The 72089-nt window shown below is 39.0% G+C and overlaps 1 protein-coding gene across 1 annotated transcript; it reads left to right on the top strand.

The window, feature by feature from the left end:
• The first annotated feature begins 16148 nt into the window (after positions 1-16148).
• On the top strand, positions 16149-44540 carry LOC149178769 (large ribosomal subunit protein mL54-like). Its single transcript, XM_089420424.1, has 2 exons — positions 16149-16682; positions 44299-44540. The coding sequence occupies exon 1, from the start codon at positions 16299-16301 to the stop codon at positions 16677-16679; it is 381 nt and encodes a 126-aa protein (XP_089276550.1). The 5' UTR covers positions 16149-16298; the 3' UTR covers positions 16680-16682; positions 44299-44540.
• Positions 44541-72089: the final 27549 nt, after the last annotated feature.

The following is a 72089-nucleotide window of genomic DNA, read 5'->3' as shown; positions in this document are numbered from 1 at the left end:
TTCGAGGCTTATGGAGGAGGAAAGAGAATAACATGTTCCATGTCTCAAGAAGACACAAAGATAGCAGCAACAAGAGTGGATTGACATTGCCATATCATCATGTAAGCCTTGTCATCAATGTCATGTCATGTCTTGTTAAGGTGTCATGTCAAGATGTATAAGAGTCATCATTTGCCACATCATTTGTGGATTATGTAATTTTCAATGTGTTAGAAATGTAATGTAAAGTGGAAGTCCAAGATTCATCTATAGAATGTGAAAAGTCATGAAGGAGTCAAAAGGTCATAGAGAAGTCAAACAATCATGAGGGTCATCCAAGAGCCACACGGGAGGTGAATGGTCACCCCATTTGTTATATATACACCCTCATAGATCATGAAAAGGAATTTTCACCTTGGCTCCTCTTACCAGGCGTTATAGAGGAATATAGTTATTTTGGAGCAAGTGGTTGCTCTAATGCTCCACTATTGGAGCTAGTGGTGTTCACTGTACTAATGTATCTTAGAACTTTTGCTTAATTTCGAAACTCGTTGAGCCAACACACTTCATAAGTATGTCGTAAATATTGCAAGGTTATTCTTTGAATGTTTGTGATGTATGTTGTTTTCATCTGTACTAAAGAAATTTATCTATTTTAGTGGCTTTAGTACTTATCTTGTTGAAGGTGTAGAAATTCCCACCTGTAGATCACCTGGTAATACAATATACTAATGCAAAACACTTGATCTACTTCTACAAATAATTTAGCGAAAGCTAATCGAACGTGAGCAACATAAAAAAGAACACATATAATTGATATGGAGAAATCAATCATACATAACACAGAAGATATAACCAAGGGAAAGCCTCAGTCTAAAAGCCAAACTCTGTATTATCATACAAGTGGAAATATAGTCCGGATTACAAAAAGAATCAGCTCACAAGCTATCCTGCTCTCTCTGTAATCCCTCTGCTGCTCATAGACAGTCAAAGGCCTCTCTCAAACCTTCTCCTCTGCCCTCCAAGCCTCCTATTTCTTTGCACAATTTTGATTTGGGTCAAGTGCAGCCACTTGTGTGAATTGGCCTCTTCACACACTCGCTAACCTCTGATCCAACTACGCAGTCCTGAAGGAGATAAATCCTCATCATGGATGAGCTTCCTTTATAGGAAAAATATTCATCCAACTGATAGTGCACTGTCCCTTCTCTGATCTCAACTAGGTCTCTGTCTGAACTGACATGCATGAGTTATTCATGAGAGAATCTTCAGATATTCGAAATGCAATAGTTATATGCAAGCATGCATTAACTAACTGAACTTACTTAATTTAAACAAATTGTTTAAATCAATTATAACTGGACTTGACTTAGTTAACTGAGCCAACTAATTACAACTCAAATTAGAACTCATACTTATCTCTTTAGCTGATGGATAAATTCCTCAATTACTAGAGAAACTGTTGCATATCCTCACATAGACTTCAAGTTTGTTTTTCCTTAACTGATTAACTCATGGAGAATTAATTAATTTATTTTCAAATAGCTGTTAAGTTCAAATTCGAATTTTACTTCCTATTTGAGTCCAGGGACTGACTAAAAATAGGAATCCTCACTGAACTGCTAAAAATAGAACTTTTATTTTTAGCACTTGCATTTTTCATTCCCTCTTGCCCAATCCAACACTGATGCCCAAACTATTATTTTTAGCATTTCTTGTTGCCATTTTCAACACTCCCTCAACAAGAAAGGCTTCCTCTCGAACCCGATCCTGTACCTTCAAAATGTTCTACATGCAACACTTCTACCAAGTGTGGTTGCTCCAGCAACTCTCGGAACAAAAAAAAAACTCCCAACTGACCTCTCTGTTGGGCTAGAAGCATACTCTGATGCTGAAGCTCTACCTGCTACTGACAAGTGCTCCCTCTCTGACCTCTGAGCTACTGTAACACTCCATGCATCTCACACCATTGCACACCTCTCTGTGCCATCCTACACTGGTGCAACACTCCTGTGCCTCTCACATTGTTGCACCCTGCTAGCTCTACCTGTCGCTCCATCCTCATCGGGGCTCTTGTAGCAAAGTCGAATCAAAGAGGTTGGGTACCTCAAGGATCCTGCCCCTCCTCCTTGGGACGATCTCTCCACATCGCCCCACTTCCTACCTGGAGGTATGGCTACATGTGATCCCTCTACCCACATGGCTCGAAGTTTGCCCCTATTGGAGGTCTCTGCATGAGTAGATGTCTCTACTCGATCTCCTCTCAGCTTCCCCAGTTGTGGCTGCTCCACAATCTCCTAATGCTGCTGCACCAATCGTGGCTCCTCCATAATCGTCTGAGACTTCTTCTGGCGCTGCATGTTGAGAGGTAATTTACTTTCCCTCTCAACCACCAAGTATCTAACTTTTGCCTTGCTCCTCAAGGCTTTGCATGCATCTTGTACCTCAAGTGCATACAGGTTCTTGTCTAGCACAACAATCTATTTCATATTTCCCGCTGTCACGAAATTTTATGGAAAAAGAGCTGATTTTAAATCAGCGATATCTCCCTCCTCCAAACTCCAATTCAGCCGATTTTTTTTTTTGGGTATTTTTCCGCAAGGAATCCAAGTCTGCTATTTGTTTCTAAAAATTTTGTACAAAAATTTTCAGATCTGCTCTGCAAACTCTCGGCCCAAAACTCAAAACTTTGAAATCTCCTCTCAGTATACTGTTCTCTCCTTTGATCACCTTTGCTCTAATACCATGTAGAATTTTTCTACAAATCAGCTAGCTTGGATACCATGTAGAAATTCCCACCTGTAGATCACCTGGTTATGCAATATACTAAATCAAAACACTTGATCTACTTCTACAAACAATTTAACGGAAGCTTAATCGAACCTGAGCAACATCAATAAGAACACATATAACTGATATGGAGAAATCAATCACACATAACACAGAAGATATAACTAGGGGAAAGCCTCAGCCTAAAACCCCAACTATGTATTATCATACAAGTGGAAGTATAGTCCGGATTACAAAAAGAATCAACTCACAAGCTATCCTGCTCTCTCTGCAATCCCTTTGCTGCTCATAGACAGTCAAAGGCCTCTCTCAAACCTTCTCCTCTGCCCTCCAAGCTTCCTATTTCTTTGCGCAATTTTCATTGGGGTCCAGTGCAACCACTTGTGTGAATTGGCCTCTTCACACACTCACTAACCTCTGATCCAACTACGCAGTCCTGAAGGAGATAAATCCTCATCATGGATGAGCTTCCTTTATAGGAAAAATATTCATCCAACTAAGAGTACATTGTCCCTTCTCTGATCTCAACTGGGTCTCTATCTGAACTGGCATGCATGAGTTATTCATGAGAGAATCTTTAGTTATCTGAAATGCAGTAGTTATATGCAAGCATGCATTAACTAATTGAACTTACTTAATTTAAACAAACTGTTTAAATCAATTATAACTGGACTTGACTCAGTTAACTGAGCCAACTAATTACAACTCAAATTAGAACTCATCCTTATCTCTTTAACTGATGGATAAATTCCTTAATTAATAGAGAAATTGTTGCATACCCTCACATAGACTTCAAGTTTGTTTTTCCTTAACTAATTAACTCATGGAGAATTAATTAATTTATTTTCAAACAACTGTTAAGTTCAAATTCGAATTTTACTTCCTATTTGAGTCCAGGGACTGACTAAAAATAGGAATCCACACTGAACTGCTAAAAATAGAACTTCTATTTTTAGCACTTCCATTTTTCATTCCCTGTTGCCCAATCCAGCACTAATGCCCCAACTGCTATTTTTAGCATTTCTTGTTGCCATTTTCAACAAAAGGTGTGTTGTATGTGTTTTAACAATCGTTGCTTCTATGTGAACTATTTTGCAAGTTTTCCAACGATTCATTCACATGTATATGCTCGTGTGTCTTTACTAGATTAGTACTATTACTTTTCTTTTAAAGGCTCACTTTTCTCTCCCTTTCAGTAGAAGAACCCTGATACATCTTGCAGCTGAACATTCCACAAAGCATTCCCGCTTGTTCACCCAAAAGTACATGTGCATTACTCTCTTGTGTTGACCACTATAGCCAAGGAAAATCTCTAAGAACATATGGCAGTCAGGCCTTATTTCCGAAAGGGCTCCTACACCAAACGATGCAAATTCTAATTGGGGTTTTTCATCGAGGATACCCCCTTGCATGTTGGTGATATCCAACACCGTCAACAAAACAATAGTTAGTGCTGCAATTGGGGGTTGACTAAGGAAATCTGCAACATGATTGGTGCTTCCCTTTTTGTTTTTAATTTTCAAGTGGAATTGTTGCAAATATGTAGACCAATTCTGATGGATATCGTTTTGCAACTTCCCTTATGTCTATATAAATTGAAGAGGTTGGTGATATGTGTGGATTACCGTTTCCTTCCCCATAATGTAATGTTTTAATTATCGGCAAGCCTGAAAAATAAAATACATCTCTTTATCATAGATGGGGTACTTCGGAATTGTATCAAAAATTGTCTCACTATGATAGGTCGTTTGAGGCGTCTGTCTCAATTTCAAATGGTTGTTGCATGTCTGGAAATGTGAGTACAGGTGTAGAGCAGAGGCGGTGCTTCAACTCAATGAACGCCTTTTGTTGGGACTCGAACTAGGAAAACTTTTCTTTCACTCCGCCCTTGGTAACCTGACTCAAAGGCCAGGTGATATGGGAGAATCCCAACATAAACCTCCGATAAAAATTAACAGGGCCCAAGAAACTACGAAGCTCTATTAGAGTGATTAGGGCTAGGAAGTATCAAATGAATTGGATCTTAGTCGGATACACATGCACTCCTTGCTCATCTATGATGTAACCTAGATATTTGACCTGGCTCATGCCAAAGGTGCATTTCTCCAAGTCAGCACATAGTTTGTATTGTCATAGGGTTTGAAGGACCTATCAAATGTGTTGAAAGTGCTCTTCTAAACTCTTGTTGAAGATGAGTATGTCATCCAGATATACAACCACAAATGAGTTGTTGAAGGGCTGCAAGATGTCATCCATTAGCCTCATAAAAGTTGCAGGGGCATTTGTCAACCTGAAAGACATGACCCACCATTCAAAAAAGCCCTCCTTGTATTTGAAGGTGACCTTCCATACATTTGTGGGCTCTATTGGAACCTGGTGATAGCCAAACTTCAAATCGATATTGATAAAATACTTGGCCCACTTGAGTTAGTCCAGAAGGTCATCAATCCCTTGGATTGGATACCTATTCTTGATAGTGATTTTGTTTAGTGCCCTGTAATCAATGCGGAGCCTCCATACCCCATCCTTATTTTGTACAAGTACAATCGGGCTCCCACAAGGTAAGGAACTTGGTCGGATGTGTCCTTTTTGCAACAACTCTTGGATCAACTGCTTGATCTCTTCATTTACATAATGGAGCGATGGTATATCGACCCATTGGGTAGAGGTGCTACAGCAATCAAATCGATCGAATGCTTGATCGAAAAGTGCAAGGGTACCCCTATGGGTGAGGAGAAGATGTTCTTGTATTCTTCCACGAACTTATCCACCTGCTTCTACTGCATGGAGAAACCCTTCATGGGGGCCATGGATGTGGTCACAATCTTCCCCTTACTTTAAGAGTAAATTAGAAAGAAAACAATTTTCCCGGTCTGGGAGATGATCTTATTTCATTTCTTACCAGAGATCAAAGATATGGCGGTAGGTGAGGCTACCTCTAGTATCCTATATAACTTATTGCCCAAATTCATAATAATAGTGTGAGGCTTAGAATCATACACAACATAACACTTCCACAAGTATGGTTGGCCTAATAATACATCACAAACTTCAAGAGGAGCAACGCCACACAATACTTCATCCATGAAGGGCTTGATGTTGTAGGGAAGGAGACACTGCTGGATGACATGAAGATATTGTCCTTGGTGGAGCCACCTAATGGTGTATGGATGTAGGTGTGGTGTGATCGACAAGCCCAACTGCTTAACGAATTCTACTGATATGAGGTTCCTTTGGCTCCTACTGTCGACAATGAAATGCAACAATGACTCCGTGAGTGGAAGAGACACTCCCCTTCCTCTCGGTCTTCAGGATCAATCTTCTAGACCTTCGTGGTGGAAACAGTGGCGCTAGGTTCTGCATCAATAATTTGCTTCCCTTTATCATTCCCCTTGTCACGGTCTGGCTCAAAGTCAAAACATGCATCTGACTCTGAAGGCTTCCGCTCGGCCACCAGTGACTGCTTGGCATGACACTCACTTGTGTTGTGAGTGGGGCTTTTTTAGAACTCACACCACTTCATTGTGTCCTTCTTCGTCTTCGTGATGCTATTCTTTGCTTGTGGCTTTGATGGGTTGTTTTGGGTCACCCTACCTTGGATTTGTCCTTTGTTCTATAATTTGGGGGTGCCTTTTCCTTACTTCAGATTCACAATTCCAAAGTCTCACTTCCTCTGTTTAAATTTATGCTCAATCTTGACAACATATCGGTATGCAGTGTTGAGCGAGGAGATGTCTAGGAGCTCCATCTCGTCCTAGATGCATTTGTGTAGACAGTCATGATACTTATGTACCAGATGGCATTCAAAATACTTGATACCCAACTTCGTGTGGAGGGTATGAAAAAAAATTGTGAACTCTAATATGTCTTGGTCCCTTACCTGCCACGGTGTGGTCCATTTTATGTACTTATCTTCATAGCTCCCGACAAGGTAATATTATTCCTTAACAATGTCTTGGAAGGAATTCCAAGTGGGTGTGGTTGAAAACAATGAGGGTTCCCTTTTGTCCTTCTACTCACAATAGGTTTCCCACTAGTCCTTGACATGGGGGGCGACTTTGAGGAGCACAAAAGTAATATTTTCCCTATCGGAAAATTCATGCACCGAAAAATGTCCTTCCAACAGATTTAACCATTTATCTACGACATCTACGTCTATTTGACCTTCAAATATAGGGATGCCAAATTTAACTTGTACAATTAAAGGGGCGGTGCCTCCAAAGTGACTGCTGGATAAAGATGTATCACCTATTGACATCCACCAAAGGATCTGGGCAAAGTTTTCCATCATCTCATTCCTTTTCTGCTTGACGGCTTCTTCGAGCAACAATTTGATAAGATTTCCTGCTCCCTCGTATTTCTTTTCTCCCCCCATGGGGGGTCGTCAGTGTCAGCGGAGACAGTCTTGCAAGGGTTCAACTAGTTCAAGTCCCAACTCCTTATACCCTGATCTCATTGGGGACATGCATAGAAAAACAAAGAGAGAAGATCACTCTGATACCACTGATTTGGATTTATGCAAGAATGAAATGAGATATGGAATTAAATAGACACATAAAGCTACAACAAAAACTAAACTTCAATTTATTAATAACAAATACTGAAAATTGTTTACATGCAGAATGGAAACAAACTAGCTCGGGTGATGGTATCTTATATTTGAGAAGAGATGTGATGGCTACATGTCTTCTGAATCGTGTTATAATGAGGCTCACAAGCCTTTTTATTATTAAGAAACAAGGGAAAACCCTAAAGATCCAAAAACCTAACCCAAGGAGATGAAGTGCCAAAAGTTTGTGGGCCCTGTTGGGGTTAGTTAGTACACCAACTTCCCGGGGTCATAACTTTGGCATACAATTTCTATTTGATGTGATACCTCGTTAGAAAGATCTATTAGAGGACTACAACTTTTGACTACTATGATTTTGCTTATTTTCCAAAAAAAAAAAAAAAAAAACAACAACAACAACAACAACAAAAAAAACCATGGTTTAGGGCTTTAGAACAACTCCAGAAGTTCAGGACCCAAAAAAATTGTCAAAATTGGTCAATTGTACTACAATTAAGGAAAATTAAAGAAACAATGGTGGGGGTACAAGTGGAATAGGCAGGTGGCTACCAATATCCACTTGGATCAATAGCTCATCATGACAAACACACAACACATGCACAAAAAAAAAAAAAAAAAAAAAAAAACAACAACAACAACAACAACAACAACAAAAAAACCATTGTTTAGGGCTTTAGAACAACTCCAGAAGTACAGGACCCAAAAAAAATTGTCAAAATTGGTCAATTGTACTACAATTAAGGAAAATTAAAGAAACAATGGTGGGGGTCCAAGTGGAATAGGCAGGTGGCTACCAATATCCACTTGGATCAATAGCACATCATGACAAACACACAACACACGCAAACACATGTGTGTGTGTCATGATGATCTATTGATCCAGGTGGATATTGCCACTATTACACTAGATACAACCATTTCATAAATGCCATAAATAAGCCAATTACAACATTTCTCCAGAGACTTGAACCCACGTAGTTGGGGAAACAAATTGTTCACCAAACAACTTGAGCTATGGTCCCTTAACCATCATGACAAATATTACAAGTTTATGCAAACTAAAAGGTTTAAACCTATGAATTGAAACACTGGATATAGTTTCTTAAGCAAAATAGAAAGAATAATCAATTGCATACTCACAGTACACACACACACACATATGTTGCCACTGTTACACTAGCTACGACCATTTCATAAATGCCACAAATAAACCAATTATATCATGTCTCTAGAGACTTTAACCCACGTAGTTGGGGAAATCAATTGTTCACCCAACAACTTGAGCTAAGGTCCTTTAACCACCATGAAAAATATTACAACTTTATGCAAACTGACAGTGTTAAACCTATGAATTGAAACAATGGATATAGATTCTTAAGCAAAATAGAAAGAACAATCAATTGCATACTCACAGTACATAAATATTTACCTTATAAACCATTAACAAGGAAAACCAACAAAAAATTTAGAGTTGCACCTCTCCCTTAATGTTATTATTAACTTCATCATTTATAATATGATATGTAGGCATTTTGTAACATCCAAAACACTAATTTGTTTATTTGGATTATATTACAACCCTAATTCCTTAAAGAGAACTAGATCTTAATGGGTTGAAAACCATTGACCAAAAATACCAAAAACAACCCAAAAAAATTCCTCAAAGGATTTTCCCTAGAAACCCTAGACACGGGGGGCTTGGACCACTCCCCACTCCGATGCATATGAACAATGCATGGGAATAGCCATGTAACACATTCATGGCATTCTCCCACTTGTTATTTTCTTTATAAATAGGGGGGTGGGATTTATAAGCCAACAATTTAGACCAACAATACATATTTCTTCTCTACACCAAGAGAACCCTCAATAGTAATGGACTTTGTTATTGAGTCTACAACATTCTTCAAAATGTCAACCTTCACTAGCAACGCTTTATAGTCTTCAACTTTGTCTCTCACAAAGTGGTGCTAAACACCAATATGCTTCATTTTAGAATGATAACCACAGTTTTTTTTAGAAAGATTACAATCTATCACAGTGTAACCTTACAACTTGAAATACAAACCCACTGCTTAATCACAATCTTTGTAGCCATACAACTTCCTTGATTGCATGAATGATTACCATGTATTCAACTCATGCAGTTGAGAGTGCAACCATAACCTATCTCTTGTTCATTCAATTGATTGCTCATCCAAATAGGTCAAACATATATAACAACTTGTATATTTATATGGTCTAGATATCTAACCTAGTCTACATCAATAGTCTGGTCCAAGTCTTCCTTGATAGTAGATTGCATAATATGTAATTCCAAGAAAATAACTAGAAACCCTCTTTACAATTGTCTAATGCACCTTCCCTAGTTTGGCATATCCCCACTCAAAACTCGCATTGCATGTGCAATGTATACTATAGTATAGACCATTACACACATCAAACTACCAAAAACATTATAATAAGGAACAAGAGACAAGTCCTCTTCCTTCCTATGTCTTGGGACATTGCTCTGTAGACAAAATTTGCATCGACAAGAATAGGGACCTTGTTAGGTTTACATTCTTGCATATTAAACCTCTGCAATACTATGTCAATGTATTTCCTGCAATTCAACCAAAGTATCATGTTTAACTAACCTCTTCTAATTTCCATGCACAAAATAGAATTTGCAGCACCAACCTCTTTCATATCAAATTCAGAAGGCAACTAGGTTTTGACATCCTTAATGATTCCTTGTTGTTTCCAATCAACAACATATCATCAACACATAAGACCACATAAATAAAATGATCACCAACTAGCTTGGAATACATGTAGTGATCAACCTTGCTTCTTAAGAAACCAAAGTCCCAAAATATAAGTATCAAAATTTTATACCACATTCTTGTAAATTGTTTTAACCCACATAGTGACTTCTTTAGTTTGCAAACTAGCTCTTTCTTTCCCTTCATTGCAAATCCATCTAGTCATTTCACATAGACTTCTTCCTTAAGATTCCCACGTAGAATTGTTAGCTTCACAACCATTTGCTTTACTTCAATATAAAAAGCAATAGCATTGGACAAAAGAAATCTAATAAAAGTTAACTAAGCAATAGAAGAAAAGAATCACCAAAATCAATTCCCTTTACTTGGGAATATCCTTTTGTTACTAAGTGAGCTTTATAATTCTCTACTTTACCTTTTGCATTCAACTTCTCCTTAAACACCCATTTGTTACGAACTAATTTTCTTCTAATTGACAACTAACTAGATCCTAGGCCCCATTTTTATCCAGGCCAGCCATTTTCTTCAACCATGGCCTCCTTTTAGAGTTTACCATCCTTTGAATCCACTAGCTCTCTAATAGTTTTGGGATAATCATAAGTAATAGATAAAGAAAAATTATAAAATTAGGTGGAGTATACCTTTTTGGTTGCCTTCTTTCTTGAATAAATTTCCTTAGTATTGGAGTATGAGGTTCTTATTCTTCTTATTCGTGTTTCATTATTGAATCAGATTCTTCATCCTTCAACTTAAACTCTATTATCTTTGGTTCATTGTCCCTTGGTGGAAATTCCTATTTGGGGACATCTTAAACCTCTCTCAAAACAACATCATAATTGAAAACAATCTTCTTAGTTATTGGGTTCCAAAATTCATAACCTTTTATTCCAACTTTATAAGTAATAAAAATACATTTTTCAGCTTTATTATCCAACTTACTCCTATTTTCCGTTGGAACATGTACCTAAGTAGCACAACTAAAAAACTTTTAGATGTTTAAGATAAGGTTTTTTACCATCCCATATCTCATAAAGATTTTTATCAACCAACATTGATGAGGGTAATTAATTTACCAAGTAATGTGTAGTGTCCACTACCTTTGCTCATAATTCCTATCTTGACGCATCATCGTTGACCATGCTCCTTGCCTTTTCCATCAACATCCTATTCATTATTTATACAACTCAATTATGTTGAAATGTGTATGGAGTAGTCTTATGCCTTACTATTCCACAATTATTACATAAATCCTCAAATTCATTCCCATATAACTCTTCACCCTTATTTATCCTCGCAACTTTATTTTTTTCCTTTGCTTGATTCTCTACAAGAGCCTTAAACTCTTTAAATTATCAAATACATGAGATTTATTTCATAGAAAATAAGTCCTTGTGATCCTTGAGAAATCATCTATGGATGAAACATAATACAAAGATTTACCTAATAGTGGAATGGGACCATGTCTAAACACACCATTGCGTATCAACTATTATATTCCCCTTACTCTTATAGCATGAGATGATAATCTTGATTTTGTTTACCATTATGCAATGTTCACATAAATCAAATTCTAGAGTGCACCTAAACATACCTTCAATCACACCTTTACCATGTAATGCACAAAGGCCCTTCTCTCCAACATGTCATGGTTTTTGATGCCATAACATTGCCTTTCCTCAAGAGATAGTAGGGGTTTTGTCTTCTTCATTTCCACCCTTAGGAACAAAATAAATATTGAACCCATCAATAATAGTGCTCCCTGAGAGCTTGTATAGAGTTCCATTCCAAACTCTGATCATTAACATCATTGCTCCTTGAACAAGTCTACTTGTTTCCTTTTCAAACAAAATCTGTAAACATGTATCACTCTTTGGAATGTGTAAAGCCCTAAGAAGTGTTTTTATCCTTCCATCCTCGAGTGGCAACTTAACTCTTTCAAGTCCTATGATTATGGCTATTGAGTAATCTCCAAGGAAAATGTCATCTCCATTATACCTCTTCATTTTCATAAAACCAATCCCTATGAGGATTCATTTGAAAAGGAGCACTTAAGTTGATTAACCATACATAATGACTCGAATGTGTGCTCGAAGAAGCCACATATACATCCCCTCCTTCTTTCGAGGAGTTCTTCCCTTTTGTATAAGGAACGTCATCAAATCCCTTCCCTTTATCAATGTTTTTAATATAAAATCCTTCTTATAATGCCTAGCTTTACAACATTTATAACATTTCCTTGCATTTTTTCTTGGAGATTTAGATCTCCTCCCTCGAGGATTTTTTTTAATTCTATTTTAGGGACAACCTCTTACAAATAAGGGATTTGTGTTCTAACTATCCATGGTTTTGCACATCACTTCTTCTAGTAGCAAGGATGAAACCACATCATCAAACCTTCACATGGTTGCATTACTCCCAATAACTATAATCAAATTGTCCCATGAATTTGACAAAGAACATAGTAAATTAATGCACTTATCTTTATACTTTTTTTTAATATTGACATATAACAAATAACTTACCACAGTCTTAAAGGCATTTAGATCCTCTGTCATAGAGTCGCCATCATTCATCCTTTAGAGGTGCAACTTCTTTCGAAGGAAAAGTTTGTTTACCAAGGAATTAGATTCATATAAAGTCACTAACTTATTCCATAATGCCTTGGTTTTAACTTCTCCTTAAACATTCAATAATAGTGAATCTAAAAGACATAACATTTCCTTACTATACAACTTTGTCTAGTTTTTTATTGACATACCCATGGGTGTAGTACACAAATTCATACCAACCCACTATTCTTTATATACAAGAAGAACCTCCACTTTGAGCTTCCATAGCTCAAATATTTTCCCATTAAATTTCTCAATCCCAATTTTAGAATCACTTGCCATTCTCTTTCAACACAAGAATCACCATTGCAAATCTCCTACTAAAACCAAGTTATCACAGACCTAAGATAAACTTACTCTATAAAAACTAAGCCAAACCCTTAATTGCAAAGGTATCCTCCTGAAGCTAATACAACTTTGATACCAAATGAAAGTTTTAAACTTGTGAAGTGAAACAATGTATATATATCCTTAAGAAAAAAGAAATAAAAATACATGTCAACACATAATACATTGAGATTTCCCTAGAAACCCTTAACTAGGAAACTAATAAACCTCATAGCTACACATCTCTCTTCTTATTCTTATTAACCCCCATTCACAATACAATATGTAAACATTTTGAAATGTTCAAAACCCTAATCTATTTACCTGGATTAAATTACTACCTTAATTCCTTATTGAAATTAGATTACAAGGGATTGAAAATCATTAGCCAAAAAATACCAAAAGTAGCCCAAAAACCCCCCCTTGGGACTTTGGCCCTGAACCCTCAAGGGAGGGGGGGCTAGACCAAAACAATGGGCATATACAAACAACACATGAGAATATCCATGCAAAGAATATAACACATGTAAACAATATAGCCATGCAACATATTCCCAACACAAACTCTTGTTATGCAATGTTTTACTTAAAATTCTGATTTAATATTACTATTTTGGCACACAAATATTGAAATAAGTCAACATTGAAAATAAAAAAAGCTAAAACGAATACCAGATCATCCATAAGATGTGCCCTCGAAAAAATTAACTAGAAGGTGAAGACTATGCCTTACCATTTTCTTCTTAGATGTGAAATGAAAATACAAAGAAAAGTGAACTCACTATAGCATTTCCATTGACATTGTGGCTTGTATGATTGCTGCAAGGTCTTATACTTCCTTTTCTATCTTCTAATATCCCTCTCCCTTGTTTTGTTCAACCATGGAACAATAACCATTACAATAATAATGTAATCCCTTCCTTTCTTAGTAGCCGAATGTTTTAGTTGTCCTAATAGCCACGAAGAGCAAGGGTTAGCATTTTTGCATCCCCCAACTCCCTATTAAGGTTGGAGTTTTGGACCGTCTAGAATCTTCTTGAAAATCCACACACGACTTCCACATGTGCGAGTAGTTGGAGTTGGCATGGAATCTACTCTATACCATGGTGGTCAAAAACATAAATCAACATGTGGGAGGCACACCTTCCTCACATGAACTTCATTTGAGGTGATGTTTCTATTGCTGGAAATCTCTTGACATGTAGGATAAAATAGAGAGTTTGGGAACTATGTTGGCAAAATTTTGATCCCTAACATGACTGTTTAATGCCTTAAACAAGCCTTGTTTTGGACCTCAAATCACCAAAACATGACTTACCCCTAAAATGGACCCTACAAGCCATTAACTCCATTTTTTCCACCAAGAAAGTACCAAAATAGATAACAAATTATATAGAGATCCATTTCAGATCACCCCCAAAAGTTGCAAATATGAATGTAATTTATCTTCATCAATGACCAATATAAGGGTGACCATTGGCAACAACTTCAACCTAACCACGACAAAATGTAGTCAATCTCTCATTGGAGAGTTAATTTGAAGAATTATTAGCCTCCAATAAATATAATGTCCACATAAAATTGTTTGAAACTGGTGAAGCAAATGCAGAGTCCTACTTCATTTTATAACACATTATAGTGTTTTACATTTCCCTAGAAATAATCTATTAGCTTGGATAGGGACTAAAGAGGCTATGTTTAAAATTGTATACAAATTTGGACTCTCGATATGGTTGAAATGGCCTCTTGGTGCAAAATGGAGAAAATCCTTTTTTTGACAAATTATAACATGATGAAGAAAGCAAGACTACACAAAAAATTGGGCGGCGGGGGGTGGTCCTTTTAAAGTTTTAGTAGTGTAACATGCCAATGACAATTGACATGATAGTCACTTGTCATATGGTAGCCATTTTGACCATTTTGGATTATATGTTTGCTTGGAAAACACGACAACAAGCTAGGTTACAATGCAATCTTTTGATGACCTCCAACATCTTTATAGTGGTACCTAAGCGATGAGTCCAATTTCTCAAGGGAGTCACCTATACCATGGAGTTGTTTCTAAGCGAGGTATAGTTTTTGTTGGAGTTTCCATGCAATAATACCATTTGTTCCACTAGATTTTGAAGTGCATTATAGAAGAACAATAAAGAGGAGCATAGAAGACTTTAGCATGATTTTTGACATGTTCATTAGACCCATGCCAGAGATCCGACTAAAAGATAGACTTGCATTGAATTCTTTGAAAAACATGTAAATCATCACAACATTTGAACAAATAAACAATAGGGCACAAAAGCATGTTCCTAAGGATTCCTATAATGCAACATGAATGTTAAATCATGGATAGTTAATGCCCAACTCACACAAAAGCTTAGTAGTTGGAAAAAACAACCACAAATGCATACAAATAAAAACATGTTAAAGTGTTAAGTAAAGCATTATATCAACTCACAAACAATAAAAAGATAAGAAGACAAAATATGAACACTTTATTTAATTAAGACACAACATTCAAGTTACCATTTTATAAATGCAACATCATAGACTTGTACTGTAGCAATAAACAAATACAACACAATATTTAGAAACTTGCACTATAGTTATAAAAACAACACAACATTTAAACAAAGCTTTGTTGTCATCAAAATTCTCATTGAATTAACATTGATTGAGTTTATTGTTAATTACTTTTGGTTTTATTGCAAAAAAAATTTATTGTCATCAAAATTCTCATTAAATTAATATTGAATAAGTTTATTGTTAATTGTTTTTGGTTATATTACAAGTCCTCTTTTTAAACTCAGAAGAAATATTAATAAAAAAGTTATCATTGAATCAACATCAAATGGGTTTGCAACAACAAGTCTCAAACATGCCATTATATGAATCAAGACGGAACGGCAAGAGAAGCATGTATAACAAACTTGGATATGAGGATGCCTTAAGAAGATGTTACAATTGCCTTAAGAACTTAGAAATTACAAATGAGTCTCAAAAGACAACTTGAAAATGACAAGCATTTTTGTTTGGTTAAATTGCGAAGTATAGGGCAATATTATGTCAATTTCACCCAGAACTTGTATCTAAACTACTTATTTGAATCCACTGAGAAATGAAAACTTTGACCAATGAATCTTTCGAGAAATAAAACTTTGATGAGTGAATAACCTCGGGGTGGAATTTGATAGGGGAAGAATTATTAGAAGGGAAGGGAAGCAAGGTAGGCAGGGAGGAAATTTACAAGAGCAGAAGATGAACAGGGCCTGCATGTGGAAGATCGGATTAACATTGAAGGCCGGAGGAGCCGGCAGCGCACGGTCATTCGCAGCGAAAGCAAAGAAGGGGGCGAAAGGGGGTGCGGCGGGCGCCCCTGCTGCTCCGACTATCAGCAAAGAGCTGAAATCGAGCACGACCGTGGGGGCCAACATCCTGAAAGAAGGAGTGGATCCTCCCGTAAAGCCAGACAGCGAATACCCCGATTGGCTGTGGCACCTCCTCGACAAGCAGCCGCCTCTCAGCGAACTGGAAAGAAAAGACCCCAGCACCATGTCCTTCCCTGAGCTCCAGCGCTTCGTCAAGCTCGATAATCGCCGGAGGATTAAGGAAAACAATGCCTCCAGAGCCAAGCACTGACTGGTAGCATTCTGTTTTTTTCCACTTTCTTACTAAATTTAAATCGTAGAATCGATGCATGGGCAGATAATGAAGGGTGATTATACGCCTTCTTTCATCCCAAAACCATACATTCCAGCATTATTATACATAACGCTGAATGCTGTCTAGGTATTGCTGTAAATTTCATAAATGTTTATCCAGTTTGCCTCAATTTGTCTTTATCAGAAAAAAGTTATCACTTTTAATACACCACTGATCATGATGGATTGGGATTGGTAACTTGTGTGCATTTCTCACTTCGTTTTGTGATTGGCCGTCATTTAATTTAGGTCACGCAAAATAAAGGCAAAGGCAACATGTTTGCAAACAAGGGAAGCATTATGAAATGTACCATTGTTATTCAAGTGACTTAAGACGCCACAGGGCTTTTTTTCTTCTAATATTTGATTACAGGGTAAATTAACAGCTAACACGATATCAGTCAAATCGTTGTAAGTTCTGCTGAATAAATTGTGCTTACTCATAAAACCTTGACCACAGTCACACATTCTAGTTCACATTCCGTGACCTCTTGCTTCCATGACTATAAAACCTTCTCTCCTCTTGTCCATTATTCCACATAGGTTGAGAGGGTTGGTCCATGACAGCATATAAGTTGCAACATTGATCTACTTGCAGATCTGACAAATTAAAAAAAACAGAGAATAACAGAACAGACCACAGACACACAAACTAGAATAACAGAGGTCTGCAAACAATACCACTAACTTTATTATGAAAAAGAGATGAGCAGTTTATAAACAATGCAATCATTCTCTGTATTACAAAAGATAAAATCAAACTGCATAATTAGATAAAGCCAATATATTTTAGATGTTTCCTTTTTTTCCTAATTTTTCAGATGTTTCCCTCTTTTCTATTCTTGGATGTTTCCAATGAAATAGTACGCTTTTTCTTGGTTGCCCAGTCAGTGAGATGTTGCTGATTTTTGTGTTCTTTCTGGTTGCCCAATTCCTCCCTGTTTAGATCAGGAAGCGTCCCGGCTTCCTCCACCAACTGCGGGAAATTGCGTTGCAATGTTTCTGCACTGATCCATTTTGCCTGTGCTGGTGTGTGTCCCTTCCGACCAACCAAATATGAGAAGTATGGCTGATGTCGTGTATCCCGTTTCTTGAAGTCCAGAATTGTATCTTTGAGCAGAGGAGGCTGAAAATCTGGAATATTATCAACCGGATGATGAATTGTAACAGATTCCTCAAGGAGAGGAGGTTCAAATAATTTGAGATTATTAACATTAAGAACATCGTGGATGCCAAGCTGGGAAGGCAAGTCCAAGCGATATGCATTTTCTCCAATGCGTTCCAGAACAGTATATGGGCCATATCTCAGAGGGTGCAGCTTATGATGCTGGCCCTTGAAGCGTTGCTTGTCCAACAAGAGCCACACACGATCTCCAGGTTGAAAAGACAAGTGTGTTCGCTGCTTGTCATGTCTCTGTTTGGCACGATCTTGGGCTGCTTGCAAAGCAGCAGTTACTTGAGCTTGGCGTTGAGAAATGGAGTGTATAAAATGATGAGCTGATTTTTGTTCCTGTTGTTGATGTGCAGACCCAGAAGGGGTGATTGTCAATGGCATCTCAGAGGGTGCACTTGGTTGAAACCCCAAGCAAACCTCAAAAGGTGAGAAACCAGTTGAGGAGTGTGTTGCTCGATTGTAACTATGTTGAATGATGTGCAAATATGTATCCCACTGTTTGTTTTTGGAAAAGTAGCTGCGAAGTGAGTGAACCAAAGTACGATTGACAACTTCGGTTTGTCCATCTGTTTGTGGGTGGAAGGCAGTGGAGAAACGAAGTTGGCAACCCAACAAAGACCAAAGAGTACGCCAAAAGGTACTGAGAAAGCGAGAATCACGATCTGAAATAATGCTACTTGGCAAACCAAAGTGTGGCCATACATGATGGAAGAAGAGATCCGCAGTTTGAGCAGCAGAAGTAGTCTTATGACAAGGCAGAAATATAGCCATCTTGGAGAAACGACATACCACTACCCAGATAGCATCATGTTTACGAAAAGTAGTAGGAAGGCCACTTAAAAAGTCCATGGAAATGGATTCCCAAGGACGAGAGGGAATTGGTAATGGCTGATACAAACCATGCTTACGATTTGAGGGCTTGCTTTGTGAACAAAGAGAACATGCACGAATGAATTTTTCCACTTGCTTTGGTAAGGCAGGCCAATAGAAGTGGCGTTGAAGATTGAGAATGGTCTTGGCTGTGCCAAAATGCCCTCCGCAGGAAGAGGCATGTGCTTCACGGATGAGAATGAGACGATCATCAGATTGTGGCACACATAGTTGGTTCAATTTATACAACCAACCATCACGAAGGGTATAATCAAGAAAGGGAGTTTGGTTGATGACTGTAGGGTGTTGCAAAGCTTCCCATATCTCACCAAAGACCGGATCTGTTGCATACATATCTTTCCAAGCATCATATGCAGCACAACGCACCTCTAGAATGTGTAGGACCTGAGCAGGCGGTCGACTTAACAAATCAGCCATCTTATTACTTGTCCCCTTCTTGTATTTAATCACCAGATGGAATTGTTGAATGTAAGAAGCCCACTTTAAATGGTGTTGCTCTTGAATCTTTCGTTGTGAGTTGATGAAGATTAGCGGATGATGATCTGTATGGAGGATGGTCTCTTTGCCAAGAATGTAATGGCGCCATTGCTTCAAAGCTTGCACTAAACTGTAGAATTCCTTGTCATAGGTGCTGTACATGAGCTTAGCATCCGCAAGTGCCTCAGAATGGTATGCCACAGGGTGGCCTCCCTGTTTAAGAACAGCTCCAATGGCGAATTGAGAGGCATCAGTTTCCATCTCAAATGGTTGATTCATATCTGGCAAACGAAGAATAGGAGCAGAGCATAAGGCACTCTTGAGTTGAGCAAAATGTTTCTCAGATTCGGCATCCCAAATAAACTTTGCTTGATGAGACAACTGGTGCAAAGGGCGAGCCAACTGTGAAAAATGAGAGACAAACTTTCTGTAGAAATTAATACCTCCCATGAAGCTCTTGAGGTCATGTGCATTGGAAGGGGCTGGCCATTGTGCCAAGGCTTGTACACGAGAGGGATCTGGGCGAACCCCTTTGTTGTCAATAATAAATCCCAAATATTGAACTGATGTTTGTCCAAAATAGGATTTCTTTTCTTTGACCTGAAGGTGATGTGCTCGCAATAACTCAAGTATGGTGCGGACATGCTGAAGATGATCTTCCCAAGATTTACTGAATACTAAAATGTCATCAAGGTAGATGACCACAAACTTACCCAAATGTGCCCTGAAAACATCATTAATGAATCTCATAAAGGTGGCCGGTGCGTTGGTCAGTCCAAAGGGCATGACCAACCATTCAAATAGCCCAAACTTTGTTTTAAAAGCCGTTTTCCATGTGTCGGCTGCATGCATGCGAACTTGATGGTAGCCTGCAGTTAAATCCATCTTTGTGAAGAAACAAGCCCCGTGTAAATGGTCCAACAAATCCTCAATGCGGGGAAGGGGGTAGCGGTTTTTAACAGTGGCTTTATTAAGGGCTCGATAGTCTGTCACGAGGCGCCATTCAGAAGTATCTTTTTTTGGAATAATAAAAGCTGGAGATGCACATGGCGAGGATGACGTCTGAATATGACCGGATGTCAACAATTCTTCAATTTGGCGTTCTATCTCCTTTGCCTCTTGAGGAGCAAGGCGATAAGATGGGGCATTGGGTAAGGAAGCGCCAGGAATAAGATCAATGTGGTGTTCAACAGAGCGTGCTGGAGGCAGCCCTGTGGGTTGGGTGAAGACATCTGCAAATTCATGGAGTAGAGGAGCCATTGAAGGAGGGACTGGATTGGTGAGGTTGTCTGGCTTGACAGGGCGAACCAAGCACAAAGAAACATCTTGGTTTAAATTGACTCTCATAATGGAAGCTTTGCCAATGGAAGGTTGGGTTGATGTGCTAGCTGAGGATGTGAGCACATAGGTGCGCCCATCGTGCTGCAAGTGGTATTGGTGATCTGTAGCATGATAAACAGCATGTCGAGCCTCTTGGTATGGAATTCCTAGCAATAAATCAGCACAATCTAGAGGAGAAACATCACATACCACAGTATCACGAAAAGGTCCAATAGCAAAGGTGACAGCACAACATTGTGAGATGGTAAGACGAGGACCGTCCTTTCTGACCCAACCAAGCTGATACGGGTGGGGGTGAGTAGTGGTGGGAAGGCAAAGGCGTTCAACTAAGTCTTGTGACACAAGATTCTTTTGACTCCCATTGTCAAGAATAAGCGTGGCCAACTCATGTTTGATTTGACAATTATGGGTAAACAAAGGCGTAACAGAGGTGTTTGGTGCATTAGCAGTCATGAGGATGAGAGAGGGGTCCACCTCTGTCGGATTTTCGAGAGAAACAGCTGGAAGTGGGGTAGTGGCCGTTGGTTGTTCGACCTCTGTAAAAAGAGTTTTCTGGGGGCGGGGATTTTTCAATACTCGACAATCTGCAGAATCATGTGAGTTGGTCTTGTGAAATGTGCACCAGGGGGTGCGGGGAGGTGTGGGGGATGAGGCAGAGGCGACATTAGAAGAACCAAAGGAAGATGGACCATTTCTGGCTTGAGGATATCGGATTCGAGTACCCACTTTGCGTTCCACCGCCAGGGCCCGAATAAAGGCCTTGTCTAATGAAGCACTATCAAACAACTCAACTTCACGACGAAGAAGCATTAGCAAACCAGAATTAAATTTGATAATTAGTACCTCTTCTGGATCGGATATATGGAGTTGAATGCGCAACTTGCAGAAGACATCAATGTAGGCTTGCACTGATTGATTGGGTAGTTGTCGAAGCTGCAACCATTTGGCAAAGAGATTTCGTATATATCCTGGGGGATAGAAGCGTTCACGTAAGGCCTCGCAAAAGAGATTCCAAGATGTGATAGGCGTCGATTTGGTCTCGGATTGTTCTCCAAGTTCCACAACCAAGGACATATTCTCAAGATGAGTATCCCACCATGTTTGTGCTAGGCCTTCCAATTGTAGACTGGCGATCTGAAGTTTCATCTCCTCCTCCATTGTTGGACAGGTTCTAAAATAGTTGGAGAGGCTGCGGATCCAAGAATCAACAGCCTCACCATTCATTTGCCCTGAGAATTTGGGCAGTTGAAAGCGTGTATCAAGCTGCATTTGCCCTGGAGGGCGTTGTTGTTGTTGCAGCGTAATTAGCTCTTGAAGAGCCCTAGCTAAATCATTCACTGGCGAGTGCATGATTGGAGTGAAATGTATGACCCTAAAAAAAAAAAAAAAAATTCTTCGAACAGGTGGATGGCTTCCAAGAACTTATGCTCTGATACCAATTGATCTACTTGCAGATCTGACAAATTAAAAACAGAGAATAACAGAACAGACCACAGACACACAAACTAGAATAACAGAGGTCTGCAAACAATACCACTAACTTTATTATGAAAAAGAGATGAGCATTTTATAAACAATGCAATCATTCTCTGTATTACAAAAGATAAAATCAAACTGCATAATTAGATAAAGCCAATATATTTTAGATGTTTCCTTTTTTTCCTAATTTTTCAGATGTTTCCCTCTTTTCTATTCTTGGATGTTTCCAATGAAATAGTACGCTTTTTCTTGGTTGCCCAGTCAGTGAGATGTTGCTGATTTTTGTGTTCTTTCTGGTTGCCCAAACATACCATGGTGCTTATGCTGATGGGAGTAGACAAGGTAGTAACATAATGGTTAAATGGTAGTGGGTGGCATATGTTTGCTTGCTCAGCTGTCCCTCCCTACTCTCTTGATGTGTTGTGTGGGTGCTTGTGTGTGAAGCATTAGTGTTGGATATGCTTATCTTGTGGCATCTTGGAATTGCTTTTATGACTGCAAAATCTCCTCTATCTTACCTCAATAGTGTTGGATATGCCTATCTTGTGGCATCTTGGAATTGCTTTTATGACTACAAAATCTCCTCTATCTTACCTCTTTAATACTGGGCATCAAGTTGCTTATGTTTAGGTATGGTGATTATTATAACCTTGCCCTATTTCCATATAATTTTGTTAAGATTGACAACCTCCGCCTACTGGTGTTTAGGCACCCAGTCTCTCTCATCACTGTAACACACTGATGGTTCTCGTTTCTTTTTAATATTTTTCATTTCACACGTACATACCTAAACAATTCAGAAAGATAGAATACTTTTCCAAATACTCTGGGTTTATTGAAGATTTGGTCTCTGCCACTTCAAAGTTATTGGAAGATGAGTTTTGTAGATAGAGGTTGCCCACTGATGTCCTTACTGACATCTATATCTACCTGAGTTGTATTTAGCAAAAAGTGTTGTTGCTAATCTCACTTGTTTTGGCGATGCAAAATTTATTTGGAGCCCAATGTACTCTTGGTGTGGCTTCATTATGGTTATTGTGGATCCAATTATTATGACTTACATGTCAGCCTAAGTCCATTCGTGTATTGCATTTTATGTGTTAAGTGTATAAAGACACACTCATTTGAGCTCATTTACAGCAAGCAACACATCACATTGCATGATATTCTCTTCTAATATTTGGTGCTATGCACCATTGACGCAAAGGTGTATGTTTATTAGTGTGTTATCATGTTTGTGTTGTTGTGATTATTACAATGGAATCATGTTCTTCTTAATATTTTGCGATTTTCTCTTGCTTTTGTATAGCATTTATGACAGAAGCTAGGACACATGGGTGTTTTGGTAACTAAGCAGCCCAGATTTGAGCTTTGCTACTTCTTATGGTGTCTGCACATGCAACCCCTTTTTGCTATTCACAAGTGTTAGCAAGAGAATTGAATGGAACCAAAACCGATCCAAATTATGCAATGTGTAGAAAATCCACAAAATTCTGATCTGCTAATATGAACAATCTGAAATACCAGTTTCTTTTCATATAAACAGAATTTCTCTACCAAATTGCAGTGGAATAGAACAGAAATAAATGCACAAATTCACACAAGAGAACAACACAATTTTTCTAGGGAACCAAACTGGGAAAACTCTTGCTTGCTTGAGAATATTATTGATGAAGAATGAGAAATAGATCTCTTACTACCAGCTTGTTTCAATCAGAAAATACAAGATTCTGCCAGGCTTTAAACACCTGCTAGAATGCTGATCCTGCCTCTCGAAATCTGTGCAAATCTGAGCTCCTAAATCCTTGTGCAAGGTCTCCTATTTCCTAGCGCATTAGGTCTCCTAAAAAATAAGAATTTCTACCTATTTTTCAGCGCACTTCCCAAGTCTTTCTTCCTTCTCCAATTCGTGCCAGAAATCTCTTAGGCTTCTTCTTTCACAAGCTCCCACAAAAATTATGATTACAAATTGTGTCTTTGATCTCCTTATAAGTACTTCAAATAGGCTTTTGTTAGCAAGTTCTATGTTTGTAATGCCGAACTGGTGGTTTTCTAGTTAACAATAGTTAGCACATCTTGTTAACTAGCCCTTCCTAAAAAATCTACCGAGAAATAAAAACTTTGACCAATGAATCTACCGAGAAATAAAAACTTTGACCAATGAATCTACCGAGAAATAAACTACTTATTTGAATATACCGAGAAATAAAAACTTTGACCAATGAATCTTTCGAGAAATAAAACTTTGACGAGTGAATAACCTCGGGGTGGAATTTGATAGGGAGGAAGAATTATTAGAAGGGAAGGGAAGCAAAGGTAGGCAGGGAGGAAATTTACAGGAGTAGAAGATGAACAGGGCTGGCATGTAGAAGATCGGATTAACATTGAAGTCTGGAGGAGCCGGCAGCGCACGGTCATTCGCAGTGAAAGCAAAGAAGGGGGCGAAAGGGGGTGCGGCGGGCGCCCCTGCTGCTCCGACTATCAGCAGAGAGCTGAAATCGAGCACGACCGTGGGGGCCAACATCCTGAAAGGAGTGGATCCTCCTGTGAAGCCAGACAGCGAATACCCCAATTGGCTATGGCACCTCCTCGACAAGCAGCCGCCTCTCAGTGAACTGGAAAGAAAAGACCCCAACACCATGTCCTTCCCTGAGCTCCAGCGCTTCGTCAAGCTCGATAATCGCCGGAGGATTAAGGAAAACAATGCCTCCAGAGCCAAGCACTGATTGGTAGCATTCTGTTTTTTCCACTTTCTTACTAAATTTAAATTGTAGAATCAATGCATGGGCAGATAATGAAGGGTGTTTATATGCCTTCTTTCATCTGAAAACCATACATTCCAACATTATTATACATAACGCTGAATGTTGTCTAGGTCCTGCTGTAAATTTCATAAATGTTTATCCAGTTTGCCTTTGTCCTTATCAGAAAAAAGTTATCACTTTTAATACACCACTGATCACGATGGATTGGGATTGGTAACTTGTGTGCATTTCTCACTTCGTTTTGTGATTGGCCGTCATTTAATTTAGCTCACGCAAAATAAAGGCAACATGTTTGCGAATAAGGGAAGCATTATGAAATGTACCATTGTTATTCAAGTGGCTTAAGACGCCACAGGGAATTTTTTCTTCTAATATTTGATTACAGGGTAAATTAACAGCTAACACGATATCAGTCCAATCGTTGTAAGTTCTGCTGAATAAATTGTGCTTGCTCCCAAAACCTTGACCACAGTCACACATTCTAGTTCACATTCCGTGACCTCTTGCTTCCATGACTATAAAACCTTCTCTCCTCTTGTCCATTATTCCACATAGGTTGAGAGGGTTGGTCCATGACAGCATATAAGTTCCAACATACCATGGTGCTTATGCTGATGGGAGTAGACAAGGTAGTAACATAATGGTTAAATGGTAGTGGGTGGCATATGTTTGCTTGCTCAGCTGTCCCTCCCTACTCTCTTGATGTGTTGTGTGGGTGCTTGTGTGTGAAGCATTAGTGTTGGATATGCTTATCTTGTGGCATCTTGGAATTGCTTTTATGACTACAAAATCTCCTCTATCTTACCTCAATAGTGTTGGATATGCCTATCTTGTGGCATCTTGGAATTGCTTTTATGACTACAAAATCTCCTCTATCTTACCTCTTTAATACTGGGCATCAAGTTGCTTATGTTTAGGTATGGTGATTATTATAACCTTGCCCTATTTCCATATAATTTTGTTAAGATTGACAACCTCCGCCTACTGGTGTTTAGGCGCCCAGTCCCTCTCGTCACTATAATGCGCTGATGGTTCCCATTTCTTTTTAATATTTTTCATTTCACACGTACATACCTAAACAATTCAGAAAGATAGAATACTTTTCCAAATACTCTGGGTTTATTGAAGATTTGGTCTCTGCCACTTCAAAGTTCTTGGAAGATGAGTTTTGTAGATAGAGGTTGCCCATAGATGTCCTTACTGACATCTATATCTACCTGAGTTGTATTTAGCAAAAAATGTTGTCGTTAATCTCACTTGTTTTGGCGATGCAAAATTTATTTGGAGCCCAATGTACTCTTGGTGTGGCTTCATTATGGTTATTGTGAATCCTATTATTATGACTTACATGTCAGCCTAAGTCCATTCGTGTATTGCATTTTATGTGTTAAGTGTATAAAGGCACACTCATTTGAGCTCATTTACAGCAAGCAACACATCACATTGCATGATATTCTCTTCTAATATTTGGTGCTATGCACCATTGACGCAAAGGTGTATGTTTATTAGTGTGTTATCATGTTTGTGTTGTTGTGATTATTACAATGGAATCATGTTCTTCTTAATATTTTGCGATTTTCTCTTGCTTTTGTATAGCATTTATGACAGAAGCTAGGACACATGGGTGTTTTGGTAACTAAGCAGCCCAGATTTGAGCTTTGCTACTTCTTATGGTGTCTGCACATGCTACCCCTTTTTGCTATTCACAAGTGTTAGAAAGAGAATCGAATGGAACCAAAACCGATCCAAATTATGCAATGTGTAGAAAATCCACAAAATTCTGATCTGCTAATATGAACAATCTGAAATACCAGTTTCTTTTCATATAAATGGAATTTCTCTACCAAATTGCAGTGGAATAGAACAGAAATAAATGCACAAATTCACACGAGAACAACACAATTTTTCTAGGGAACCCAACTGGGAAAACTCTTGCTTGCTTGAGAATATTATTGACGAAGAACAAGAAAGAGATCTCTTACTACCAGCTTGTTTCAATTAGAAAATACAAGATTCTGCCAGGCTTTAAACACCTGCTAGAATGCTGATCCTGCCTCTCGAAATCTGTGCAAACCCGAGCTCCTAAATCCTTGCGCAAGGTCTCCTATTTCCTAGCACATTAGGTCTCTTAAAAAATAAGAATTTCTGCCTATTTTTCAGCGCACTTCCCAAGGCTTTCTTCCTTCTCCAACTCGTGCCTGAAATCTCTTAGGCTTCTTCTTTCACAGGCTCCCACAAAAATTATGATTAGAAATTGTGCCTTCGATCTCCTTATAAGTGCTTCAAATAGGCTTTTGTTAGCAAGTTCTATGTTTGGAAAGTCGAACTGGTGGTTTTCTAGTTAACAATAGTTAGCACATCTTGTTAACTAGCCCTTCCTAAAAAATCTACCAAGAAATAAAAACTTTGACCAATGAATCTACCAGGAAATAAAAACTTTGACCAATGAATCTACCGAGAAATAAACTACTTATTTGAATATACCGAGAAGTAAAAACTTTGACCAATGAATCTTTCAAGAAATAAAACTTTGACGAGTGAATAACCTTGGGGTGGAATTTGATAGGGAGGAAGAATTATTAGAAGGGAAGGGAAGCAAAGGTAGGCAGGGAGGAAATTTACAGGAGCAGAACATGAACAGGGCCGGCATGTGGAAGATCAGATTAACATTGAAGGCCGGAGAAGCCAGCAGCGCACAGTCATTCGCAGCGAAGCAAAGAAGGGGGCGAAAGGGGGTGCGGCGGGCACCCCTGCTGCTCCGACTATCAGCAGAGAGCTGAAATCGAGCACGACCGTGGGGGCCAACATCCTGAAAGGAGGAGTGGATCCTCCTGTGAAGCCAGACAGCGAATACCCCGATTGGCTATGGCACCTCCTCGACAAGCAGCCGCCTCTCAGCGAACTGGAAAGAAAAGACCCCAACACCATGTCCTTCCCTGAGCTCCAGCGCTTCGTCAAGCTCGATAATCGCCAGAGGATTAAGGAAAACAATGCCTCCAGAGCCAAGCACTGATTGGTAGCATTCTGTTTTTTCCACTTTCTTACTAAATTTAAATTGTAGAATCAATGCATGGGCAGATAATGAAGGGTGTTTATACGCCTTCTTTCATCTGAAAACCATACATTCCAACATTATTATACATAACGCTGAATGTTGTCTAGGTCCTGCTGTAAATTTCATAAATGTTTATCCAGTTTGCCTTTGTCCTTATCAGAAACAGTTATCACTTTTAATACACCACTGATCACGATGGATTGGGATTGGTAACTTGTGTGCATTTCTCACTTCGTTTTGTGATTGGCCGTCATTTAATTTAGCTCACACAAAATAAAGGCAACATGTTTGCAAATAAGGGAAGCATTATGAAATGTACCATTGTTATTCAAGTGGCTTAAGACGCCACAGGGATTTTTTTTCTTCTAATATTTGATTACAGTTAAATTAACAGCTAACATGATATCAGTCAAATCATTGTAAGTTTTGCTGAATAAATTGTGCTTGCTCCCAAAACCTTGACCACAGTCACACATTCTAGTTCACATTCCTCTTGCTTCCATGACTATAAAACCTTCTCTCCTCTTGTCCATTATTCCACATAGGTTGAGAGGGTTGGTCCATGACAGCATATAAGTTCCAACATACCATGGTGCTTATGCTGATGGGAGTAGACAAGGTAGTAACATAATGGTTAAATGGTAGTGGGTGGCATATGTTTGCTTGCTCAGGTGTCCCTCCCTACCCTCTTGATGTGTTGTGTGGGTGCTTGTGTGTGAAGCAATAGTGTTGGATATGCTTATCTTGTGGCATCTTGGAATTGCTTTTATGACTACAAAATGTTAAGTTATGGTATGTTCTATGCTTATAACAGTTTACTTCTTTTTCTTATTATATTCCACAGATTAGCAATCACATGTACATAAAGTAAAGTGCAGATAGAACATTAAACGATCGACAGAAAACAAGCCAAGACAAGAGACACAAGATGTGGCGGCTAGCCAGGGACAAACCCCACAATGTGTGGGGAAACCCTTTGATCAAATATTTTTTTATCTTCAATAATTCCACATAGAGAAATAGTACAATAAATCTGATTTATATCAGCAGTAGCAAACCCTAGATCAACAGCATCAACATTATCGACGTCATCATCAAAATTAGGGCAGTCGATATCTCACAAACTGACCGTCGGATCGGCTTGATTCCACCACCAAAAGTTGTAGCCTTCAGAGGAGGTTCAGATGAGGAGATCTTCTGGTCCACACAGGTCAAACTTCACTTCTGCAATTGTAGCTTCAGTTTTAGCAGCTTCCTTCAAACTAGGGCAGTCGATATCTCGCAAACCGTTCATTGGATCAACTTGATTCCACCACCAAAAGTTGCAGCGTTCAGAGGAGGTTCATATGAACCTACAACACAGTTCAGATGAGGAGGTTTGATGGTCCAGATGAGACTCTTTTCTGCGCAGTAGAGAGAGAGAGATGTCATGAGATGAGTTAGTGCAAATGAGGAAAAGTTTTCCTGTAGTTATACACAACTGTTGATGTTTGCATAGATGCGACTGTTGGGCTTCTGAGCTTACATGAGTTGTAGGTTGGCTTGATAATAATTCCATAATCAAAATAAATTCATATCTCCATGAATACTTATTGGAATCGGATGATCTTTAGATCAATCCTACACCTCTCGATGAGAGGAATCTAATGAACATATTATCAGCCATGAATAAGATGACCCACATGAAGTTTGGCCCTAGTTGCCAATTTTAACACTCCCTCTCAACTAGGGAGAACTTCATCTGCAATCTGTCTGTTGGTCGCTACTATTCATCCATCAAATGCACTGCCGTGTACAGCCTGACCCTTGCCCTGCGCTGCGCTATTTTGCCTGTTTTGCTTTGTCTTGTTCTGCCCTGTACTGATCTGTACAACCCTGCTCTGTTATGCTCTGGTTTGCTTTGTTCTATTCTGCTCTGCTTTTGTCCGAACTATGAAGAAGAAGAAATGATCGAGGATGTATCATACTGACTCAAAGTCAGTTTTAGAGTATGTACCACTGGTCCCAGACCAGTCTCAACCAACCTGAAGTCAGCGTCATAGTGAGTACAACTCCTACCACTGGTCCCAGACTAGTAACATGCTCCACTGACTCAAAGTTAGTCTCAGAGTGCGTACCTCTGGTCCCAGAACAGTAACAACCGACCCGAAGTCAGTGTCATAGAATGTACCACTCCTACCACTGGTCCCAGACCAGTGTCATTGATCCCAAATCAATGGAGGTCATCCTAGCTTAGGGAGTACGGTAGATACAACGATGCATCCATCGGTACTACTATGGTCCCTAACTTCATTTCCATGCTCATTGATTAGATGAGAGATATTTCCCATGAGTCCTAGACTGCATGGGTAGGATGTCTCGACAGGAGAACTTAATCAATCCCCCGTCCTCATAGGAGAACACATCAATCCTGCTACAATCGCCATGGAGAACACATCAATCCAAGCCGCCATGGAGAACACATCAATCCAGGCCTCACAGGAGAACACACCAATCCTGCTACAATCGCCATGGAGAACACATCAATCCAGGCCTCATAGGAGAACACATCAATCCTGCTACAATCGCCATGGAGAACACATCAGTCTAGGCTTCACAGAAGAAAACATCAATCCTGCTACAATCGCCATGGAGAACACATCAGTCCAGGCCTCAAAGGAGAACACATCAATCCTGCTACAATCGCCATGGAGAACACATCAATCCAATCCTCACAAGAAAACACATCAATCTTGCTACAATCTCCATGGAGAACACATCAATCCAGGCCTGACAGGAGAACTAATCATCCTGCTACACGGGAGAGCAAATCATCTTGTCCCACAAGAGAGCGAATCATCTTGTTCCAGTGCGCACCACCAGGGGAAGATGAGTCACCCTATGGTCGTATGTTGCTCCAGTAAGAACTGCAAGCCCTCAGAGCTCCCAGAGCTTAATGTATGCAACATGCAGGACCCTTGTACACGGGTTTCTTGACGACTCCAAATCGTTTGGGAAAACCACAGATTAGATCTTTCCTCGGGGCTTTGACAAGGTGTATCGACCTGTACATCATCTTAATGCGATGGAGCCTCCTTGCTCATCGACTTACCATATCCCAGATGATGTCTATCTGCTGGAGCAATCGACGAATACGGGATTCCTCAATAATCGAATCCCACCTTTGGTTGTTACAAAGAATCACAGTGGTATGTGTTCAAATAGCTCACTGAAGAGCTTCCCCAACCAAGCAGCGTCATATGAGATCATATTCGTAGATATGTATCTGGTCTCGGTGGTGCTTATGGCAACCGACTTCTGCTTCCTACTCATCCATTATATCAAAGCAGAATCCAAAGAGAAACATCATTAAAAGTGCTCCAGTGATCCTCCACACTACCTGCCCAATCAGCATTCGAATAATCATGCAGTTTCATATTTCCGGCAGTGTATCTCAATCCATGAGAGATTGTGTCCTGAAGACATCTCAGAAGATTCTTGGCACCCATCTAGTGAGGCTCAACCAAATATGAGCTCACAATGCTAACAACAAAACATATGTTCGGACGAAGGTTCACCAAGAACATCAACGCGAATGAGTTTTTGAAACTCAGGGGCATTTCCCTAATCTGGTTCGACATCACTACCATATAACTTCTGAAAGTTAACATCCTCGAGGTAGTCACAGGCTTGTAGTCCAACATACCAAATCTTTTCAGAATCTTCACCACATATTTTCCTTGAGATAGGAACATTTCCCTTGGCTTCTACCACACTTCAAGTCCTTGGTTCTTTATTTCAAATTCAGACACCAACTCCCTCTTACATTTGTGAATGAGAGGGTATGCACTTGTTAGAAAGAGGTCATCCACATACAACACCAGTATGAGAGGCTTGTCATCTTCAACCTTAAGGTAAAGGTTAGGATCGGCTTCACTCCTAGTGAATCCCAGCTTCATCAAGTGGCTATCGATCCTCTCATACCATGCTTGGGGTGCTTGCTTCAGCGCATAGAGAGCTTTCTTCAACCTGCATACATGAGATTTTCAATCATAAATCTCAATTCCTTCGGGTTGCTCCACATAGACCTCTTCTTTGATCGAACCGTGCAAGAACGCGGTCTTGACATCCATCTGATGTAGGTTCCATCCTTATGAAGCCACAAGGTTTATGATCAAGCGGATGGTTGTGTATCTGGCAACAGGTGCAAATATCACATCATAGTCTATACCTTCCTTCTGGGAGAAACCACGAGCAACAAAACGAGCCTTATACTATTTCGTACTTCCATCTGCTGCAACTTTATCTTGTAAAGCCATTTTGAAGTAACAATTGTTTTGTCCAGGGGTTTGGGAACTACTTCCTAGACATCATTCTCCATAATAGACTCATATTCTTTGGTCATAGCATCCTTCCATACTTGATGCTTGACGGCATCTGAGAATGATGAAGGCTCATTTTGTATGATCGTGCTCATGATGGTCAGGTATCCCTGATACCTGTTAGGTTTCTTACTTTCACGGAAGGTTCCTCGGGGTGCAGCATGTCCTTCAGGATCATCAAGTATCCCCCTAAGCCATGAAGGCTCAAGTGGATAAATAGGATCCATGGGTTCCTCCACATCAGGCATTGTTACATCATCTACCCATAGAGACAACTTCCACAATCGTACGATTCTTCCTTTCTGCCACACCATTCTGCTCAGGAGTATGTGGTGTACTAGTCTCCCTCTTAATGCTAGCCTCAGATATGCCTGAGTGAACCAATTGTAATATATCGGAGGTCTTGCTTTGGCTTGAGGGGAATGGTACCCTTTTGAGCTTTCCTTCCACACATCCTGGACATACACCTTCTTTCTCTACTCGGAATTCGGGCATCCCTATCACCATTTGTCTTACATCGAGTAGAGCTTTATAATGAAGGGGGGCAAACCTCTGATGCCAAAGTTCGGACTGAAGAGATGTGTCATAAGACATGACACCTAGCAGACTTCCATCGACCTGATATAATGAATCAACATGAAACCCAAGAGTAAAGGCATCTTTAACATTATTTTTCCATATACGTACCTTGCCATCGCTGAAGGTTACCTTGTAGCCTTTGTCTTCTATTGTCGAGATGGACACCATGTTCTTTTTGAGGTTAGGTGCATTTAATACATCTTGGAATTTCTAGCCTTCTTGAATGGTTGTCCTTTTCCTTGATTCCCAGCACTCCTCTTACCTTTGCTATTGAATTTGTCATTCCTTTGATTGTCATCAGAGGGATTTTGATCATCGTCCCAGTGTGAGTCCTTTCTATCAGGGCACTCCCTTGCATAGTGACTTGCTTTATTGTAGATGTAACATTGTCCTTTTCATCCACCCTTAGGTCCAGCCTTTCCTTTTGATTTAGTCTTGGAATTATTTCTTTTCTTAGCATGAGAAGAAAAGGCAATAGGAGGACCTTTAGGCATGGGAATTTCTTGCTCTTCTACCCTTGTTTCTTCTTGAATGCATCTAGCCATTAATTCCTCGAAACCAGGAATTATATTATTGTTCAAAAGAGTAGTCCTGAACACGTACCATTCGGATGGTAATCCTCCAAGAGTCTTGAGTGCCATTTCTCTGTTAGTAATAGTCTCCCTAATAGATAGGAGATCGTTTTTGATCTCGGTGATTCTTAAGAAGTATGCTTGCATACTCTCATCTTTACCCTTCTTGATTTCCCTAAGCTTATTTCTAAGAAACAAAACTTGATTTGCATCATTGACTTTAAATAAACTCACCAGTCTATCGTAGATTTCCTTGGATGTGTCCAATTCAGAGATGTAGGCCACCAAGTGCTTGTTAATAGAGTCCCGGATGATCTTCTTTGTTTTGAATTCTCCATTTTTCCATTTGTTCCAGGCAACAACGGATGCATTTGATGGAGGCTCAACAATATTGCCTCTTACATGGTCCAACACCCCTTGATCTTCTAGGGTTAGATTGATAGACATCTTCCATCCGTAATAGTCAGCTTTCTCACGGAGCTTGTCTTCAGCAGGAAAGAGTGTTGAGGACCCCATAGTTCTTTTAGGATAGCCTTGCCAATCTTCTCTTCGGTGATTTCTCTTGCTCTTGCTCGGGCTTTGTCTTCACCTCGGCTCTAATACCATGTTAAGTTATGGTATGTTCTATTATTATAACAGTTTACTTCTTTTTCTTATTATATTCCACAGATTAGCAATTACATGTACATAAAGTAAAGTGCAGATAGAACATTAAACGATCGACAGAAAACAAGCCAAGACAAGAGACACAAGATGTGGCGGCTAGCCAGGGACAAACCCCACAATGTGTGGGGAAACCCTTTGATCAAATCTTCTTTTATCTTCAATAATTCAGCAGAGAGAAATAGTACAATAAATCTGATTTATATCAGCAGTAGCAAGCCCTAGATCAGTAGCATCAGCGTTAGCAGCTTCATGATCAAAACTAGGGCAGTCGATATCTCACAAACCGACTGTCGGATCGGCTTGATTCCACCACCAAAAGTTGCAGCCTTCAGAAGAGGTTCAGATGAACCTACAACGCAGTTCAGATGAGGAGATCTTCTGGTCCACGCAAGTCAAAATTCACTTCTGCAGTTGGAGCTTCAATTTCAGCAGCTTCCTTCAAACTAGGGTAGTCGATATCTCGCAAACCGTTTGTCGGATCGACTTGATTCCACCACCAAAAGTTGCAGCCTTCAGAGGAGGTTCATATGAATCTATAGTGCAGTTCAGATGAGGAGGTTTGATGGTCCAGATGAGACTCTTTTCTGCGCAGTAGAGAGAGATGTGATGAGATGAGTGAGTGCAAATGAGGAAAAGTCCTCCTGTATTTATACACAACTGTTGATGTTTGAATAGATGCGACTGTTGGGCTTCTGAGCCTACATGAGTTGTAGGTCGGCTTGATAATAATTCCATAATCAAAATAAATTACTTATTGGAATCGGATGATCTTTAGATCAATCCTACACCTCTCGACGAGAAGAATCTAATGAACATATTATCAGCCATGAATAAGATGACCCACATGAAGTTTGGCCCTAGTTGCCAATTTTAACACAAAATCTCCTCTATCTTACCTCAATAGTGTTGGATATGCCTATCTTGTGGCATCTTGGAATTGCTTTTATGACTACAAAATCTCCTCTATCTTACCTCTTTAATACTGGGCATCAAGTTGCTGATGTTTAGGTATGGTGATTATTATAACCTTGCCCTATTTCCATATAATTTTGTTAAGTTTGACAACCTCCGCCTACTGGTGTTTAGGCACCCAGTCCCTCTCATCACTGTAACGCACTGATGGTTCCTGTTTCTTTTTAATATTTTTCATTTCACACGTACATACCTAAACAATTCAGAAAGATAGAATACTTTTCCGAATACTCTGGGTTTATTGAAGATTTGATCTCTGCCACTTCAAAGTTCTTGGAATATGAGTTTTGTAGATAGAGGTTGCCCACTGATGTCCTTACTGACATCTATATCTACCTGAGTTGTATTTAGCAAAAAGTGTTGTCGCTAATCTCACTTGTTTTGGCGATGCAAAATTTATTTGGAGCCCAATGTACTCTTGGTGTGGCTTCATTATGGTTATTGTGGATCCTATTATTATGACTTACATGTCAGCCTAAGTCCATTCGTGTATTGCATTTTATGTGTTAAGTGTATAAAGACACACTCATTTGAGCTCATTTACAGCAAGAAACACATCACATTGCATGATATTCTCTTCTAATATTTGGTGCTATGCACCATTGACGCAAAGGTGTATGTTTATTAGTGTGTTATCATGTTTGTGTTGTTGTGATTATTACAATGGAATCATGTTCTTCTTAATATTTTGCGATTTTCTCTTGATTTTCTATAGCATTTATGACAGAAGCTAGGGCACATGAGTGTTTTGGTAACTAAGCAGCCCAGATTTGACTAGAGGCATGGCCATGGACCTGTAATCCTGCATATGAAATCTCTGGAGAATCTGTGTAGTGTACTTTCCCCTATCCCACAGGGATCTTATGATCGCCCTGCCAAGCCTCCAAGCCAAGGAAATAGGGCGTAAGCTCGATATCCTTCATCTCAAACTCTCTTGCAAGGTCCTCCTTGCAATCTTGGATCGAGCTCTCATCTCTAGTTAGTATAAGGTTGTCGACATAGAGAACTAGAATGAGAGGAAGCCCTCCAACCATAATGTAGTACAAGTTGTCATTCGCCTCACTCTTAGTGAAGCCCAATCCTCAAAGGTAGCTATCAATCCGAATGTACCATGCTCTCAGAGCCTACTTGAGCCCATAAAGAGCTCTCTTCAACTTGCACACGTGTGTCTTTGCTAAATTGCTTAAACCTCTCTGGCTGCTGCATATAGATCTCCTCCTTAACAACTCCATTGAGGAAGGCTGTCTTCACATCCATCTGGTGGATCTTCCACCCCATCTGTGCTGCAAGTGCCAGAATAGTCCTGATGGATGAATACCGTGCTACTGGGGCAAAAGTCTCCTCATAGTCTATGCCCTCAATCTATGAGAAGCCCTTGGCCACAAACTTGGCCTTGAACTTCTCCACAGTCCCATCTGCTCCATGCTTCACCTTGTACACCCATCTCGATCCAACTACAGATTTCCTCTCTGGTCGTGGAAGAATCTGCTAGACATCATTCTTCATGATAGAGGAATAATCCTCCACCATGGCATCTTGCCAAACTTGCTAAGAAGCTGCCTCCTTAAAAGAAGGCTTAATGTCCACCAACTCTGTCATCAATGCCATATAACCTGTGTACCTCTGTGGCTGTTTACTTTGCCTAAACATGGTGCTAGAAGTCTCAACCTGCTCCTGAGCCTCTTGAATCAATCTCTCGGCACACTTGGCCTTCTTCCTCCCTGCGGTGGGTGGCTCTCGCTGATCTGTCTGCTCTCGGCCTAGTTTCTCCTCCTCATACTGCTGCAAATCCTACTGCGTTACCCTCTTGCCACTAGACTGTGGCTGTGGCTGACTCTAAGGTGCTGGCTGTGACTCCTATTTGGTAGCGGGTAGCTCCTCCTCAAGTACTGCAATCTGCTCACGCTATAAGGAAACTCTCAGAGCCTGACCCTCGTGGAATCTCATATCTCTCCTGAGAACCATCTTCCTAAGTCCTGGAAGATACACCCTGTATGCCTGAGATGTCTCACTATATCCCACGAAAATTCCCCTTTCTTCTATGGGATCAAGCTTCTTCCTACTATCGTTGGACACATGACAGTAGATCTTTGTGCCAAATATCTTGAAGTGTGAAACATCATGCTTCTTGCTTGTGAAAGCCTCCTCTGGTGTAGCTCGTCCAAGCACCCTGTGTGGACTCCTGTTCTGCAGAAATATTGCAGTGTTGCATGCTTCTGCCCACAAGAACCTAGGTAGCTCCTGATCATGCAACATAGCCTTGGCCACTCCAACAATACTCCTGTTCTTCCTCTCAGCCACCCCATTCTGTTGAGGGTTGTGAGGTGCTATCAACCAGTGTTCCTCGGGGACTCGCCCCCCCCCTTAGGGGTCTAGTTTCCTCGCTCCCCCGCGCTCCGGGGACTTGGGGACGAGTAGGGGACGTATCCCCACGCTCCCAAAATGGAGGAAACTCAGGGGGACGTGCCAGGGAAACGTTTCCCTTCCCTGAGGGGACGTTTCCCCACGCTCCCAAAAAAATGGCCTTGCTTATAGTTTATGATTTAATAGACCTAAAGTGGTACAAAGCTACTCATGTTCTGTATGGGGATAACGTGCTGTCTTTTGGTTTCAACAAGCGTTATTTTAGAGGGTCAGTATCATGGAAATTTGTTGGACCATATAGCACGTACATGAATTTTCCCTTTTAAAACTTCTCCTTTTTTTCTCAAGTGATGGCTGGATTACAGTGGGGAGATAACTGGAGTGATAGGCAAAGAATATGAGACATTCAGTTTGTGTTTTTACTTTGCATGACATTTGACATACAAACTATGGAAGCAGCACCTATGTCATGTGGGAAATAATTGGGTGGACTATAGACTAACATGCGTTTACTGCAAGCATGAAAAAATACTATGGGCAGCAAGAAATCTCAGGAACTGTCGTTATATATGAATTTATACAGTTACAAAATTTACACAGACCACAGTTGCTCAGCTTGAATTCTTAGGTCTGAAAATTATTTTCACCCCTGAAATACACTGCTAGTTTGAAGTTTGAACTGCATGGCATTGCTCTAATAAGGTAGACAAATTATCCATGCCATCGTTGGTCACCCAAGTTGGTTTGCAGATGGTCATCCTGCAGTCAATGTCATTTGATAGTAAACTGTCAGAAACTCTTTCATGTGATCTTCTCATCTCTCTTGGAACTAAAACTCTTCTTTCAGCATATGGTGTACTGTCTATATTATATATGATATAACAAACTTTCTAGCTGTTGGATCCAATACAGCTGGACAACCAATTATAGTTGCCCCTTCTACTGCCAATACAGTGTTCCTGATCTGTCCATTTACCTTTTCACAAAATTCAGTGGCTACCTTATCAAGCTGAAGCTCTCCCTCTGTCTGACCAAAATCTAAATTAGAATTTGACCAAGCTGAATTAGAATTTTAAATTTATTATTTTATATGATATTATAAATTTGGATAATGTCAAATGATATTCATATCAATGATCATGCTTTGCAGCTTTTCAATTCAAACCAAATTGTCATAGTGGACTCAATTAATAAATTATATTTTTATATTTATAAATTTTTAAGACCCTGACGCTCCCCCACGTTTCCTAAAAAATGGTAGGGAGCTTTTGCATAGGCCGCTCCCGCGCCCCCTCGCTCCCTCGCCCCCTCGCTCCCTCGCCCCCTCGTCCCGGAACCTTGGTGGAACATTGCTATCAACTCTCTCCTAATACCTTCCTTTGCACAAAACTCCTTGAAGGCATTGGAGATATATTCTCCACGATTGTCACTTCCCACTGCCTTGATTCTTCTCGATTTGCTTCTCTACCAAGGCCTTAAATTCCATGAAGCTGTCTACGACCTCATCTTTCTTTTTCATAAAATAAATCCAAGTTTTCCGAGAAAATTCATCAATGAAAGTAACATAATACCTTCATCAGTGATGGAGAAGAAAAGGGCCTGCACACAGTTGAATGCACTAGCTTTAAAATCCCTTTGGCTTTGCTATCATGACCATGGAAAGAAGACTTGGCATATTTGCCAAGTGTACAACCCTTGCACACTCCACTCTTGTCAAGGCCTCTTGCTGGTAATCTTGTGGCAATCTGCTGAAGAATCTTCAACGCTCCATGATGCAAGTGTCCCATGTTCCTGTGCTAAAGTTCACCAACATATGCACATCATGCCTTGCTGCTCAAGACTGCATTTGTCTCTACCTGCAACTTGTAGAGATTCTTCACCCTCACACCTATTTGCTTCACTACTCCTGAAGTTAGATGCTTGAGGTAGGCCTTGCCTCTACTGAAGATGACATCATATCCTTTATCCTCAAGAACAACTATTGAAACTAGGTTCTTCTTTAGCCCTGGAACATGGAGAACATCTTTGAGAGCAAGAGTATTACCTGACTGCCTCTCTAAGCTAACAGTACCAACTCCCTTGGTAGCATACTTGCCATTATCTCTAAGCTCAATATTCACCTGCATATCCTTCTCATCTGACTGGCTAAAACACTCCCTGTTCCCAGTCATATGGAAAGAGGCTCATGAATCAATATATCACGTGCTGCTCCCCACGGAGCTTGCCATGCAAGCTATCAAAGAGAAATTCTTCTTGAACTAAGAGGCAAACTCATCTACCTTAGTCGATGCAGCTACATGCTCCTTAATCGACTTCTTCTTCTTCTAGTTAGGACACTTAGAAGCAAAGTGTCCAAACTCATGGCAATAGAAGCACTTGATCTTACTTAAATCCTTCTTCTTCTTGTCATTCTTCTGATTTCTCGTTCTTCCCTTTGGCTTTACCTGTGAGAGCAAGATTCTCCTCTTCCTTCTCACCCTTTCCATTGTTTCTAGAAGTCTCAACTAGAGTGAGCCTTCGCTCCTCCCGAGTGAAGTCGCTCCAAAGGCATTCCCAATCCGACAACTTATCTTGTCCAGTAATACTTTGAATGAAAGTATGCTAATATTTGGTAAACCCAAGGTTACTTGGGAGCGGGAGCAGGGAGCAACATTTTCAAAAGCTCCCGGTTCGGGAGCGAATTTTTATATATTTGATGCATATATGTCAACTAAAGCATGTAGAATGATGAATTAGATATAAAATCATAAAACATAGACTAAAGCATATAATATCAATTATCTAGAAGTTATAATCTTCATCAACCACGTCCACAAGTTAGTAACATACAACATATCGAGTCTCATGATTCATCAATCTTATAGTTTCAAGCTTTCAAAATTCAATCCATAACATTTATCATCATTGATCACCAAAATTATAAAAAATTCTAACATGAAAAGAAATGAAATGAAACAACTTTCAACTTTCACGAAGCATCATATTCATAATTCATTACCAATGAGTTATAATTGCCAACTTCAATCTTAAATTGTCATATATTGTTTACAAAAAATATCATAATAAATATGAGAGAGTCGACAGTTGTAAAAACTACTAGAAATTAGAAAAGACAAGTAAATTTATTATCTATTGCTAATGCTTGAGCCTTTTGCCACAAGAAATGTCTAATTTCTGAGCAGGTCGTGGTGGTCTTTTAGGAGTCTCCTCTCGCATAATCACAGGACTAGAACCATAAGGCACATGTCCTCCACGTGAGAATGTAGATGGAGGCGGCGACATCAAAGGAACATTTGTTGGAACTCAAGCACTACTATTGGATGGTGGGGGTGGCATGGCTGTTGTTGCTTCATCATCATCTTTCAAAAGTTTTGCTTCCAATTCTTCTAGATGTATAGTGCCATCCTCCAAATTATCGTCCTCTAGGTTGTTGTTCCAAGTTTTATATGATGTATCCTCATAAGCTTGATCACAATAATGACTCAACAACCTCAAGTTGTGGTGCACATAAACCAAGCTTTCTGCTTGATTTTCATTGAGTCTGTTTCTTCTCACATTATGGATGAGGTTATAGGTGCTCCAACACCTCTTTGCAGAAGAAGTATTTACAACTTGTGGAGCACTTTTTTTTGCCAATTTTGGCAAAAGTCCTTGGTCGCCATATGCTTCCTACCATGTGAAAGCATCAAATCTGTCTCTATCTTCCATTGCATGCAAAGAACCAAGCGAACCAGTGCAATTGAAGTATCTGCCTAATTCAAGGCGGAGATTAGCACACTCCTCCTTGTCAGGGACCAACTTGTCTAATGCTTCCACATATCCTTTAGATACCTTTGGATCTATATGGGGTTTGATCCTAACCCCACCCCCAGGTGCAAGTTGGCCCAACCAAGATGGAAAGTAGTATTTTGGCATAAGGATATACACCAAGGCATGTAGTGGAACATTAAGTTTATTCCATCGTGCACACACACAATTGTGAATCATTGTATACAACTTGGGATCATTTTCCTGTACAATACCTTTTATTTGCCCCAACATGCTATCCATTTGCTCTTACACCTCCCCAATCATTGGTTTATCTATATCTGCAAAACGAATCATGCTATAAATGGGCTTGGTGAATTGCAAAACTTCCCTCACACGTGCCCAAAACAGACCATCAAGAGCGGTCTCCTCCACCTGTTCAAGACCTTGCTTGTCAATTGTGGTTGGAGCCCCGTCCTTTAATACCTGCCAGTGTTGACTTGATACCATGCTAGCCAATGATTCTCTTACCTTCAAAAGGCGCCTGGAGGTGAGGTAATAGCTAGCAAATCTAGTCTTCGTAATCTTCAACATTTCCAATCTTGAGTGATTGTGGAAAAGCCCATGGGTATTGTTGCTATGATTTGTAATAAATTTTATCATTTTTTTGCCTCTTTTGTACAAATCACCAATCCATTTGTATTGATGGCTTTTGTTCTTAATATATCATGCATCAAAAGGTTCATTGTGTGAACCAAACACCCAAACCAAACTATGTTGGGGTATCTATCCTCAATAATTGCTCCCGCTGCCTTACAATTAGAATCATTATCATTGATGACTTGGATGACATTGTATGGTCCAATACGTTCAATTGTTTCAAGTAATGGTTTTGCAATGTCAATGGTGATCTTGAGCTTTTCTGAGTAATCATATGCTGAAAGGAAGATTGTACCATTAATAGACACAGTAAGAACGCTTATCAATGGCTTGCCTTTTACATTTATCCATACATTAGATACAATGGACACCCCATGCTCATTCCAAGAATTTGTCATTTTACTCAAAGAATGTGCTATTTTTGTTTTTTCATGATCAAGTCCCACGGTTCTAGCCTTGTCATACCCAGGGCTCTTGTATCCTTTGGGGGCATCATTAATGGCAAAAACCATTTCACGCCAATAAGGTGAGCGAAGAACATTGAATGCTATCGCACATGCATAGAGAAACTAGTAAATTTTTGAATCCATATCATTCCTACATCCTTCGTAAAGGAAATCTGATATGGTTCTACACCTTAAAGAGATGTTTGTTCCTATGCCTCCATATCCACTGCCCTGGGAGGATGTTGATGGAGTTCTTTGTGCATGTGATTGTGGGCTAGGTTCAAAGACACCCTTTGATCTTTTAGATCTGTATTGGGCTTTCTCCTCTTCCCTTATGTATTTGGCTCTTTGTGTTGCTGACACACTTAAACAAGCTCTGATTCCTATTTGTTTACCTCCATCCCATGGCCTTTTGCCACAGAGGTGCCTTTTGGCACAGGTGTATGACTATGAACCTTGTGTAAGTGTTTAGGCAAAGGAGGCATGTAAATTTAGTGGTTCCACCCCCTTTCCCTCCTTCAGGCCTAGAAACATATTTCCACAATGGGGTTTGGTCTGGTTTGGTTTTTGTGCCCTCATCTCCACTCTCCTCTTCCTCCTCACCAAGGTACTCCTCCTCTCTAGGGTTTTCATCAAATCCACTAAAACCCACTTCTTCATCCTCTTCATCATGATCAACCCTCCTTTTTCTACTCTCCAACACCATAATAACAAAAAAAGGAACCAACAACAAGAGAATGCCAAGCCATATAGCCATGATGTTTGAAGTTTTGAGCCTGCAATAAAATGGAGGAATGGGAATGGGAAAGAGAGAAGAGAACATTTTCATTTAGCAATGAACATATAAAAAACACAAATGCTAGATTAGAGTGTAGATCCTACCTCTTTGGTCTTCAATCCCAAGCTCCAATCTCCCTTGCAAGCTCCTCAAGCTCCCTTAATCACCCTCCTCAACTCAACCTCCAAGCATCCAATTCCAAAAGCCATCCTCCCTTGCTCTCTCACTTTGCAAATGGTAAATAATGAGAGGGGAGGAGGGCCTTTTATCTTTTTTCCCCTCACCTCCTTGTCTGCCGCTTGTTTGTTGTGCGGATTTTTGCCGGCGGGAGCGAAAGGGAGTGGTCAGGGAGCGACCGCTCCCGACTGCTCCCTTAAAAACAGGGAGCACAATTTTTTTAAGGGAGCGCGCTCCCGAGGTCGCTCCCTATCCGCTCTCGAGCGGAGCGCGCTCTGGGAGCAGATTCGGGGGGGGGGGGCATTCCTCCGCAACCCTGGTTCAGAGTACATCATGGCATTAAATATTGCGGCTGTATTTCTGAGCCAAAGGGTACAATATCATTATGAAGCTGTTTGCTTTAGGAATTGAAGATTGAGTTTTATATGTCTGTAACAGTTTGGTATTAAAAAAACCAGGGGAAAGATTCACCATTTTTTGTTTCTGTTTAAAGTTGCAACAAATGGACTTTCTCAAATAAATATGTTTTATTCAGGAATCTGAAGAACAATGGAGAAATAAATCACATGTTTTAAGTGAATGGATTTCTATTTTATCTGCTTAAGAGAAACTAAACTTTCCCCTTTCTTTTATTTCATCTGTAAAAAAAAGCATCTGTTTTTCTGAATATTTCTATAGTTGCCACTTCTCAAAAAGGTCAAAGATAGGTTTTTTTGTGAGAGTAGGTGGATTATTTCAGTTTGTCACGATCGCTTTTCGGATTCTTATGTGAACTGGATGTTTTGATTGTTTAAATATCCGTTCAATTTGTTAACACACATTAACAATATGGGTGCCTTAATTGGGGCATCATTCTTTATAACTCAAATGCTTTCAAAATCTGGTTTGTGATGGCCTTGGAAGTCTATGGAATTGAAAATTTCAAAATACTTAACCACAGACCTATATGAGGTTATTTTTCATCGGTTTTAAGAATTTGCTGTTCTGATTCTTTTGGTATAGTATACCTATATGTTATGTTTGGTTAATGTTTTGTTCTTTTGAATTTATCAGGTTCATGAATTACATGCACTTGTTCATGGGTAAGGCTTATGTGGAAATGTCTGCCTTTCTTGTTAAGATATTAACAAGTGCTACAACTTTACAAGTGGTCATTTGCAAGCTTATGTAAGCTGTGCTACAAAAACTCCTAGGTGATGGGTTCAATTATGGGAACAATGGTAATAATGCTGTATTTCTCCTTTTGGGGCAAATTATTAAAGTAAGGCGCAATCTAACGAGCTCATTTTTTAGCATTTTTGGCTGGAATCTGGTGACATGATTCTTTTTTAGCTTTTTTGGCTGGAATCTGGTGACATGATTCTTCGTGAGATCATGATGTTCCGTTGTTTAAATTTCAAGAATTAAATTTCATTTTTGAATGCAGAAACAGATTTAGCACCCTGTAAAATCTATGGGAAATTGTATCGACTTGACAACTTAAAACTATGATTTTCCCAATTTCTAACCAAATTTTGGGCAAAATCGACTGAAAACTTGCTCAGAAAAGTACCAAAAAGTCGCCTTGATAGACTACCACTTAAAATCAAAATCTGCATTTTTAGGTGATTAATGGATTACACACCTGTAATTAATATATATATATATATATATATATTATGAAAACTTGTATACTACTATCTATCTATATATATATACACACGCATGCAGTATTAGGAAAACTAGTATGTCTACTAAACAACCAACTAGGTGCATCTGTTAAATCCATGACTTGATTTGTGTCATGTAAGGTAAACAGGGAATTGCATGGTTAGCTTGTGTGGAGTAAGTCCCGAAAATGTCTGAAAGGAAAATCACCTTACGCTATGCCCTGCATACATGCATATGGTATTTGGAAAACCTGTATGGCTAACCAAAAACCAACTAGGCTTGCCTCTGTAAAATGCTAGACCCATAACCTCAGTGATGCCATGTAGGGCAAACAAGGAATATGCAGATGAGCTTGTGTGGAGTATGTCACGAAAGCATCTGAAGGTAAATGAGCCTACCCTAGGCCCAATTAGGAATAAAGTCAACTTAAAACAGCCAAGCATGGTTTGGAAAATTCAGAAAAAAGAAGCCAAGGATTTCAAAAACAGGTACAGTTGCGCATGGGGCACTCTAGATGGCAGAAGCTGATGCAAAACCATTGGTTCTTTAGGGCTTCTCTGCACTAAAGGGACTGGACTCTACATGGTTCCTTTAATGTCATATTTGCAGTGGTAGGCTAAGAGACCCAATGTGTTCTCTTTACTCAATGTACAATACTGACTTCTTTTGCATCTGAGGAAATTAAATGGTCGTATTTCCTGCTTGGGATAAGATAATCTCAGATATTTCTTTTACTCTCCAGAGAAATCATACAAGATAGATCTAATCACGTACTAGATACTTTACTTCTTGTTGTCTACAGCTTATTTAATGTATCAAGCTGAGCTTAACTCTATAGATCCTGCCGTTTAATGCTTCAGATATCTGATTGCCTTGTTGATATTGCTAGTACACTCGGAAGTGACTGGTTCGCAGGGTTTGCAGGTATCTATTTTGTTATAGAGTTGGGATTTTCCATTTTTTCGAAAGTTTGTTTCCATACCATTTGTCATAGGGAGGCATACCTTGAACAACACGAGTAGTTGTTTGATTGATGATGTGTGTTGTACAAGCAATTGCTTCACCCCAGAGAGGGATCTCCATATGCTTAGAGTGCAACTTATAGTTAGCCTTTCCATAATAACTCAATTCTATCGATTAGCTACTTCATTTTACTTTGGAGTAGTCCTTTGCCCAAAGATACCGTTAAATTTGAAAAATGTTTGGAAATCATCATTGATGTATTCTCCTTCATGATTGGTCTCGATATACTTCAGTTTTTCCTTGCTTTGATTTTCCAGTATTAATCTAAATTGCGTAAATTTCCCAAAAACTTCATTTTTGGATTGAATGGTATATAACCTATGTTGCATGAGTTTTTGGAACGTGGGAACATTGGGAACTTGGAACGTGGGAACATTGGGAACTTGGGTATGGGTGTCGGAAACGACTAGAGGTTTCCCCAAAATTTACATGAAACGGCTAATCGGGAGTGGTAATATTATGTAATAAAAAAATTAAAAATATAAAAATTAAAAATATTTTTTCTAATTATATAATTTATATAATAATCAAAATTAATATTGAATCAAAATATTCAAATATTAAAATCAATTTAAATATATAAATAATAAATATATAATCTCTCTTATATATAAATATATTCTTTGGGTGTCTCTCTCTCTGAGTCTCTCCCTTGTATATATATATATATATATATATATATATAAAATATTAAAATGTTAAGTTCATTATGACACATGACGAGTCTTTGAAATAATCTGGCTTAAAAATACAAAGGAACAATTTTACATATGTTTTTCTAGTTATTCTTAAGAGAAAAAGTATATAACATCTAATGTTTAAGCATTGACTGCCACATACAATGCAATCTTCTGCCATATATATACATAAACAACAAAAGAAATACTCATCAGCATGACATCCTAGATATTGCCCTTACATCGAGGTGCCACACACTTCCTCAACCCATCAAGAGATTGCTCCAGTTTCTCAATTAAGGGTATTGTTGTTCAGGATGTCTTTGGCCTTTTTTCCTGTGAAGGTTTCAACTTAGGCTCATGTTTTGTGGGCAGTTCAGCATATTTCTCTACAGCCTTTGTAGTCCCCAACCCCAGGGAACGCGAGAACTCCAAAAATTTTCCCAAGCTCTCATTGCAGCTCCCGCTGAAAAGGGAACGTTCCCATACAGTTCCAAAGCTCCCGGGAGCATGGGAACCATTGGAACGGGTTTCCCAACTTTTAGGAGCAGTTCCTGTGTAACAGAATATATAACCAAAGGAAGCAAGAGAAATCATCAGTGAAAGTCAGGAAGCACTTAGCTCCCCTAATAGGAGTGGTCATAGTCATAAGCCCATAATGTCATGTGAAGCAACTCAAGTGGTTGAGGGGCTCACTTGGTTAATTCCTTAAGAAATGATTCTTTATGGTGTTCCCCCCGTGTATGGTTCAATTCGTGGAAAATCTTTAGCCATGTACACATGACTCATATGTCACAAGGACAGAAAGTTTGTATGTCCAAAACATTGATGCCATAACATGTTGATGTTGTTAGCATTGGCTACAAAAGAACATATCCTTTTTGTATTGAGGAGGCTTCCCTAAGTGGTACAAATGATTGGGTTCATCATAATCACGAGGCCACAGCTTTAAAACCATCATCTTTGTCTTTTAATAACACATTGATTTGGCCAGAATTCTACCTTTTTGTTGCTGTGAGGTGATGCAGTAAGTAAAAAATGGATTGGGACCAACTCCTGGAAACATGAAAGGCTTCTCCAAACTTAGCGATGTCAATAATGACATCTCCACATTGTGAAACTAGTAGTGTTGAGTTGTCACCAATGATCACGTTTCCTCCATTGTGATATCATTGATAATAAAAAAGGAATTGTCGATATTTTGACATATGCTCCAAATTCAATGACTCATTTTTGTGGAGTGGAGGAGGACCAATATGTAGAGTGCACAGTCAAAAATGCACTGTAAGATGAGTCCCATAGGTTCAACTCACCTTTATGGACCCAATAAAAGAAAGGTACTAGTATTTTCCAAAAAAAATTGCAATGTGCTATTGCCGTAGAAAAAAAGGAGGAAGAGAGTGCTGGTCCTCAGAAGGAGGGTCATAACCCTAGGAGGAGGTGCTAACCTTGAGTGAAGGTTTTGAAATTCCCAAAAAATAATTATAGAAAACTTTATTTCTGTAGTGGTTAGTGAGCTTGAGCAATGCCACTAGCAAAAGGTCTTTTGGGATCAGCTAATGAATTGAGTGGGGGAGTTTCACACTTGCTTTGATGCTTTGTGGAGATTCACGAATGTTCACAAAATAATTGAATGAAATGAAAACCAACCCAAAATTTTTAATGAAGAAAGGGATAAACACTCTTGGGCAACCAGGAGTGGCACACAAGTGCACTAGAGAGAGAAATAACCCAAGCTTAAGATAGATAAAACCAAGAACAAGAGTGCACAATGCTTCAAGCTGCCCTTAGGTTAAATCACTTGTACAAGATTGAATGAATGTATGACCACAATGTGTTAGAATTGAAATAGGAGTCGTGTATTTATGCACAACTAAAGAGGTATGGTGCTTTCTTCGAGGATGAGTTATGGGGCTACATTGAATTGACTAGGTTGACACTAAATAAACTTCGGGATATATTATTTAGTTATAAATAACGTCGGCCATGGAAAATGTGAAGATTACATCATTAATTCAAACTTTTTTTTATTATTTGTATAAAACGCCATCCATGTCAAAACTCTATTTTTATTAATGGTCAAAGGAAGACTTTTGTTTATAAAATCACTTTTCCTTTCCAAGGAAACCAAAGGGATGCTTACTCTCAGTTGTTGATGGCGTCACTAGTAAGCCTGGCATAGACTAGTACGTTTGACCCAATGGGAGCACTTGCCAACAAAGAACTAGCTAAATGCCTATCAAAATCGGCAACAACTGGTTCAGCTAACTTTTTGGACTGGATGGTGTTTTACACTTATAAACCACAACACTTGTAAAACTAGTAGTGACTGAAAGAAAACCAAGTGCAAATGACAAGATTGCTTGACAAAGATGAGAATATCTATTGCAACTTTTATAAATTGTAGCTACGATTGAAAGAAAACCAAGTGCAAATGACAAAAGTGCTTGACAAAGATAGGGATACCTGTTGCAACATATACAAGTAGAATTTTCTCTATAATACACACAATTTGGATATCATGAAGTCTAGTGATAATTTTAACCAAAATAAGTGAAGGGTCAATAATTATGATATGTGCCTCTTAAATGAAATATAGATTCATGTTTTGAATCGTTGTTCTTAGAACCGAGAGAATAATGAGAATTAGTGGTGAGATGATGGCATGTACACAATTTATGGTACGCTAACTACACTTGCATAATAATAATCTTAGTCCAATTGGTTGAGGAGTATTAAACCTATGAGATAATATTTTTGTTTCAATTAGAATGGGCACTTAGCAGTTACTACTGTTTTTAATTCTAGTATAACGATATATGAACTTTTTGATTCCAATCATCTCATGGAGGATTATTCAAAATTATTAAAAACGTGGAGAATTAAGATCACGGTTGCATTACTTAGTTAACAATGATTCTTAGGTTTTGGAGAGATATTATAAAGAACTTTAATTTCTCTGCTTAATAATCCTTTCAAATACTCTACGTGCTAAAAAAAATTAATTATAGTATCACATGGAGTTGAGAGTTGAGAGTTATTAAAGTTATTAGGGACTTAGGGTAATAATTTATTTTTGGTTAATGAGACATTTTATAATATTGGAAATTATGATTTGAGAGATGGACAAGGAATAAGGTATGCTGGCTTAGTATAAGGTTAAAGGGACTTTGGAATGGGTAAACAACAGTTGACATATGGAAGGAATAAATGTAAATTTGATAGCTCAGGTGAAAATAATTAACTCAGAGTAAATGCATCAAGTTGTAATAATAAGGCTTATGAAAAAAAGGAGACCTTTAGGCAACAAAGAATAATAAGGCTTATGAACAAAAGGAGACCTTTAGGGAACAAAGGAAAGTCAAGACCGACAAAAATGCAGAAAGCCATAAATTTTTTCAGGAGTACTTTTAAGTTACACGTTACAACGGGAGGCACTTCAAATGCATCTGGATACGCATTTGAGAAGTAATATGAGTGCTGGGGGCTGGTGTTAAATGAACTTTAAGATCAGACATGCACATTCTGACCAGTTAGGATTTAACCATAAATAGGCCAGAGTCAAATATGATAATCAACCTCTAAAATATTTTTTCCAGAAGTCTCTCTGCTATGGCCCTATCTTTATATTTGTGATTGCAGTTTGGAGGCTATCTGTGCCTTACGGCCATAAAAATATGTTCTAGATGAATTTGACAGATCTTGACCTGAATGGTAGCAAAGAATACAAGCATAGTTGTTTCTCAAATGCGTATTTTATTGACTTGTTCAGAGTACATCACGGCCTTAAATGTTGCGACTGCATTTGTGATCGAAAGGGTACAATATCAGTATGAAGTTGTTTGCTTTAGGAATTGAAGATTAGAGTTTTATGTCTGTAACAGTTTGGTATTAAAAATGCCAGGGGAAAGATTCACCATTGTAGATTTCTGATTAAAGTTGCAGCAAATGGACTTTCTCAAATAAATATGTTATATTCAGGAATCTGAAGAACAACGGAGAACTAAATCACATGTTTTAAGTGAATGGATTTCTATTTTATCTGCGTAAGAGAAACTAAACTTCACCCTTTCGTTTATTTCATCTGTCAAAAAAAAGCAGGTATGTGTTTTTCTGAATATTTCTATAGTCGCGGCTTTACGAAAAGGTCAAAGATAGGTTATTTTTGTGAGAGTAGGTGGATTATTTCAGTTTGTCACAATCCCTTTTCGGATTCTTATGTGAACTGGATGTTTGATTGTTCACATATCCGTTCAATTTGTTAACCCACATTAACAATATGAGCGTGTCTTAATTGGGCACCATTCTTTGTAACTCAAATACTTTCAAAATCTGGTTTGTGATGGCCTTGGAAGTCTATGGAATTGCAAATACTTAACCACAGACCTATATGAGGTTAATTTTGATCGGTTTGAAAAATTAGCTGTTCTGATTCTGTTGGTATAGTATACGCATATGTTATTTTGGTCAATGTTTTTCCCTTTTGAATTTATCAAGTTCAGGAATTACATGCACTTGATCAGGGGTAAGGATTGTGTGAAATTTCCACCTTTCTTGTTGAGAAATTAACAAATGCTACAAGCAGTCATTTGCAAGCTTATGTAAGCTCTGCTACGACAACTCGTAGGTGGGGTTTAATTATCTGAACAATGGTAACAATACTCTGTTTCTCCTTTTCGGGCAAATTATTGAAATAAGACAGTCTCACGAGCTGACTTTCTAGTTTTTTTGGCTGGAATCTGGTGATATTATTCTTCGTGAAATCATGATGTTCAGTGGTTTAAATTGTATTTTTGAATGCATAAATGGATTTAGGACCCTGGAAAACCTATGGGAGATTTTATAGACTTGAGAACTTAAAACTATGATTTTCCCAATTTTTAACCAAATTTCAGTCAAAATCGACTGACAACTTGCCCGGAAAAATGCCAAAAAGTTGCCTTGTTAGATTACAACTTAGAATCAAAATCAACATTTCTAGGTGATTAATGGATTGTATATATATATATATATATATATACATACATGCATGTAGTATTAGGAAATGTGTTAATTTTAGGTATGTTCTATGCTCAATATCAATTCCAGATTAGCAATCACATTTAGCATGATAGTAAAATGTAGATAGAACATAAACATAAACCGCAGAAAACAAGCTAAGACAAGAGGACACAAGATGTGGTTCCAGCCAGGGACAAACCCCAATGTGGGGAAACCCTTTGATCAATTCATCTTATGTTCTTCAATAGTTCAGCAGAGAGAGAGAGATAGTACACATACAGTAGAAGTCAACATTTTGACTTGTCAAAATAAGAGCAGAGATTCACTAAGAAATTAACACATGAGGTAGCTGATCTGAACTCACGTGAAGGCATACTGCTTCAATTGATTCTCCAAGGTGATTCCGTCACCATGCTGCACCCATCACAGTGTTGCACCCATCATTGTGCTACCCCCATCATTGTGTTGCACTTTTTCATCAAACCCAAAACAGAATGAAGAGAGATCACAAGAGTGTGTGTGTGAAAGTGACTTGAAGGCCACCTCTATTTATGCTAAAACGTGGAGGACAAGTGGGGGTAATTTGGTTGCTAGCCGACCTTGACAAATTGTCGCATAACACAAATAAATTCATATCTCTCTGAATACATGTCGGAATCAGATGATCTTTAGATCAATCCTACACCTCTTGATGAGATGAATCCAAGAAAAATATCAGCTGCCATAAATAAGAAGACTCACATGGAGTTTGGCCCTAGTTGCCAATTTTAACACTCCCTCTCAACTAGGGAGAACTCTATTTGCTAATCCATCTTCCAGACTGCACTATCTTTGCCATCAGTGCCTTGCACTGCTCTACTCTGTTGTACTATGAAGAAGAAGTGATCGAGAATGTATCATACCATCCTCTACTAACCCGAATTCAGTGCCATATAAAAGAGTGTCTCATACCACTTTTACTGACCTGAAGTCAGTTCCAATAAAGAGAGTGTGTCATACCACTCTTACTAATTCGAAATCAGTTCCAAAAGAGAGTGAGTTATGTCACTCTTACTGACCCGAAGTTAGTTCCAAAAGAGAGTGACTTATATCACTCTTACTGACTCGAAGTTAGTTCCAATTGATCCCAGATCAATATCATCCTAGCATAGGGAGTACGTTAGTTACACGATGTGTCCATTGGTACTACTATGGTCCCTATCCTCATTTCCCTACTCAATGGCCAGATGAGAGGTACTTCCCATGAGTCTCAGATTGCATGGGTAGGATGTCGCAGCAGAAGGATGAACCACTCATCCTACCTACATGTCGCCAGGGGTATCCCAGGGGACGGCTGAACCACTCACCCTGTACACAACAAATCACTAGGGGAAAGTTAAACCACTCACCCTATGACTGTGTCTCAACAAGAGAAAGATGAACCACTTATCTTGCCTACGTAGCAAACCACTAGGGGAATGCTGAACCACTCACCCTATGGTTGCTCATCGCTCCAAGATGTACCCCCAAGCCCCTCGGAGCTCCCAGAGCTCAATGTCCATATCATATAGGACCCCTAGGAGAGAGTCTATCCACGATTCCTAGTTGTTCTCGGAAAGTCAAGAATTTGACCTTTCCCAGGGGCTTCGACAAAATATTGGCGACCTGCACATCAGTCCCAATGAGATGGAGCTTTCTTGCTCCTCGATGTACCATATCCCAGATAAAGTGGTACCTGATGTCTATATGCTTAGAGCAATCATAGAACACGAGATTCCTTACAATCGAATCCCCCTCTGGTTGTCACAGAAGATCACGATGGTATCCAACACGTGTCCAAACATGTCACTGAAGAGCTTCCTCAACTAGGCAGCTTCACACAAGGTCGTACTTGTAACTAGGTATTCGGCCTTAGCAGTGCTCAAAGCAACCAACTTCTGCTTCCTGCTCATCCAGGATATCAAAGAAGAACTCAAAGAGAACCAACACCCAGAAGTGCTCTTGCGATCCTCCACACTACCTGCCTAATTAGGATTAGAATAATCATGCAGCTTCACATTTTCGGCAGTGTATCTCAATCCATGAGAGATTGTGCCCCGAAGATATCTCAAAAGATTCTTGGCACCAATCCAGTGAGGCTCAACCATATATGAGCTCAACATGCTCACTGCAAAACATATATTCGAACGAGAGTTCACCAAGAACATCAATGCTAGAATGAGTTTATGAAACTCAAAGGCATTTCCCAAATCAGGTTCGACCTCACTACTGCATAACTTCTTAAAGTTAGGCTTCATCGAGGTAGTCACGGGCTTGTAGTTCACCATTCCAAATCCGGAATCCAACTCCTTACTTTTGTAAATGAGAGGGTCTGTACTTGCCAAAAATAGATCGTCCACATAAGGTACTAGTATGAGAGGTCTATCATCCACAACCTTAAAGCAATGGTTTAGATCGGCTTCACTCCTAGTGAATCTCAGCTTCATCAGATAGCAGTCAATCCTCTCATACCAAGCTCGGGGTGCTTGCTTTAAATCATAGAGAGCTTTCCTTCACTTGCATAAATGAGATTCCCGATCATGAATCCCAAACCCCTCGGGTTGTTCCACATCTGAGGTCTTGCTATTACATGAGGGAATTGTCCCTTTTGTAAGATTTCCTTTGGTACATCTCGGGCATGTACCTTCATGTTCTTCTTGAATTCAGGCATCCCTATCACCATCTGTCTCACATCCGGTAGGGTCTTACAATGAAGATGAGCAGACCTTTGGTGCCATTGAAGAGATGTGTCACACAACATGGTCCCTAATGGACTTCCTGCAACTTGATACAAATTGCCAACCCTGAACCCATGAGTAAAAGCATGTTGAAAATTCCATTTTCAAACACGTACCTTTCCATCGATGAATGCCACCTTGAAATATTTGACTTCCATTGTCGAAATGGACAGCGGGTTCTTCTTGAGATCAGGTGCATAAAGAACTTCTTGTATATGAATCGTGCTACTCTCATTCAATTGAACGGTAGCATTCCCTACACCCTTTCTGGGATAGGTGGCACCGACTCCAAGAATAATCTCCACGACTGTCTCCCTCTTTATCAAATTAGAGAGAGCTTCCTTGTATATGATGGAGTACCTTGAAGCACTGCTATCAATAAGCCAGATTCCCAAAGAGTCTAGAGGAGAAGTAGTGGAGAGGGCCAATATAAGATAATACTCCTTTAACTTATCAGAAACAACATTTGATTCTTCATACCTTGAGTTCCTTGCTTTCTTTGAAGAGTTGGCCATTTCCTTGATGACTTGCATTCCTTTTATTCCTTTGCCATTGTATTTGACATTCTTTTGATCATTGAAGATGCCCCTGGAATGATTGTAATCATCATCAAGTGATGTGTCCCTTCTATTTGGACACTTCCTCGCATAATGGCCAAACTTATTGCAAGCAAGGCATCCGCCTTTCCTTCCATTCTTAGATCTGAACTTCCCATTGAAGTGACTTGTAGGTAGGCCACCAGATGCTTCTGTTACGTCACTCTGATAATCTTCTTTGCTTCGACTTCACCCTTGGTGAATTTGAAGAGGGATGAGGAACCGATTGAGCCTTTTTGTCCTTTCCAAATGTCTTCGGTGATTGCTCTTTCACTCTTGCTTGGGCTTTGTCTTCACCTCAGCGCCGATACCATGTTAATTTTAGGTATGTTCTATGCTGAGTAAATTTACTTCAACTTTCCATATTAGCTCAATATCAATTCTAGATATTAACTCAAGAAGTAAATGTGGGCTTTAGTCCTAGGGATAAAGAATAACTTACAATAACATTTTATGATTAACAAATCACTCCATTGTTGTCTCTTAGATCTCAATATTTTCAATATATCCTACTTAACTTCTACCTCAATAATTTAACAAAAGAAAGATTTGGCTTATACCTAAAATTTTATATCAATTAGAAGAGGCTACGTCATACCATAGTAGAGGATTAAAACTTGATCTTGCTCAGTGTATTGCTTCAGAGGAATGCTAAGATTTAACTTCTAGTATTCCATGTAATTCTTCTCTTGGATTGCAACTTAACCTAACTTTGAATATCTTTTAACTCTTCCCTTTACCAGCTCCTAGTTTGCCCTTCATTGAGGCCTAAAACAAACCTTACTTTGCCTCTTGATAGTGGCCCAAAATATCCCCAAACTGCTACTTAAACTCTGCCTCAAGTAACCCTACCTCTACGGTTAGATCAAGCCTAAACTCGTCCCTCTTACAAACATAATATGACCCACTTCCTATCGTTGATATAGGCCTAATTTGGACCTAGTCTCCTATGGCCTACACTGTCTTGAATTCATCCCTTTAACAATCCTGATATATGAGCCTTGCCTCAAAAATACTGTCCTCAAAAACACTTCAAAAATTCAGTTTGGCCCGATTTACATAGAAAGAAAAGATAAAATGAAAACCAAAAAAACTTTTCGAACTCAACTTCTTTACCACTAGCCTCTGCTCTTTATGCCACCGAATTTCACCTTCTTTTTGGCCCCAGTCTACTCCAACGAGTTTATAGATGTTATATACTCAAACAGATGCTTTGAATTGCTTGCTTTAAATTCCCAAAGCTATTTTTATTTATACACTTTGGAGGGAGGCCTATTTTAAGGCCCACTTGGTCCTTAAATCATAAAAAATGCACTTAAAAAAAAATTATTACTGGATCCAAATTGAATTTGTTTAATAATTAATTAGTCATTTTCATCTTGACTGTTTGTAATATAAGCTGACTTGAACACATGGAATTGGGGAAAATTGAATTACAATTTAGACCTTTTTCTAGGGGCGACATTGAAATTTTAGACCATGGTTTCTTAGGGCATGAACTGGATACACGTCCATTCATTTAGGGCATTGAACTTCAAACTTGAATATCTATCCAACCAATATGACCCATGAGGTGTACCACTTATCAAGGAAAATGACATGACTAGGGATACCAATCTAGAGTGGTCTACCCAAATTCATTGAATTTTGCATGCATATCATCAAAAAAGTGCGTTATCTCAATGGCCCATTTACCCTTTGACATCAATGACAATTTCTTCCAACACTGTGGTCTCCTCATGCATAAGAAGCTACAATTTGAATGGTTTCCATTCCCACCAAGAACTAGTTGTAATGGAGCATGAATAAGGCCTATAAATAATAACCACGGCATAAAATTTGAGGAAGAGAAGGTTTACTATTGTTATGCTACCAAAGTTTTTCTTAAAACTCCCTAATCATTGAGCATTCACATTGTTGGCACCACTTCCATCTATTCGTAAAGCTTTATCCATTGGATAACTTGATCTGAAAATCACTCGTGAGTGACCATAGTTAATTAATTAATGAATGAAAGTATTACAGACTCATGTGCTGGTGTGTGTCTATGTTATCTTAGGCAACGGATCGATAAGATTGCAAAATACACAGACACTTGAAAATGGAAAACAGTAAGAGAAACACAGTAAGCAAATACAAGAACACAACAAATTAATAAGGAGTTCACCCAATCCTCCTCGGCTACGTCTTCGGTCCAGCTTTCAATGGTGGCCTTCTTTTATTGTGTCTTAAAGCAGAGTCTTTACAATGAGGAGCTCCAATTGAGTCTTTTGAAACAGATGATGCTTAGTAGGGTGGTTCGTGGATCCCCCAAGCCACTAGAGTGCATAGACTCTTCCTTACCAAGTCTCGACCTCAACTGGTCTTGATGGGATGAGTCTAATCTGGTACTTAGTTCCCGACAGATATCTTCACAGGGATTGCTGGAACCTCTCAAGCCTTTTGTCTGCTCGATGCTGCCTCAGCTCTACGGGTCAGCTCGGCTCTTTGCGTCTGCTTCTGTCTCCTTTTTCAGTGTTCTCTTCTTTCTGGCAGTGCTTCCCTCTCCTCTTCTGTCTCGCTTGTCTTTTCTCTATTTGTTCATGGCTTAAAGCCAATACGTCTCATGACTGTTCGTTTACTCTTCCACCCCTTTGGATCGCCTGCTGCTGTTCACTTGGAGTTCCCTGCCTTTGCGTCATCGCCATTGTGTAACGTCTCACAGGGAAGTGGCCACTTGTCCTCTCACGAACTGCGCCAACTCTTCCTCAAACGGTTTGGTATTTCGGTTACTCTGTGTAATGATTCATTCACTAGCTCAGCGGTCAAATCGGACTTCATACTTTTATATGCCGTCGCTTAATTCTCCCTCCAGATCTGGTTTCCCATCGGGCGCAACCTCCGCCGTTAGATTTGGGGCCTCCAGATCCTACGGTTATCGCTCATATCGCGTGGTTGACTTGCTCAGACGTTAGCCCGTGATGAGAGGCGGTTTTCTCTCTCATCCGCCAGACACGCGTCGTTCGTTGTATGGAATCGTTGGGTCTCCTGACAATTCCGCTTACCGCCCAAAATGCCTCTGATATTTCGCCGGTTTTGGAGCGCGGGACCCGCCTTTCGCTTTAGCGCTTTTCCCACGGTTTTCGGCTTTCCTTGTGACCAATCGCTTGGGGCCTTTCCATTTCGAGGGGTTTTGCCCAATCGCGCATCAGAAATGGCCTCCATTTTCCGATCCAAACTTCCTAACTGCTAGTGTATGCCTTGCGCGGTCTCCATGGGCCTCGGTCAACGCGCTTTGACCGAGGTCCTTGTCATTCCTTGCTAGCTACAAACTGCCACTATTTAGAGGTCCTTTCTGATAGCTCATTGTCCACAAGTTTTTTGAAGTCTGTCCTGATTTGATACAGTCATAGAACTCTAATAATTTTTATGGATCCAATTCGGATGACGGCCTTCCCATTGAAAAAGCTTTTGGACCACCAAAAGTTGGTTTTCAAACATCGACTAAGTGAGGGTACAATTGTTTCACTTGTCCAATCTCTATCCACTTTGCACTACTTGGCTTTGAACCCTTGAGCCCAATTTTGAGGTACTCAACATCTCCCCTACGCGTCGTCCTCACCTTCCTGTCCAGAACTGCGTCTTCCTGCAATTCGTTAAGATATTTAGGTAACAGGGCATCAATAGAAGGCAATTGACTCTGCTCTTCGGGATCCTCAATTAGTGAACGTTCAGATAGCCTCAAGCAATCTGCATTTATGACTGAGTAGATGTGCATGTAAGCTGATAGATCAAGGCAAAAAGCATTCTCACCAATTTTTTCAAGTATCTTGAAAGGCCCATACCTGATAGGCTTTAGCTTTTTACCTTCACCTTGCATCCTGTCTTTGTTGATATATAGCTAGATTTGGTCACCAACTTGGAAACTATGCTCCATCCAATGCTTGTCATGCTTTGCTTTATATTTGGCTTGGCTATTTTCCAGCTGTTCCTGTACTGCCTGGTGGATCTCTTGGATTTGTTCAATGAACCTAGTTTCCTTGTCCACATCACTATGTCCCTCAACTGTGGTGTCTTTACCAAAGACAAAATCCAAAGGAGACCTTGGTGTGAAACCAAAACAGGTCTTAAAAGGAGATCTCTGTGGAGAAGAATGTTTGGCTCTGTTGTAAGCATGCTGCACATAACATAAATGTTCATCCCAAAGCTTAGGATGCTTGCTGCAATATCCCCTAAGTAACTAGATCACTGCGCTGTTAACTACTTATGTCGAGCCACCAATTTGTGGATGAAAACTGTGCTTTTCTTCAGTTTGGTGTCCATCAGTTCCCACAGACTTGACCAAAACTTTCCCACAAATCGGGTGTCTCGATCAGATACAGTGGAAGTCGGTAATCCAAAATGAACCCATACATGTTGAAAGAACAATTTTGCAGTCTGTTCAGCTGTATTCTGTTTACTACAAGATATCAAAATACACATTTTGTTGAACCTATCCACAACAACATACAAATAATCATGACCTTTCTTAGATTTAGGCAGTCCTCCAACAAAATCCATGGAAACACTTTCCCAAGGGTGAGAAGGAACTGGTAATGGAGTGTACAAGCTTAGTTTTCTGTTGCTGGGCTTGCTTTTAGCACACATAGTACACCCTCTTACATATCTAGAAATTGTCTCATTCATTTTTAGCCAATAACAAAATCTTTGCAGCTGTGCAACTGTTTTACTTACCCCAAAGTGACCTGATATTAGAGAAGTGTGTGCTTCTCGAATTATCTTTACTCTTTCAGTTTGTGGAATGCATAGCTTCTCACAATGATACAAGAGTCGGTCCTTTACATGATAATCCAGTTCTTCTACTCATTTGCCTTGACTTAAAGTTGCATATACATCTTTGAAATCTATATCTTGAGCATATTGTTCAATGTAGCTTTCATGTAACACAAAATTATGCTTAAGTATTGTAGATGCATTTATAATGGGTCTAGATAACATATCTGCAACTTTATTGTGTATGCCCTTTTTATATCTGATGACTAAATGAAACTGTTGTAGAAAACCCATCCATCTATAGTGCCTTGATTGTTGCAGCTTAGTTTGGGAGTGTAGGTATTGAAGTGGTTGATGATCAGTATGTATTACTGTCTCTTTGCCCATTAAGTAATGTTTCCACTTTTTCACACTCTGTACTAATGCATACAATTCTTTATCATATGTAGGATAGTTAACCACTGCAGAATTAAATGTCCCAGAATGATAACATATGGGTTTACTGTGCTGTGTCAACACTGCTCCCGTGGCATAGTCCCTGACATCCGTTTGGATCTCAAATGGTCTTTGAAGATCAAGCAGTGCTAGTACAGGTGCTGTACTAATATTTTCTTTCAAGGTGTCGAAGGCTTTCTGCTGTTTGCCTCCCCACTGAAACACCTTGTTCAATCCTGTTAAAGCATGTAAGGGAGCTGCAATTAAGGGAAAGTTAGAAGGGAGCTGCAATTAAGGAAAAGCTAGAAATGAACTTTCTCCAATATTGTGCTGCTCCTAAGAAGCTTCTAACTTCTGTAGCAGATTTGGGTTTAGGCCAGTTCATAATGACTGTCACTTTAGAGGGATCTATCTTCAATTCACCATTCCCTACTATATGACCCAAATAATTCAGAGATGTTGCCAAATTCACATTTTGAGAGTTTAACATAAAGTTTTTCTCTTTTCAAAACATCTAGTCTCTGTTTAACATGCTTTAAATGTTCTTCCCATGTTTTGCTAAATATCAGAATGTCATCCAAATACACAATAACAAAATCATCAAGAAAAAGTCTTAGTACATCATTCATTAATCTCATGAAAGTAGCAGGAGCATTAGTTAAGCCAAAAGGCATAACCAGCCAGTCATACAATCCCTGCTTTGTCTTGAAAGTAGTCTTCCATGCATCTTGTATTGAAACTCTGACCTGATGGTATCCACTATGCAAATCTAACTTGGAAAAATAAACGTCTTTCAATTGATCTAAAAGATCATCTATGCGAGGAAGGGGATAACGATTTTTAATTGTTATCTTATTTAGTGCTCGGTAATCAATGCACATTCGCCACGAGCCATCTTTCTTTCTCATCAAAACAATTGGTGACCCACATGGTGATGTGTTAGGTCTGATGAACCCTTTCTCGAGCAACTCTTGCACCTGTTTCTTGATTTCAACATTCTTTAAAGCGGACAACCTTTTATACCTCTGGCTGCAATAGTTGTTTCATCTCCTGAGTCTGACCCCAAGTCTTTCTGAATAGCTGCAACAATCTTCTTCTTTTTGCCCTCAAACTTCTTAGGTCTTAGCTCCGGATGCAGAATCCAACAGTGCTCATCATCATGCCCATCCTTCTTACAGTGAGTGCATGAAGACTTGCTCTTCTGTGCAGTGTTAGCCTTCCTTGCTTTCCATTTCTGCTTTCTTTTCTCCTTATTCTTGCTTGCAGTGGGTTGGGATGATCCCCCAACTTCTGGACTTCCATTCTTTCCTCTAGCTTCTAGATGAGTAGATTGTACAGATACCTCATCTATACTAGTGGGGTTAAACATGAGGATAGTGTGCCTCATGTCACTGTGTAGACCACCAATGTACTTCAACAGAGTCTTAGGTGAGTCTAATGAGATTCTTAGAATCAATGCTCTCTTTCTAAATTCTTGGGTGTAACCTTGTACACTTTGCCCTTTCAACTGTCGAAGAGTTTGCCAGCTCATCATGGCTTGCTGCATGTAGGCCAATGGATAGAACTGCTTTTTGATTGCAGAAACAAATTCACTCCAGACAGAAATGGTCTTACCATGTCTTTTCATGTCAGCTTGGGTCTTGCCTTCCCACCAAACCAAGGCAGTGCCTCCAAGGCGCAGGCTTGCCAGCTGAATCTTGCTCTTGTCTGAATCAATACTCTGCACTATGCAATAAACATCAATTTCTCTAATCCAATTGTCCAGATTTTCTGCATTCAACTCTCCATCATATACAGGTAAATCAAATTTAACATCTAGTTTAATCAAAGATGCCTTCTTTTTATGTTCATGGCTATTAGGAGATGTGAGAAAGCTTTCTTCTTTCCCTTTGCCTTTTGAGTGGTCATGAAGGAAAGACTCTTCTTCTCCTTTATCTTGTTTGGAGCCTGATGAATCTTCATCCTTGTGTTTTCTAAAGTCCTTATACATTTTCTCTACCATGGAATTTACGGCTAGGAAACTATCTATGAATTGAGGGTCTGGCCCCATAGAACCTTCCTCTGACATTGTCTTCTGAGGATAGACTCTCCTAATTTCAGGATTAGATTCGACCAACTCTTTTTCTCCTAATTTGAGCTTTGATCTAGTTAGCATTCAACGGCTAAACCCAACACAAGCTTATCTAACCTTAACAACCTAGAGCTCTGATACCTCTTGATTTGAAAATCACTCGTGAGTGACCTCAGTTAATTAATTAATGAATGAAGGTATTACAGACTCATGTGCTGGTGTGTGTCTATGTTATCTTAGGCAACGGATCGATAAGATTGCAAAATACACAGACACTGGAAAATGGAAAACAGTAAGAGAAACACAGTAAGCAAATACAAGAACACAACAAATTAATAAGGAGTTCACCCAATCCTCCTGGGCTACGTCTCCGGTCCAGCTTTCAGTGGTGGCCTTCTTTTATTGTGTCTTAAAGCAGAGTCTTTACAATGAGGAGCTCAAATTGAGTCTCCTGAAATAGATGATGCTTAGTAGGGTGGTTCTTGGATCCCCCAAGCCACTAGAGTGCACAAACTCTTCCTTACCAAGTCTCGACCTTAACTAGTCTTGATGGGATGAGTCCAATCTGGTACTCAGTTCCCGACAGATATCCTCACAGGGATTGCTTGAACCTCTCAAGCCTTCTGTCTGCTCGATGTTGCCTCAGCTCTGTAGGTCAGCTCGGCTCTTTACGTCTGCTTCTGTCTCTTCTGTATCCTTCTTCACTGTTCTCTTCTTTCTGATAGTGCTTCCCTCTCCTCTTCTGTCTCGCCTGTCTTTTCTCTATCTGTTCATGGCTTAAAGCCAATACGTCTCATGACTGTTCGTTTCCTCTTCCGCCCCTTCAGATCGCCTGCTGTTGTTCGCTTGGAGTTCCCTGCCTCTGCGTCATCGCCACTGTGTAACGTCTCACAGGGAAGTGGCCACTTGTCCTCTCATGAACTGCGCCAGCTCTTCCTCAAACGGTTCGGTATTTCGGTTACTCTGTGTAATGATTCATCCGGCAGCTCACCGGTCAAATTGGACTTCAGACTTTTATATGCCGTCGTTTAATTCTCCCTCCAGATCCAGTTTCCCATCTGGCGCAACCTTCGCCATTAGATCTGGGGCCTCTAGATCCTACGATTATCGCTCATATCGCGCGGTTGACTTGCTCAGACGTTAGCTCGCGATGAGAGGCGGTTTTCTCTCTCATCCGCCGGACATGCGTCGTTCGCTGTATGGAATCGCTGGGTCTCCCGACAATTCTGCTTACCGCCCAAAACGCCTCCAATATTCCGCCGGTTTTGGAGCGCGGGACCCGCCTTTTGCTTTACCGCTTTTCCCACGGTTTTAGGCTTTCCTTGTGACCAAGCGCTCGGGGCTTTTCTATTTCGAGGAGTTTTGCCCAGCGTGCTTTGACCGAGGTCCTCGTCGTTCCTTGTTGGCTACAAACTGCGACTGTCCAGAGGTCCTTCCTGATAGCTCATTGTCCACAAGTTTTTTGAAGTATGTCTTGATTTGATACAGCCATAGAACTCTGATAATTTTCATGGATCCAATTCGGATCATAACTTCACCACCTTGAGATTGAGATGCATAATTTCAAAGTACATCAAAAGACCTTTCTTAAGATGCATGAAGCAAACTTGTCAACACTACTTGTCCCTCTTTTGTTTCCTTTTCAAGGCCCCCAAAGTTTCACTCCATTATCAATAAAGAAAATAGTTTGCTTCCTATCACCTCTTTATTATTGTAACTTATATTTACTCAATTGTGTAATTTTATTCTCATTTGGAACTAATCCTAACATTTACTATTGTGTTGTAATATTGTAGCTCTAGCTTACAATAATGTTCATTTTTTCCAATGACATAGAAAAAACCACCAAATAATGGTTAACCTCAATTGGAAAAATAGAGTCCTCATTGCTTTCCACTTTAATTTCTCCCATTATTGTTCAACATTAAATCATTATGATATCAAGGTCGATCATACATTGTGATGGTTTTAGTTTCCAATTCTATTCAAAGAACCTTGCACTTGCATTACTCTAAATTCCGTTGAGTGTGAACTCTTGTTATATAGCTCCCTACACCTCCTAATGAACAATCTTTTGCTATTTTAGTGCCTTTGTAGACAACAATGTTTCCATGGTAAGGATTTTTTAAATACAACATTGTTCACCATTCTCATCATAGATATGGATCATACTTCAGAGATAGGCACCGAAAAAACATGTATGATATCATAATGTATTTTGATAATGTCATAAGCATTGGAATTTCCCCCTTGTATGCATAATATATCATTAGCATAAGTATGTTTTATTGTTTTTTAAGTGGGCTTCATCACTTTTCCATGGCTAGTTCTTTCTTTGCGCCGAGAGACACAATCTACAACCCACTATGACCCCGATGTGTAAGTATGCCACGTCCTAAAAAAAATAATAAAAATATTTTTAACTAATGTTGACCAAAACATTAGCTTGAATCTTAAATGATATAACATGAATTTTTAATTATATATAGCTTTTTAATCTTATTAGTGGGCTAATACTAATTATTAAAATATAACTATGTATTATTATATATAATTTGAATGGATAATAAATTATATGTTGCGTTTAATTTGAATGTATCATAAATTTAGCTTTAACAAATTTTTTAACCACATTAAAATTCTAAATTAGGTAAAAGTTTAAACACTTTTACTCTTTACTAAAGCCAATACCATCTGTTAAATCAAAGGAAAAAGGTTAATTCAACACAGAATCCATATCTGATATATTAAAATCATTAAAGACAAAAATATTTCCACATCAAAGTTCTAATATTTGAAAATATTAATTTGGTGTAGTTTTATTATAAATTTTGTTAATAAAATATTAATATTAGTATTATTATTATTAATAAATTTAATATTAATATTATTAAATTTAATAAATTTAGATTAATACAATATTCAATTTGTTATATAATATATATTAATATATTATGATGTATATTAACTCTAGATATATATGGAGAGGAACAAAGACAATGTGATAGAGGTGGAGAGATAAAGGGAGTGACAAGGGAGAGATAATGAAGGAGAGGGGAGAGGAGGAATGAAGAGAGAAAAAGAGAGAGAGAGAAGGGTAAGAGAGAGGGGGATACACAAATGTGGAGGGGGGAGAGAGGGGGGGAGAAGGACAAGGTTGGAGGGTAGAGAGAGCGAGAGAGAGATGGGGGGGAGGGGGAGAGAAGGACAAGGTTGGAGGGTAGAGAGGGCGAGAGAGAGATGGGGGGAGGGGGAGAGAAGGACAAGGTTGGAGGGTAGAGAGATGGGAGGAGAGAGAGGGAGGTAGGAGAGAAAGAGAGAGGGGAAGGACTGTTGGTTTGTTGGGGCTTGACCCAGGTTCAGAGTTAATTAGCCAAAGAAATCCTGGTACTACTAGGCTTTTCGGCAACAGTTCGCAGCGCGCGGACCGAGGTCTCACCCGAAGTAGTATGGGTGGGTGTTAGAACCAGGTTTCCGCACCCTGGAGATGTCTAATGAGTTCGACTGGTCCACTGTTTGTCCCTGCGCGCAGGTGGCTCTGCGCAATTTCCGTTCCTCGCGGCCTGATACCCTGCGTTCGCGCAACCCTAACTAGGGGGGCTGTACCGCGTTTGGAACTATTACCCGAGATCTTATTTATCTTTCAGTATCAATTTAGCACTTTCGCCTACTTAAATGTCTGAAGTTATACTTAACCATATAAAACATTCATACAGGTTCATGCAGTAAGTAGACAATATACTCATAAATTATATTCAATCATGCATTAAACCATACACAAAATTATAGCAAAACTTCTCTTTATTGATTTTTCCAATGATTACAGACTCGACCTGGTCCGCACACTCAGCTACAGGGGTTCGCGCATTCATCTGCGGACTACTAGGTCTCTGCGCACACAGCTGTAGAGCTTTCTCCTACCCTACGACCCATAGACACACTTTACACTTCCACTCAATCACTTAGACTTCTTCTCTTCTCATCTCCCTTATTAGTTATCTTTTACACTTAGAGCCTCGCTCTATTTATACAATCCCATGGTCTGCGGACCATGGATAGGTCTAACCAATCGACATTACATTGCAAAACTAGGGCAGACAACCCTGTGACTATCATACTTTCGTGCCCCGTGCCCACAATTCGCGAAGCTTTTACAACAAGATTTGGTCAAAATTTGGGCTTTAAGCCCCAAAACATGCATTGGGGGGATTCCATGCCCAACAAAGACTAAAGAGAGGAATTGAGAGAGGGAGAGAGGTAGGGATGGATAGGGAGGGACAAAGAGATGGAGTTGGAGGGGGAGAGAGGGAGTGAAGAAGAAAGACATAGAAAGAGAAAAGTGGAGAGAGAGAGAGAGGGAGTGACAAGGGAGAGATGAAGAGAGAGAGTGTATGTTTTGGGGTGAGATAGAGAGATAAAGAAGAAGAGATGGAAGGAAGGGGGAAGAGAAGGAGAGAGGGAAGGAGATAATGACAAAGTTGGAGAGTGAAGGGAGAGAGAGGGGAAAGAGACATAGGGAGGTGAGATAGGAGGGAAGAGAGAGATAAGTAGAGAGGGAGGGAGAGAGAGAGAGAGATGGAGTTGGAGGGAAAGAGAGAGGAAGGTAAGAAGAAAGACATAGAGAGACAAAGGTGGAGAGAGAGAGATGGCAAGAGGAGCGCAGGAGGGAAGAGAGATAGAAGGGAGAGAAAGGGAGTAAAAGGGAAGAGAGAGGGATGGAGAGATAGATACAAAGAAAGAGTGTGTATGTTTTGGGGGTGATATATAGAGATAAAGGAGAGGTAGAAGGAGATAGAGATATATATGGGATTTGAAGAGAAGAAGAAAGAGATAGAGGGAGGGAGAGATAAATAGATATGGAGTGTGTTTGTGTGTTTGTGTGTTTGGGGGGGGGGGTTTGAGATAGAGAGGCAAATGATAGATATATATATATATATATATATATATATATATATATATATATATAGGAGGGGGGAGGGAAGAATATTTCTTACACTAGATGCATTGATTTCAGTGTAGATGATGATTTCTAATCCTACTTTATTGCTTGCACTAGATGCATTTATTTTAGTGTAGATGTTGATTTCTAATTATATTTGATTACTTGCACTAGACGCATTGATTTCAGTGTAGATGTTGATTTCTATTCCTATTTGATTTCTTTCTCTATATGCAACATAGATGGTGATTTCTAATCCTATTTGATTGCTTGCACTAGATGCATTGATTTCCATGTAGATTTTGATTTCTAATTATATTTGATTGCTTGCACTAGATGCATTGATTTCAATATAAATGTTGGTTTCTAATATTGTTTGATTGCTTGCATTAGATGCATTGATTTAAGTGCAGATGTTGTTTTCTAATCCTATTTGATTACTTGCATTAGATGGATTAGATGTTGTTAATCTTGAGGCTGGAAATTATTAAAAATATTTTTCGAGAGTAGATGGGGGGGGGGGGAGAGGAAAGAAGATTTCTTGCACTAGATGCATTGATTTCAGTGTAGATGATGATTTCTAATATTATTTGATAGCTTGCACTAGATGCATTGATTCTAGTGTAGATGTGTATTTCTAATCCTATTTGATTGTTTGAACTAGACGCATTGATTCTAGTGTAGATGTGTATTTCTAATCCTATTTGATTGTTTGAACTAGATGCATTGATTCCAGTGTAGATGTGTATTTCTAATCCTATTTGATTGTTTGAACTGGATGCATTGATTTCAGTGTAGATGTGGATTTCTAATCCTATTTGATTTCTTGCACTAGATGCATTGATTTAGTGTAGATGTTGATTTCTAGTCTCATTTAACTTCTTGCATTAGATGCATTGATTTCAATGTAGATGTTGTTTTCTAATCCTATTTGGTTGTTTGCATTAGATGCATTAGATGTTAATCTTGAGGTTGTAGATTATTAAAAAATATATATGCAAAATCAATCCTCCTGCAAAGTGAAAACTAATCCTTGACAAGATCGTCTCCCTCCTTCATCACCAACTAATTATTAATAGACAATTACATATATTCAAAATTACACATGTTCAAAATTACTAATAAATAATTGCATAAAACAATGTATTCAAAATATTTATAAGAGGAAAAAATATATTTATAAACATTCAAAACAATAAATGATTTCAAACATTAGAAAATAAACAATTTATTCAAGAGTAATCTTTAAACAGTAAATTATTAAATCTACTCTTAAAGATATATTTTGTAATACTTGGAAGAACACTATTTAGAAATAATTAGTTGTCGAAAGTTGTGAAACCTAAAATTAAATGAAATAGATGTGCAGTATCAATCCTCCTGTTCCCTCTTCTTCATCACCAACTAATTACTAAGAAACAATTACATGCACATATAAAAATATAACACAACAAATATAATATTCATAAAAATTACCATTCAATCCAAACACAAACACACAAACCACTAAAAGCATCCAAACACATATGTACAAACCATTCAATGAAAGGAACACAAACTAAATTAAAAAAGAGAATGATATGGACATGCCAAGAAAAGAAAACATAATGTGAATTTTGTAGTTTATCTCAAACATATAAATAATAATGATAATCTAAAAATGTGACATTGTTTCTCTCAGCTAACACTAGATCTATGATGAGACAAGAGGGATCAAATCCTTGGAGGTGCAACTTTTTATCAAATTCTACACACCAAAAAAAAGATTTGCAACTCGAAAGATTTGATCTCTCTTAATGCATGATAACTAGTCTTAATTAAATCTTTCTCTCTAAATAATCTTTATAAGTTATAAGCATATGGCACAAAAATAATATATTCCATATATATAAAACAAATAAAAATTAAAATTTTCTTACAATAATAAAAACAATAAAAACAACAATAAAAACATGTGATATTTCTCATTAAAATAAATCTATATTAATTTTATTAATATATTCTTATTCTCCAGTTCGCTCAAATAAGAAAGAAAAATGACCCATCTTTACCCGAGACTACCTATCGTTCCTCACTGCACATCTACCCAACCTCAAGACCGGCATGGGCTCGACCATAAGCCCCCCACTTTTATTTATACAGTAATACCTTTAGATTTATCTCACAACTAATCATTTTATATTATTTAACTCACAACTTATTATAATAAAAAAGATTTTACTTACCCATATAACAAAATCCCGAATGCATCAACAATTTTAAAATATTACCAATATTTAGTTTTATTATAACAATTTCACAAAGTCCATAAAATATTTATAGTTGATATCACCCAAAAACACTTGTTATCCAAAATCGCTTCAAATAGATTACCCAAAAACACTTATCCATCATCACTTCAAGTAAAATGAATATATATTAGAAACATGAATATAAATCACAAACGTAGATGATAAGTTAGAAGCATTTAAATTTCCTTCACAACTAAAGTGAGGGTATTGTGGCTTTTTGATGTTTGTATTTACATGTATGGAGCGTTTAATCATACTTTTGATTTTTTTATTTGAAAAATAATAAATTATTATAATATATAACATATATTATAATACTTTTATAAAATTTATAAACAATATAAATAACAATGTGAAAACAAAGACATTAATTAAAATGGAGAAAACCTTTATTATATGAGGAAAATTCTACTGTAAAAACAATTTTGGGAAAACACACATAAACATAATTACTCGGGTAGCTTGTCTGTTTTATATCTCTCACTTACCATACAACGAACATGAATTATCTCAAATTATATCTTTAACACTCCCAAAAATGATGTTGGTTGGGAATTTAATCATTAGCAACTATGTCTTCTGTTACACGCCATGATCGCGAGAACCCGCACTACGCTGCGTTATGTTTACTCTGATCAACCAGAGCTCCACTTGATATCGTCCACGAACCTTCATTTCATTCCCTTGTTGGTAACCAATAGTCTAATTAGGTGATTGAAATGAATCTGGGGGGGCATGTACCTTGAATTGAGTCATTATGTTGGAGACATGCAACTTATCTCAAACATAGTTTTTCTTTGTTTCAAGCTTGTGCAAAAATAAAACCAATCTCAAGCATTGTTTTTCTTCGTTTCAAGCCTGTGTAAAAATGAAACTAATCTCAAGCATAGTTTGTCTTCGTTTCAATCTTGTGTAAAAAAGAAACCAAATCCAAGCATATTTTTTTATCATGTTTCAAGCTTATGAAAAAATGAAACCATATTCAAGTATCCTCAAGCATAGTTTCCCATGTTTCAAACTTGTGTAAAAATGAAACCATTCCCACTTTACCTCTCATGATTGGCATTTTTATCATCTTGTTTTTTCTAGATGAGCCTTGGTTTTTTCATTCCATTGTCACCATCTCTTTGGCCAATCATATGATTTCACTTGGTTGTTTTACCATTGCTTGGGGAACATCTGCGATGGGTGGTCTTATTAGCCAACCTCTTGACCTTTACATGTTTTGAGCAGTTTCATCATAATTGAAACCAATTGTTGTCCTTTCATACCACTCGTTCCTCCAAGTGGAGTCCTCTTTCAGCTTTTTTAAGACTCAAATATGAAAATATCGTTGAGCACTTGTCTTTTCGAACTCGTTAAAGCAAATGAAAATACATCTATTCAGTATAAGTTTAACCCTTTTCTAGACTGAGATAGACTAGCTACGAAAAATAAATACCTTAGTCAAACATGGCTAAGAAGTCCTCTTGAGTATTTTTCTACTCTTTCGGACTTAAGTGTCTGTTTACGAAAAGTGAAATATGGAGTTTTCTTTTTGCTTCTTTTTCAAACTCTCTAAACATGAAAAGGATGTCGAGTTACCCCTTCGTCTGACTCATAAAATTAAAACGACGAAGGACTTGTCCCCATGACAACACTGAGCTAATGCTTCCTAGGGCTTGTTATAAATACTAATATGGATTCATCTGAAGGATGAACTTATATGACAAGCGTATGATATCCTCTTCAAGATTGAGATTAAAAATAAAGAGGTACTTGCTAGAAATAGTGGGGGAAAAGTGGAAGGAAACATATATCTTGTATTTTGTATAAAAGACAGAATGTTGCTCTTGAACATGACACTTATTTGTATCTCGTGTTGGGTTTGGGCTATCCTTGTTTCATCACTTTCCTTACTGGGTTTGGGGAATCCATTTGCCTCTCATTTGATTATATCCTATTGTCACCATGACCTTTGATCATATTTTGAGTCAAATGCTGCCAAAATTCGATGTTGTGTCGCCAATATGTTCAAGAGAAGTCCCACTGACAAATTCAATCCACTTATACCTTGTTTGGCTTTTTCTGCAACAATCCTGAATTAATCTTTCCAAATTTGCAAAATCCTATGTTTCGTGTTGATGATGTGGAAAACATTATGACCCTCCTTCGACAGATCACTTCCTTTCGACTACAGCTCATTATCTAGGAAGATGATCTAGGAACTCCCTTTCAAGACCTTGGAGCTTGCATGCTTCAATGGAAGGTTCTTCGCATTCGATGATAGGCTCACATCACTGGCCTTCGATCGAATGATTCTGCGAGTGTTTGACTTCAGCTTCATTGTTCACACACGTGGATTGTATTGTTGTATCTTGAGAGGCATCACCATCATTGGTGGTTTCTCTCGTGCTTGTTAACTATTTATATCATTGGCCGGTAATCACGCAGTTTTTACCATGTTCAACTACAACCCATTTATTCACATGGTGAGATTCGTACTTTGGTTGGATCGAGATAGAGATGAAGACCCTGGGTATTGTTTGATAAATCCAGGCTGCGTGGATTTATTAAATATTCATGATTGTAAACAAGATCCTTTCTATACAGATGGTTGCGTCCATGCCATGGATCCATGTATTGTTAGATTCTTACACTTTAAGCATACTTA

This window comes from Pinus tabuliformis, chromosome 4_1 (assembly GCF_031772625.1).
Source record: "Pinus tabuliformis cultivar Carrire ecotype Pingquan chromosome 4_1, CPIR1, whole genome shotgun sequence".
Classification (NCBI taxonomy): domain Eukaryota; kingdom Viridiplantae; phylum Streptophyta; class Pinopsida; order Pinales; family Pinaceae; genus Pinus; species Pinus tabuliformis.
The sequence above is the reverse complement of the archived record's forward strand: the minus strand, read 5'-3'. Positions and strand labels throughout refer to the sequence as shown.

Coding starts and splice junctions, on each gene's coding strand:
- LOC149178769 (XM_089420424.1), top strand. CDS start 16,299: ATGAACAGGGCCTGCATGTGGAAGATCGGATTAACATTGAAGGCCGGA.